Below are 72,089 nucleotides of genomic sequence, written 5' to 3' on the forward strand. Positions count from 1 at the left end.
AAGAAAAGCCTGTCCTTGGAGTGATTTTCACTTTATACTATTCCTAACATACAAAAGCAACGACCAAACATGCAAATCCTCCACAAAATGGATGTTTGAGGCTAATGTGCATTGACACAGGAGAGATGCCCTGTTGTCTGGAGGACATGCACGGCAAATCTGAGTTACCCATACCTGTTCTAATTCATTAGGCATTCACAAGAGGCACACTTTCACTCACAGCCAGGATTAGGAGCACCTCATCCTCATTGATAACCCCAGCATGAGGGCTGAGCTGAATTGCACCTAGGAGCAGTGCAGTTCAGCAGCCTCAATGTGGCCAGCCCTGCTCATTGCTGCCTCCAAAAATCTCCCTGGAAAACGTTGGTGATGCCACATCACAGTTCCTCAATAGAAAAGCAGCAGAACTGAAGCACAAAGAACTCCCTGAAAAAAAAAAACAAAAAACAAAAAACAAAAAACAAACAAAACAAACAAACAACAACAACAACAACAAAAAACAAAAAAGCAACCAGACAATTAGGATTTTATACTAGTGCTTCAAATTGGTAGTGAAACTCGCCCGTTTGACAGGGCAATAATCCCAAGGAAGACGTGGACACATTCAGCTAAGGACTGCTAGGTGAGAAATTCCCTGCTCATCACTGCTGCCATTTAAATAGATAAGGCAAACTGCAAGAGGAGAAGCAGAGTGAGAGAAAAGTGAAAAGACTTGCTCAAGGTCACATGACAGAGCAGTGGCAAATCAACAAAACTGTCTGGTTCTCTGACCTGTCTGTCTGCTGTCCTGCAAAATCCTTGGGGGGGGGAGGGGGAGGAAGGCTCTAATGGCTGCTGTTGTCCTCATGTCCATAGTGATGCTGCATAATATATATATCACAACACCAGTTCTGACATCTCAGAAATCAGAACTCCATATTTTATGCACTCAGATCATGACCCCCCTAAGGTGTCTAACTTGGAAGCATAATGGCTTGTTGGATAGGTCATTTATATTTTAAAATTAACTTTTGGAAAGTTAATTTTGAATCTTTTGAAGTTTATTTTATTCCATGGGGAGAGAAACATGCTGGTGACCATAATCATGGCTAAAATATAGGATAAGATACTCTTCCCCTCCACACCCATGTACTATTTTAAGCTGGCATGTGTTTACAGAGATAACGTTTGATGTCATAGTTGCCACATTCGACAGAGAAAAGACTGAGAAAGAGAACCATTAACTATAGGACGAGTCAGCAATCTAAGGCATCTTTGTCCTTTGCTAAATGATTAGCTCAAAGCAATGCTGCTTCTGATGTTTCCACCCCAAGAAAATCCTGCAAACAAACACTCTAATAGCTATTATAAAGAATCCTTTATACATAACTAAATTTTACAACTATGCAAAATCAACTCATCTTTATTCCCCACAAGTAAAATATTTATTTTTCATTCTTCTCTAAACTCGTTATAGCAATGTTTACTACAGATTTGAAAGCATCAGAGAAGGAAAGAATAGGAACTATAGACAAATAGGAGTCAGGGTGCCAGATTACTTTTTTTCCTCTACCAGTTCGTTGCTCTGAAACGTTGAGTAAGTCACTTAACCTCCCCACCTCAGTGCATTTGTACGCAAAAGGGAATGATGACTTCTACTTTACACAGCAATTCTTCTTCTGCCAGAGACCCCATTCCTTGAACCTCCAGAGAATAGCATTCAGAAAAAAGAGATTTACTTGTGCAAATTTTGGGAAAAGCTTTTCCTCTATGAATCCAGGTAATCCCCAGTGAGCTTAGTGAATTCGAAGGGATCACATCATTCAGTGGATTAGATGTTGCTGACAAAGATTTGAATAGCAACTACATTCACAGGAGGCTGCCAACCACAGCTGCTTCAGGAGGATGCTGGCCCATGATGAAGCCTTTGGTCACAGGTCTTTTTTCAGATACCTCTTAATAAGAGAGGATACAGTGACACTTTTGCCTGAAGTTCACTTGGCTTCTGGACTGTAAAATTCCCTCACCATAGCTAAGGGAAGGCGAGGATGAGAAAGGAACAAGGACAGCTTAATTTGTCTCTGTAAGGGAGGAGAAGACAGGCAGGAGGTCCTTTGAGTAATGGGATATAAGCAGCTGGGGGAAGATCCTACCCCCAAGCATACTAACTGCTAATGGGTTAAGAAGAACGAGATTATTTTTAACTCACTACTTGTGAAACATTTTTCCTCTTCCTTGAAGAAGTACTTTGACAAAAGGTGTGGCACAGATGCTTGTAATAGTAAACGTGGTTACTGGGAAACATAGCACTACATCTCATCCATAAGAATGTGAGTTTCCTTTTGTAAAAGACTATTTTAGGCAGTCAAAATTTTTCCATACTTTCCTTCATGCTAAAAACATCCCTGAAGGATGTCTATCTTTGGTTGACCATTTATTTATCTTTTGGTTAAAGATTCAGCAGAAATGGCTCAGCCATTATTTGCAGGGGTAATGAAATTAATCTGATAGTTGGCTCATTTTCCAAAGGGAGAAAAACACCTCTGTCTGACTGCAAAGCACTGATTTGTGTGTGCTCAAGAGCAGGTATGCGAATTTGCTGACAAGGTTACTCTGATGTCAGGAACTTGCCCTTTGCTTTCCTACATAAAATCTGCCAAAATTGTGATATTCTAGTTTGTACATACTCTGGAGAGACTTGTTAGAGCTGGGCAGCTAAATTCTCTGAAGATTACATGTGCCTCTGCCAACGTTCATCAGTCTCCAGTTTCTCTATGAAACGTGCACTGACGTGTTACAAACCCAGGGCTGAGAATTTTCTCCACAGAGATGGTAGAGAGCTTGGATGGTTATGCCCAGATGGGGGCCAGCACTGACAAAGGCATCATGGCATTGCAAAGAACTGCAATGGATTATATCCTTCCTGGAGTTTGTAAGTGTTAGCAGTGGGCAAGCAGCATGGATAGAGGAGGTGACATCACGCTTGTGGTTAGAAGAGATCTTTATCTGCACAGTGGAAAGCAGCCACTCCCAACTGGTTAACTACACATCTGAGGAGCCTCAAGCCTACATCCTCAGGACTAGGAGTGCTTTAGACATCCACAGTGCAAGTGTGTGTCCCACTGATGTCCTCATACCACGTTGGACAGGGCCCTGATGTTCAAAATGCTCCACCAGTGGTTTGGAGCTGCAGTAGCCCAGGAAAGATGTGACTGTGTTGCAAGTGAGTGATGGCCTTCGGTAGCTTATGTCTGCACGTAAGTGGTTTTATACTCGTGCACGGACATTTTTACTTGTTATGATGGCTAGAGGAGAAAGATGTGAGGAGCTGTTTTAGCAGTTTTTGGCTTGACTCCATTCTCATTCTACCCAGATCTTCAAGTAAGAGAGTGGGAGGCTATCAGAAGTATTGGTTCTAAGGGAACACCAAAAAATACTTATTTTCTGTAAAATTATTTCTTCAAACCCCACTAACTGCTAGACGTGATACTGATAATTAATGTCAACAGAATTTGTACTGTGTAGTGGAGAGTACCCAAAGAATAGTGTCAACTCTGAGGTATCCTAGTTTTGTGCAATCTTCTGGACTCCAGCCTTTCTGCACCCATTTTACCATGCTAAAAACGAAGACAATACTTTTCCTTTCTTTTCTTTCCCCTGGAAAATTTTATTTGCCCTCTACCCTCAGGAAAATAGAGACAGGAATAAAAGAGAAAAGGAAAAACAAAATAAGCAAACAGAATTAGATTTCTGTTTTTTTTTTTTTTTTTTTTTCCTTTTAAAACTCTGAACATTTTAAAAACAAAACATTTTTCATAAAAAAGCTCACATCTGTTATTTATAAAATTCCATTTTTATGTTATTTTTTTTTCTCCTTTTTCTTTACTGGCTCCCATTCAGATACCAACAAAGCTAATCAGACACAAGTGTTACATGTTGTACCAGTAAGTGCTAGAGTCCCTGAAAGAACATAGCAGTGATTACTTTTTTTTTTCCTAAAGACTTGGCAAGGGAGGTGTGTTTGGAGGAGGGATAGAAGGAAGAAAGGTAGCCTGAGAACAAAGAGGAGAGTGATTAATAGAGTACAACCCTCTTTATCTTCTTTGTCTCCAGATACCAAAAATATTCAGGTGAGTAAGGAAAAAGGCAAGTCAGTGTTGCATCCCTGATGAGAGCCTTAATCAAACGAAGCAGGCTTCCAGATATATCCATTTTCTTCTTCTAATATATATATTCAAGAAGGCACAAGCTTGTCAATTTGGGCACTAGACTTATTTTTAAACATTTATCTAGTCAGCATGCCAAGCTCCCAGATATGCTCACCAGCAGAACTCTTAAGCTCAGTGCTTTATAGCTGCAGAAAATCTCCCTTGTCTTTCTTGGGAAATTCACTGTTTCGGCCCTGTCTGCACACAGAAGCTGTGTTGTGCCGACTGCTTGGGCATAAGAGCACAGGCACAAATTTCCCCTCTTCCCCCACATCGTGGCTGCCATTATACTAACATAAAGACCCCATACTGGTATTATTATTCCTCACCAGGAAAAGGAATGAATTGCAAGCACCTTCCTGACACTGTAAGTGAATTGATACCAGAAGCTGTAGACGCAGTTAAAAGACCCCCCTCATGCTTCCCGTAAAATCTCCCACGCAACAAACACAGTTACACTTGTACAAAATCTACCTGTAGAGCAGGCTTTCATGGACTAGGAACCTTTACTCCTTTTTAATCCACTTAGATTACCAGCAGCACACTGCTAATTCACATGGCAAAGGGCAAAGGGCTTTCTGCAAAGCACTACTTCTTATAGCAGAAATAGATGAACCCACTTTCCTCCAATGAACTGATTACTTGATACCTTTGTGGGTTTTGTATAGCACTCTGGCTGTGTGAATTGCACATATCTTGGTGACTGTAAAAGCTTAACCTCCCTTCCTCCAACAATGTGCAGAGAAAGCAGGAATTTAAGTTCAGGATTGGAAATAATACAATAAGCTTCTTTTTTAATAGGTCATATTTTTGTTTTTACATATAATATCCCACATTTTAAATGAACAGATATATAGAGCTTTCTAAAGTTTTCCTGAGATGTCTGTCACGTTAAGAAACTCAATTCCCACCAAAGCGCCAGCACATTTTAACGAGAAACAAATAAAATCATAAATATGTTAAGGGCTAACTTTACCCTGTTGACACAGCTACTGATCCTTGGTCCATAAGGAAGTTCTTCTGAGATAGATAAGTAAATGTAAGGGAATTATTAAATATTAAAGGATCACTTTCACTTTACATACAGAACTTGTGTCTTTAGGCACTCTGGATTTTCACTAACAGAAATTAAGAATTTCAGAATATAGGCTGTTGCTGTTGCTTCAGCTCAGCTATGCTGCAAAAGCCATTTTTAAGCATGATGTGCTAAGTACAACCAACGAACGATTCAGATACATCAGGATTATTTGACCACATGTAATGAAGATAGATAGGCGCTGCAAGAATTCTAAGACAACAGACCTAGAAGTGATGGGAAGCTGGAGAGATAACACATGAAGGCAATTTGTGACCACTTTAATTCTTTCTTTTTTTTTTTTTTTTCTTAAACTCCCCTTAGAATTCAGAATTTTCTTTCTGGGATTTTTCTCAAAGCATTGGAAGATCTCTGAGTAATTAACTGAAGATGCTAATATTTTTAAATTTCTAATACTGGGTATATCAACTCGGTGACATTATTCATGTAGTTAAAATTAAGCTCATGCTTCAGTATCAGTCTGAAAGAACCAAATAGATTTTTCATTGCTCACTCAGCAAAGGAGTTACATCAGTGCTAACAAAAAGGGTTCATGCATGAACTGATTGTTAGTCATGTTCTGTCAGCCTGTCAAATTTCACTTCCTCCTTGCCTGATGCCGCATCTACTAAATCTCCATTCACCTGTAGATTAAAGCAACTAGGAGAAAAGAAAAAAAAAGGACTGGATTTTTTTCTGTGAAGTATCACCAGAAATTCTCAGTCTGGTATCAAAATGAAAAAGTACTATGGATTAGTAGAGATTAAGACTACAGAAAGTTATTTTCTCCCAATATTAATTCATATATTTAAGGGAAGCAGTAAATCTGAATTTGCTTGTGCTTGCCATTCTTTCTCTCTCTTTATATATATATTATATTTTCAGTGAAAACTGAGATTTTATTTTATTGACAGTAAAATGCCCGTGACTGCAAAAGAAAGATTATTTTTCCAGGTTGTGATGGAGATAAACACTGCACCATCCCTTTTTACCGTTTCTCTTCCTCAGATTTTGTTTCAGCTCCTTAGGCTATGATAAATGGTGCTTAGGTCTGGGATCCTTCAGTATCACAAGTGCAGCTTCCTTAAGCATAACACTGTGCTCTCTGTACCAGTATGCTGCCAGTGCCTACAGGGTAGTGCATAGCTCCATCCAGTCTGTGTGCAGCCTTCTGAAATGCAGCAAAGCTGAAGTTGTAAGTCAGTCATCTACATAAATCAAATTTGAGAAGTAAAAATTGATAGCTGCTTGGGTAAAGCACAGAGCCAACATCATCACCAAACATAACTGTGATGCTGATAATTTCTGCTAATAATTATGACTTTGATCTAGTGCTGTATTGTACATTTCATACGGATAATAATGTTAACATGCTGCTTATATGTAGACCTTTTCAGTTCCAGTTCGATAAATTTTATCATATGGCTGCTGCCTCATATAAAAAAAAAATCATCTTTTGTGGACCAGAAGCTAGGTTTAGGGCTTTCTAAAGCTGTATCCAAGACCCACAGAAACAAACATTAAGTAATTTTCATCCAGTAACTGTTTACTTGGGACATGAAAATAAGTATTTTCTGCACTCTCACAGATGCACAAAGCTGATCATTTTGGAGATGCAGAGAGACTGCATCCCCATACTTCATCAAAGCACAGAGGCAAGACATAGCTGAGGCTGTCAGCAAGACCCAGGAGCTAAGAGTACTTCGGGTCAGGCTGCATAAACACAGTCAGTATTAAATCTGTATTGTTTGCTTACACCACAGTGCTTCGGGTCTCTGAGAACCTTACTGTGCTAGGCACTGTACAGGTCCAGAACAAACTTACCCAGATACAGATTTTGAATTTTTGAATAAGGGCAACATAGAACTGTGACAGATTTAGAACATATCTGTAAAATATATGGTTAAAAATACTTTAAACCCCTCCCTTCCCCTCCCCCCCCTTTTTTTTTTTCTTTTTCTTAAAAAAAAAATTGAGCAGTAATACCCCTCACTTACTCCCTTTGGAGGCGAGACCTTGTCAGGAACTAAATAAATGTTTACAGAAAAGTCTTTATGACTTAACATTAAATAATGATTTAAGGTGGAAATGTTGAGAGAGCCTGAGTGCTAGCAATACATTTAAGAATCCTGATGCATCTGGAAATTTATTTCCTTTTACAGACTATGATAAAAAAAAAAAAAGAGAATAACTCTAAGCATGTTTTAAAGTAAAAGTTTAAAGTAAAGAAAAATTTCACATCAAGTGTCAATAAAAATGATCTGCAATCCCTTGAAAATGGAGAACTCTACTAGAAACAGGGAAAGAACTCTACTGTAGTTGTTTCAGCATGAAAAACAACATAAAAGAAATCATCCCCATGTGCTGTACAGATTCCTTTTCTCATTCACAACTTATAGTTTCTGAAGTCAGGATTTTTAATTAGCACTGTCTTTTCTCCATTCCTTTAGTTTGTCTCCTTATCTTAAAATGCCTATTTGCTTCAAAACACCCTTCTTAATTCTGACCCACTGGTGGCCCAGCTAAACGCTGAGCTAATATTGACTAATATTTCAAAATAAATTGCTCCCTCTAGTGAGACTGCTGCAGCACTGATGCTGGCTCTGTGCAGCTCCACCGAGCCCGCGGCCCATGGCTGCATTGGTGCTCACTCCAGACGAGCTCCCAGGGAGCCTTTCCTGGATAAGGAGTGCTTGATAAGCCCTTCTGTGTTTAAGATAATATTATTTAAATATGCCTTGTACATCGTTAAAGCCTTCCCTTAAACAACGATTGGTTAACTAGCAGACCTTTGGAGAGCCACATGAGTTCACTGAATATGGATTTCATAAGCATGTGGGTCCCTTTTTCTTTTTGATTTATTAGAGCTGCTCTGGCAGCTTGATGCTGTTAGTATCTCCTGAGGGGCCCCAGGTCTGGCAGAGGGCTACACTGTTCTGCTGTGGGGACGCAAAGGTCTCTGTGCTGGGGCACGGGCTGGGCAGCCCCTGGCAGAGAGCTCTCCTCAAGATGGTGAGCAGCAGGAGGTTGCTGCCTTGGTACACACAGGTTGTTACAGCACTGCTATGCTGTCATGGGCAGGAGGCCAAACTCTGGTCGTACTCTCAGAAGAGGCATTTTCTTTAAAAGAGAAAAAATGGTCTCTGTATGGCACAGCTGGAATAAGACAAGAATTTGGAAGAAGCTGCAGCCACTCCTGACTAGGAGATGACTGCCTTGCAGAAGTAGGCCCAGGGATTGTGACATGTCCATATGTAGCAGACTTGTCCTTCACATTTGCGTTCCTGTCAGGGCAAACTTACCTCCCTTCTCTGCTGAATCATGCAGCACAAATAATTCCCCAAACCCCTCCTTGCCACCACGAAGAGGGATAGGACTTTCTCCTCAAGGCTCTGCATCGTTGTGACAAGGCCCTGTTGCCCTGTGCTGCTGGGATGGGTGACTGATAGCTGGATGCTCTCCTCCATTGGCCACAGACTGCCAGCATCTCTCGTGCTCCTCAGTCTCCCCTTCTGAACAATGTGAAAGTCTCATGGGGTCACTGGGGACTGCAGAAGTGGTGTTGAGCCTGAGTCTACTTCCTGCAATCAAAGCTCAGCTCATCTGGATGGTGAGGTCAAAGCAGGTGTGTGCTTGTGGGAGGACAACAGACACGGACTGAGATAGCTGATCTGTTCCTCTGTAAATGCTGTAATGACTTAAAGGCAGGTGGCAAGTTTTCTTAAATAAATATTTCTTAACTTCTTTTCACTGAAGAATGAAAGAACATACCAGTTTTAAAAGCAGTGGATTAAACAAGACAAACACAAACCTGTTTTGGAAATACTGATCCCAGACTGAAGAGCTTTGTTGCAGGCTGTTGTCAGCTGAGCAGGATGATTCTGCACAGAGATGTCCTTTGGGGCAGGACGTGGCTCTTCAACCTGTGCTCTGCCATTCCACAGATCATCCTGACTGCAGCATAGCTCTTGCTGCAGCTCCATCATGTTTTGCCGAGTTCAGTGAGGCTATCTGGTAAGCTCAAGGGAAACTGCTTGTTTCCACAGCTCCTTGAAACACATTTGTGTGAATATTTATTAAAAAGTCAAGTTTGCAAAGAGAGGTAATATTTTTTTAAGGAATCAGGTGCATAAATGGAAAGAGCTTACAAATATATGGTGCAGAATGGTGTGAGTTTGTGTGCATTTCTGATTGTTGCAAATAACATATGGCTGTTTTTGGAAAAAACAACAACAACAACAAAAAAAAATGAAAACAAAAACCCAACTTTATTTGGCTGCAAACAACTCCTTGAGGTAAAACAACCATCACTCCTGAACATCAGTGCACCTGCTGAGTACAGGTGTGCATCTTATGGCCGTCTCCAGTCCTGAGCATTTTACTTCCTGATCCTCTATAAGTGCCTAGCATTTTTTAAAACATAAATTGCATTTTTAGCAGTTCCTAAGAACTCATATGGCTAAACAAAATTTTCAAAAGTGACAGAGGACCTGATGTCTTTGTTTTTGTGTATTTTTTTTTACACGCTTACAAATTTTAGCCAAACTGTTAATTTTAGGTTAAGAGTCTTATTCAGGGTTCCTTATAAGTGTCCATGTGTCCAATAACTGGTGTTATTCCTAAGATCCTTAAGACAAATTTCTTTTCTTAGATGTATTTCAAGTTATTAAGTACACTGTGTTAAAGCCCCGATAATTTAATGCAATGACTGCTAACTGTCACTAGAGGACGCTCTTAATACATTGCGGAGAACAAAAGTAGGAAACCTTTTTTCTGCGCGTTCCCTTGTTTCCGATACAGGAGACTGATTTTTCTATCTTTCACGAGGAAACAAAAAGTTCATTTCTATTTTCATGATGCTTCTATATAGTTATCCTATTTATTTCCACCCTTTTAGCCATAAAATCATTCTAAATATTACATTCTGGTGAGATTAGGCAAAACATAGATAGACCATATATCCCAGATCATCAATATTTGTTTTTTTTCCATCGTAATTTTTAAGTTGCATACTGAGAATATTTGAGCAATAGCTCCTAATTACAGTAGTTATTTATGTTTTTATATATTCTGGGCGGAGAAATACCTTGCCTGTAATATAAACTGGATGATATTATTTTTCTAATGTTTTCTGATGCTTGCTGCTTTCCACCCTTAATCTTCCCCATCTGATTTGTCTTTGATAGATTGCATTCATCTCCTGCATAAGGAGTCACAACTAAAATAATATGAAAAATACATCAGTATTTTGCTGAGAGCTCTAAAATAACTCGTATGGATCTATTAACATCTAAAATAGGCAATACCCAGGATAGGATATGTATGTCATCAGGACATGTACTTCAAATTACTTTGGCAACTTATATGTCTTTCTGGTAACCTATCCTGCACATTGCTTCCACGTTCATTTGGTACTCCAGAAGTGGTTTTTTTTTTCTTTTTTTTTTTTCCCCTGAGTGAAACCACTCATCCATTAGATCAGAATGAGCAGATTGTTTTGGGCTAAGGAGGTGTTCTCCAGGCTTTCAAAACACACAGATGGCTGAACATCTGTTCTCTGCTCTGTTCTCTTTTAGCCATGCCTTTAAAGAAGTGTTTGTGGGGAGCGGTCTGTCCTGGATGCTCTGTTTTGGAAGCTGCATTGTTGCATCAGCATAGCAGCATGCTCACATGAACAACATTCTTAATCCTAGCCCTGACTTTTCTGGCCAAGCTGCTCTGGTGCCAACTATGACATGCTATTTGGCCACATACCTGATTTCCCTCTCCTGCAATCTGATCTTTGCCATGGCTGACCTTTCTGTCGGTTTGTTGTTTCAATGCTAATCGTGTGTTGTTGGCTCTGCTGGCTGTTCCGTATTTGTAATAATGGAGTGACTGATTCAGGGTTCATTAGAACCAGTCCCTACTTGCATCAGCCTCTCTCAAATTGTGCAACGGCATGCTTCTGTTTTGTGGCTAGGGCAATACCTGAGGGTGCAGTTTACTCTGGTTCACCTCCTAGTTTGCACTGGTTAACTTTCCTGCCTGGAGCTTGTCTTTCCTCTCTCACAGTCTGGCTGGGGAGCTCAGCAGCCTGTGTGCAAAGCCAGCAGTCCTGTTATTTTGGGGCACTCGCTGGGGGAGCGCATTTTTGTTTTTTTGTTTTTCTCTTGAAATAGGGACGAGGGGAGTGAGTCTGTGCAGCATGAATGAAGCTTTGTTTTGTTGAGGAAATGAAAGGCTGAAATCTTGTCTAGCCTGACACAGAAATGTTTCCTTCCACAGGACCGAGTCTTTTGGCTTGACGTCCGTGATGTGGTGAGGTAAAAGAAGGGCTGCATTTACCAGAGTGCCAGAGCAGAGGAACACCCGCACCATGCAGCGGTTGAAGACCTTGAGTGGGAGGTGGTGAATTATTGTTTCTTCTGGAGAGAGCTTTTAACCACATGCCTTCCCCTTCGACTATTGCTCAAACCACTGTACTATAGAATTTTGCTCCTCAACATTTGTAATTGCTTAGGGCGTACTGATGCAGATCTGAGCTTATTAGTACCTCTGTTAAAGACATCCATCTTTACTTAAAGTAATAATAAAATATAAGAGTCTGGTGCCCCTGTGATTTCAGATGCTCAATGACAGACCAAACTAGAAAGCTATTCATTTGCTTTTAATCCTGACTATTATTTAAGCACCATGTGAGAATTTGAAAGACCAGGATCAGTATACAGTTATGTAGAAGAGTTCATGTGCATTTCTGTGGAGGAGAAAGAAGCCTTGATCTGTTTGCTTTTGTTGTAAATGCTCCAGTCCAGAGGCAGCTGATGACTTTTCATCTGCGATTTTGTACCTTTAAGCACACAGTGTTTTCTCCATCTGAAGTTGCTTAACAAATGTGGGTGGCCTTAATTTCAGTTTGATGAAAGAGACTGTTTACTAAAATAAATGAATCAAATCTGTTCTTGGCTACCCACCAGACACCTGCAAAATTTGCTTCCTAGATAGCCACAGCAACTATTTCAGCTGATGTGAACTTGACCAGTGGATAACAAGTTCCTACCATGCTGCTGTGAAACTTTTGCTCTGGCTAATGGCTACATTGTCTACTTTCTGGAGAGCATCCTGCTCAAGGTGCAGACCTGCTACAGATATGAGATCCATAGCTCTAGGATTTGTAGTTCCTGATTGGTCTCACTTACTCACCAAACTGCAGTTTGTGAGTGTATCTAACAGCAGGCAATACAGAATGGGAAAGTTGCTGTGATAGGACTCAAATGCACTTGGCTTCGCACTCCCTGGAAGAAAATGTATCAGTGATCAGGTATCTTATTCACTGCAAACTGTTTAAAAAATCCAGAAGTGCTGGGAAGTACGTTTAGAGGCCATTTCATCCATCTCCAAAGCAAGGCTAGCATGAATGGTTAAGCTCGAGTGAAAGTTGTACAGTGCATATCATGTATACAACTGCAGCATCTATTTCAAGTTGAGGCTTAATTCTTACTAAGAAGAAAAATTCAGTACTCCTTGCCTTCCTCTTGCAGTGTTAGGCTCCAATCTTCTCTCTTGTCTGAATCTTTTCCTTTGCCTGCCTGCCTGCTTCTTGAGATCATCTGTACACATTGCTTCAGCATAATTAAATCATTTGTAGGTAGGTGTCAGCTGACAGCAATCCCTGGACATCAGTGTATGAAGAAGAGAGAGTTGAAATGGAAAGGTTTTCTGTGTGTGAGGGATTACTAGAACAACTACTTAAGAGTAGGATCTCTCAGATAGTATGTCATGGCTTTGTTTTTCAGGATTTGTTCCTCACCCACAACTTATAATATACTCCAGAAATACAAAACCTCTCAGATTTATCTGAATCAAATGCATTTCAGGTGTTCTTGTAAATAGATTTGTATTTTTTTCCAGAGCACATCTTGGAAATGTTCAGACATTTGGGCACCCACATGAGCCTGTGAGCTCATGGAGATGGAGGACACTTCCTTCGTCTGATCTAGCTCTATCTTCCTGAACCAGTTTTCCATGCACAAGTGTACATTCAGCTGCTGTAAATGTGAGTGTGAAATTGGGATACCTCCATGTCAGCTGGCTTCTGGCTAAGTACTAGGGGAAGCAAGCACAGCCTTGTTTGACAAACTTTCATAGTGGGCACACACAGCACAAGATGAAGTCAGCCTGGAAGTATAGTATTGCCGCTGATAGCAGTGGTGTGAGACCCCATCCTTCTGACCCTGCTGGGCTGGTCTCTCCTGTACACATCACAAACTGATTTTCATCTTAAATCCTTAAAGCTGCTGAAAGATGCCATCACTCAAAATGGGGATAGGTAGGAAATAGCTCTGATCACTGTGGGATGACTGTGGGGATATTTACTAATAATGACCTATTTCAACAGTGAGACATAGGTATATGGTATTTCTTTATGTCTGAATACATGGTAGAGATCTTAACTGCTGTTTTAGAAACTGGCTCAGCTGAGGAGTTGTAGACCTCATGGAATTTTCATCGTTGCTAATCATTTTGTGTTTTCTTCTGTGAGGTAATATAATTCTGTGGGGTTTAAGTTATTTCTTTACCTGAATCATCAAGATAAAGCATTTTCATGTGCCTATCAAGTTTATGGTCTCTTGAGGCCATGGGCTTTATAGGATACGCAGCTGTGGCTGATATGAAAAAGATTTGTAAGGCTGGTGTAAGGCAACACTGGAACAGTCACAACAACAGTGGCCCTTCTTAAACTTCACATTGCACTTAGGTTACTCAAAGCATTTCTCTACTTCTCTGTATGCAATAGTTTTCACTCTGGGACATAAGAGCAGCAGAGCCTCCAAAAGCTTTGTGAGTTGAAGGGGCCAGCCAGTTCTGCACTCCTCACTTGACTTTATCAGTGGAAATTCCTTCCTTGCTGATCGAATGACCATGGGAAAATTATCTCTTTTTAAAACAGTTCACATTTCTTTGGATTCAGTTTCAAATTGGCGTTCTTAAGCTTATCACAGACCATTTGTAAATGCACTAGTTCCTGACCGAAAGATTTAGCATGTACCAGATTTGTTATCCATCTAGGACAAACAGTCTGAAAGAGACACATGCCATACAGAACATTCTCCATGAACTATTTAGAGGTAGCAAGAACACTGCATAATCTAGAGAACATTATTTAAAATTGACAGGATCTTTATCCTGCTATAAAAGCAGCCTTCTTTTGGGGCTTTTGGATTTACTTCCACATTCACCTACCCACTTAAGATCAGTGCAGACATCCAACAAACCTTTCTATAATATCAAAAGCACCCAAGTACTTGCCTAACATCTCTCTGATCCAGTACCAGTCAGACACCAACACTGCACAGGGTCCTCTTGTTTTCTTGAGCAGAGCAGGACTTTAAAGAGGGAGGCCATTGCTTAGTTGGCTACTTCAAATCCCCTTCTTCCTTTCAACACTGCAAGGTCACATGCCCAGTACTTGCTGGGCTTGTCCTCAGCTCCCTCCTCCCACTTTACCTTGGTGATATTTTTCTGTCTCTCTCTCCAATTGACTTTTTTTTTTTTTTTTTTTTCTACAACAGTGATACATAATACTGCCAATATGTGCCCAGTGGTATGTCTGTGGGATTTGCTTGAAGGTTGCTTTTGCTAGAGCTTTCCAACACCGTAGTAAATCTTCCTGATTGCTTTCCCCGATGACAGCTTCCTACTGTAGCTAACAAGGTTGGCAATCTTGATTCCCCTCCGTGGTAGCAGGATCTACATATAACAAAGGATAGAAATCTCTGGAAGTAACTATTTAATCTTACCTAATTCCCACAGTATCTCATACATTTCTTCCTATAGTGAATTGTAGCAGAAGCATAGGAAAGGCTGTAGGATCAGTCATTTCTGCCAAATTTCACTGTCTTTTCTTAAAGGGGAAACCACTGATCTATGTGCTTGAGCATCTTCATCTCAGTTCTGTATTGTTACACGTCATGCTTGGGTGGAGTTAAAAACCTTCAGTCAGAGCATACAGCACTGGTAGTACAAAAGAAATTTGTGTTAGCTGATCATAGAGTCACAACATTACAACATGCTGATAGTATTACAATGTGGGGCAACCAAGCCAGTTTGTGACCTTGAAACCAAGACAGGTGCCCTCTGTTCTTTCAATTCACTCCCTGAAAGAAGGAAACAATGAAGGTGAATTGCCATATCTCTTCCTGAGCAGGCAGCTGAACAGGGCCAGCCCTCTCCCCACATCCTGATCTGCTGGTGGCTTGCATCTGGGTAGCTGCTTCACTCTCACAGTTCTCTGCGTGTCAGAGTGAGTGGTAAGGAAAGCTGGAAGAAATTGCTTGGCTCTTTGCTGACTCTTTGCCTTGAAGAGAGGCTGGCATCTACATTAAGTTGTTACCACTGTTAGTCAACACCCTGTCATGTTTTGTTTACATGACATAAATGGCTGCTGACATTTTCCTTTCACGGAATGACTGGCTTGGTCACCAGGTCTGTCTGGGCTTGTCATAGCTATTTGGATATCTTGAGAGAGGCCCAAATTTTTACCAGCCTGAAATCTCCTGGAGGAGTGGGGTAAAGTCTTTCCATCCGGGCCTATATATGCTTCTCTGTACCCCAGAATTTCTGTACATTAGAGCCATCTCTTCAATGCTATCCCTTGGAATGGATGAAGGAAAGACGAATGTTATTCCATGCTTCTATCATCCCATCCCTCTGTAGTTTCCAGACAGTTGTGCCTCACCTCTCTGAGATGTACCTAAGGGAAGATGCTTACAGTCCTGCTCCCAGGGCAGTCAGACAGGGGCCAGCTCAAGCTGACTCACTCCTGCTGCTCCTTTCCACTCAGAAGAGCAGGGAAGAAGGCTATGAGGATGGTGCTGATGCTGATGTGTGCTATCTGTGACGTGTCAGAACACAACCTAAGGCAGGCAGGCAGAGATGCCCCAGTGCCTTCTTCAGTCTAGCAGTGACAGAGGGACTGGGAATGGAGAATCATTTATTTGCTTTCTCTGCTTCTGCAGTGGACTGCATTGCTCCCTCTACCTCATTTTGCTGCGTTTTTGTAGTTCTTAAGAGACGATAATAAATTTTCCCCCCTTTAAAGTCACTACAGCTGTATGTACCATATAGCTGGGCTATGAAATAGTTGCTTTTCTGCATGCTTTTCCCTTTATTAGAAAAAGGCGAATTTTCAGGTAGATTTTTAAATTTTATTTTTCCTTAAGAAAAGAGACAAAGTACCATCTGTCTTGTTTACAGTAACGGCTGCCATAAGTTCTTCTTTTGACAAGACTTAGAAATAAGACAAAAATAACTGGAGACAACTACTTCCCTAAGCTACAGAATCTCACCTGATAACATTGAAAAAGAAGCCGATAATATTGATCACTTGTGTACCTGCAGTTAAACTTCCAAAATCAGTGCAGAAGGAAGCTTAACTGGCCTTTCTGTAGTATAAGAATGCAGAGCTAAATTTCAAATGTAAAATTTTTATGAATATAAATATAGAGGAGGATTTTCAGACAAAGTTAATATTGCTGCTTAATACCCAAAGGTCCCACAAGGTGCACTTGGAAAGGAATCCCTGAGTGTAGTAAGTATACTTCTGTATGAACCAAGAAGTAGATTTTCAGAGTGGTTCATGGAAGATCTGAGACTAGCTTGATCAGCAAGGACCCCAATTCTGCCATCACTTCTGACTTGAATAACTTGAAATATTTTGTTCAGGGAAATTAATATCTCAAAATATAAAGCTATTCATGTTCACAAGCACTGGCAGGATCCAGGATGAGCAGCTACACAAACATTGCTCTGGCACTAGTCTCCTAGGTGTCTGTAGAAAAAATATTAGACCTTGGTCCTCTAAGTTGCCTAGTTGAGAAATCCACATTGCTAAATATCTGAGGATCTGCATGCCCAGAGTGAGTGCCTGATGTTTTTAACAAAGACTTCAAGGGCCTGTCCATGTCTCTAGCCACACTCGTATCTCCTCCTTGTTTTCTTTCAGCCACTGAATATTGTTCTTCACCTGCTCAATTGACTGACTCCTGGGCGATTCTCCTGCCCCAGCATTAGGATATTTCTCAAAGAAATTTTCCATCTAGAAAAGAGACAGAGAAAGAACTGACATGAAAAAAATAACATTAGTGTTGGGCAAGTAGGTTTTTACAGGGACCAGATAAGTGCAATTTTGACTAAGTGAAATATTAAAGTTCTACCTGTAGTACTGGAATAGTTTTACAGTAATTCATGCTGCTATACACACTTGGTGAATAAAAAAACAAGTTAAGCTTTCCAACCAGTAGATTTCAAAATATGCTGACATAAAACCAAGAGAAATGCTGGCACAGTACCTGCCAAAGCTGGAGGTCAGTGTTGAAGTTTTGGCTGATAGTTACTATGCGACCAAGGGTTCTATCATTGATAGTGAATCTTGGAAAACAAAACAAAACATCAAACAACATTTGATGCAAAACTGTTCAAAATAAAGGGCACAACTAGTTATCTGAAGCTTAAACCTCTAAATGCAGTACAACAGAACATGCACTCAGATTTTGGTGCTTTTGGAAATACTTGAAAGATAGTGCTCCTACAGAATATCTATACTGTTCTAAAATATGCCTACTAATGGAATGATCTTTTCTATTTGTTTTATTTTGTTTTGCTTTTTAATTTTACAGCCAATAGCTTATTGTTTCACATTGGAAATGATGTGTTTAAAGACTTTTTTTCCCTCCCAGGACTTCCTGCTGTTTTGGAACCAAACTGCTGAGCAACAGAAATGCAGTCTCGTCCACAGCTCTAGACTGTCAGGTATGTTCGGCTTTTGTGCCTTCACACATTGCTTAAAAGGGGAAGGAAGGAGAGAGAAGAGCAAAACTAAACGGTGTACTCTTAATTCAGCTGCTCATCTTCACCTATGCTGGTTACTGTCACCAGCAGAAGGAATTATAATATTATCTCTCTGTGCGCCATCTTATTGTTATGAAATCTATAAAAAGAAAACTCTACTATTGCAGAGTATTGCCATCCAATTGCAAGATTTCTACACACTGGTAGAACTTTTTATACTTTTTAAATCACAGTTTCTTGGTAGTGGTCATTTAGGGAAAGAATGTTTTTTAAGTTAGCGGCAAAATATTTTTTCATAGCAGATGGCCATGATTGTGTTGAATATGCTTTTTGTTTCCATAATACAAAGAGGCTGACTATAAGAACTGTTTGAACTGTTTGCTTTTATGGAAATTATAGAATGATCACAAACTTTACCTTTCCAGAAAAAAAAAAAAAAAGTAATGATTATAGCTATGTAGTGAAAATGTAAAGAACATATGAGAATACACAGGTGGATGTAGATCTGAAATTCCAAATGAGATCCTTAGCATACCTGTCAACTAAGTATTCCCAGTTAAGACGAATCCAGTCCCAGGCCATTGTTTTTCCATAGGTGTTATAGGAAATGTATCTCACAACTGTGAACACATCTTGGCTTTTGATGAGGCTGGAGTTGTAGACGTATTTCAGATACCTAAGAGAAATCCCATAAGAATCTATCTGTTGAAAACTGTATCAAGAGATAATAGAAACCTGAATAATTAGACATCTCTTGAGAAAAGAAGCAGAGCTTATGCATGCCAAGTTTCTTCGAAATACCTAAAAGACAGTAGTATTTCAATATTTTAATCATGCAGTGAAAACAAAGTTGGAGCAGTCAGCAACCCATCTAAACATCAGGAAGTAGTGGTCCAGGCTATAAAGATCTTAAAGGGCCATGATGACACATGCTTATGCTGAAATCTGGGCTGTTGCTCTGTTCCTGAAATCCTTATTCACACAAATGAATTAATTTGGGCACAGAATGTCTGCATGTGCTTCAGTTATTCTCCCACTCACAGCAGAAATGATTTTGACTGGCAGAGGGGGGGGACACTTATCATGCACGTGTGCAGGGCAATGAGGAGCATGGTCTTAGCTTCACAGCAGCAGCTGTAGAAGATCACCCTTCGGCTGTCATGTGCAGGGATTAAGGCTCTTTCTTTCCTATATGCTAGTGACAGTAACAATTTTCTCAACTTGTTTGCTCTTTTTCCCTCCTTAATTGTTTTAATAGTAAATTAATAGATACATTCTCCCTAATTTAGAAGTAATTCTTTATTTTCTGCAAATTTAGGTTGATCTAGATTATTAATTTATGTCCTCATCCTGATAGTGATTAGTTATCAAATGGCTTTAGGTTATGGCTGTTATGGCTACAAAAATTATGAATAGAGTTGCCTACTACCACTATTCTAATTATCTTTTATATTTACTCTTCCCGTATCTCCTATATTTCCTTATTCCATCTTGTCTGGACTTGGAACTCCTTCAAGCAGACCGTTCCATTTTGTGATATTTAAACAAGGCTCCAACAAGGAGGTAAATGGCTCCAGTGAGGACATTTGCCAGCAGCTCTGCTCTATGGTACAGCCACATGCCAAAGTGTGAGATACACTTAAAGGAACTGCTGCATCCCGGCAGAGTGGCAGCCTGGGGAGATGCTCACCTGGTCTGACAGCTGCACAGAACAGTACAGTATCCAGATTCCTGACTGCTGAATGCAATTTTTCCCATTGATGGGTTCCTGTTCCTGGTCTGGGATGAACAGTGCTCTGGAAGTCATGTCTTTCTTTTCTGATTATAGAGGAAATGTAGAAGAAGAATTTTCTCCTGATGCCTCACTATTAGGTAGCTAAAATTACACAGGGCATTGTTGGAAAAGCTGAAGGCTGTTGATCTTTTGCAGAAACTACCATGTGTACAATATCTGTTCACTAATGTATCAAGGATTTTTTTACTATAATGCTGTCTCAGAGCTGGGTGTTAAATAATGATTCTTGAGAATGTGTTGCGTTCTGCACGCTGTAATCTGACAAAAATGCACAGCAAAGAGGAGAAATGAAAGAGAAAACAGTGAATAGTTCAGCTCTAGGGAAAGAATGATCCTTGTGCATTGAAATCACCTGTCCAAAGGGTGATGTTCATCACTGATGCCAGGCCATACAGGAGTTTTTCTTTTTCTTGTGCTAACAAAGTTTCCTGGTATGTCTTGAACATGTAATTCCATGATGACTCATTGCCTGAATTCTGCATCCCATAGCGGTATACCAGGAGTCTGAGATTTACAGCAATGCTAGAATAACAAAAAAAGTATTTTAATATTCTTCCCTCTTTTCCTGCTGGAGATTTGTGACCAAGTCACAGGCAGTGTCCTTTGCCAGGACCCATGAGAACTCACGTTTGTCCTTGTAGCCATTGCTCAAATTGTTGAGAAGCACTGTTAAGAGATTCTGCATCATTCATACTGCATGCAAAGTCAAGAACAGATGCACGAAGTAGCCTTTAAAAGAGAGGGGAAGAGATAGAAAGATTTCCCTTCTGCTTAGCACTCCTTGAATCCATCAATAATATGATTAAAAAAAGTAAAAATATTGTTCAACCTGTCCAAATGGCTTCCAGAATCACTCCAGTTCAGTTTATTCACAATGGGTTTTACCAGATAGCGAAAATATTCCTGAGGTAGAAAAAGAGAGATGGTTATTTGCATAGGTTTCATTAAATGGCAGTATATTTATATTTATAATTTATTCCCTTTCATTTTCCAAGAACTACCATATCTTAAATGAAAAGGGATACAAACACACACATGATCTTTTCAGCTCACCATGACATGTCAAATCTGAACACGTTCATGCATTTTTTCTTGCAACACTGATATGCAGGTAGAACAAAAGTCAGCCTGCTTCTCTCCAGCTTTGTCTTTGCCCCAAAATGAAAGCCAGGGTATAGCAATGGCACACTGCCATAACTTTTTCCCAAGGGTAATCTTGTCTTGAGGACGTAGTTATTTTAGTGACCATTACATCATGTTCAGCTTCAGGTCAACTGTCAAATCTTCTGACTGCCATGTTGAGATACAGTCATCCTTCGTGCTGAGGACGGGTGTCAGAGCTCTTGCTGCCCTGTACATACTTATTTGTTGTATGCAGGACAGCCTTGACAAACAAGTTTCTGTACAGTGACTTATGGTGATTGATTATAAGAATAAGCAGGCATAATTTATTTCCTCCAAATGCATAGACCTGAACTGGCAGTTCAGGTAATTCAGAAATCAGTGTTAAGCAGTTTTCAGCATTTATTTAAGAGTACAGTAACAAAAACTAATTACTGATAGCTCAGCAACACTGACAGCAACACTGAAAATCAATCGAACTTCAATATTATTGCCGTTACAGATTCTCAACTGTCAGATGCATTAATCCCAGGATGCAGGAATATATTTTTGCTTCATCACCTGTAACCGGGGGTAGAGATCCGTATCGTCTTCAAGCATGTCTGCGATGTAAGTCACAGCTGATATAGCTCTGTGCCAAGGCAAATAATCTGTTTCATTTATTAGGTATTTTGTGAGCTCCAGGGGAACAGAGTAATTCACAAGTCCAGCTCTGAAAAGGGAGAAAACAGAACTTCTGTTATTTTGATGGATTTGGAGAACTTGCTTCTTTAAAGGTACTGGAACACTACTCACTTTAGAAGGTCTGAAATAATAAATTTTAGGAGGTGAAAAATAGTCTGGAATGGAATCTGGGAGGTGTTTTCCAAAGACACCACTGAAAATCACTTTTGGTCAATGTCTAATTGCAGGAGCTCTTGCTGTAATGAGGAAGTTGCCCATATTATGCAGGGGCCCAGAGCTCCCAGAACTGACTACTCTAACTCCAGTCATACAAAAGAAACCGCTAGTTCTATAGACGTCCTGAAGCATTGAGAAACTTCAGACTTAGGGGTCGTTACCGAGCTCACCTAAGGTTAACTACATCAGTGAGTCTGGGTACAAGAGCTAGGAGTTTCCAAACACATTTCTAAGGAAGATAGCTGAGGTTGTGGTAACTTCCTAATGCCATGCTGTAGGCATTGTAGGCATTACCTCTCATTTTCTTAATGCATAACTTCTTCTGAAGTACTTCTATCATTGGTTCCTACGTGATAAAAGTACCCCTTTCTAAAACCTCTGCAACTAAAGAGGTTTTTTTTTTCCTCCACCAAGCAGAGGGGGAGCATTTCTCTTGACTATGTTGATACTTCAAGTTACCAATACATACTCTTATTTGCTCCTTTGAAAGGGCAACATAAGGTGAAAAACAAGACAAATTCAGAAATTTTCTTTTGGTCACTGGAGTCAATTCTAGTTAATAGAAAATGGAAAGTGAAAAACTTCTGTTGAACTCTGCAGGGAATTAGTTTACCTTGCTAAGGAAAAGGCGTCATCCAAAATCCCAGCACGGTCAGCAACTGAAAAAGTCTGTACAAAAAGAGGATGGGAGTCATCAAGAATACATGGATTATTTGCAGGAAAAAAAAAAAGCAAAAAACAAAAAACAAAAAACAAACAAACAAAAAACCCACCAAACAACCTGCCTTTATAAACATCTGTTAGAGATCAACCAGGTAGATTAATACTGTGACACTCACTTCATGGTTGTTGACCAGAAGATCTGCTAATGTGTCCCAATTTTGGCTATCATAATTGACACGATAGAATCCAATGTGGTCTGGATTAATGTTCAGAAAGGGATTAGCAGGTGATGTTATTGTAATTCCTGAAAAACAAACAGTGATTAGTTGGTGCATCCAGAACTCACTGGAGACACCTTGATTCCCAAAGTAATATTTGATTTTAATGAATATCAAAATAAGATCTAAGCCTCAATTTTTTATTTTTATTTTTATTTTTTTAAATGGCTTTGAGTAAACATTAGTTAGTATGGGCATTATGAACTGGATATCGACACTTGTGTTAAAATGGTGAGTTACATTGGGACAGCTGGTTTGTTAAATTTAAAATGGAGACCTCTGTGATTAGACTGAAGAAGGATACTGAAAATCTTTGTCTATTTATTACTCATGAAAGAGTCGAGGAAGTTTACCTGCAGAATCAGAGGTGTTGTAGACTGTGTAATTTGTTGAATTTCCCAGTCCCCATTTCACTGGTATATTCCATTTGTAACTGAAATTATTTAAAGGGAAAGAGAATCAGATTATATTTGAAATCAAATACTAAAAATAAGACTCCAGTGTATGCTTTTATTGGGCTAAATGTGTACATCATGTTTTATGAAGCAACTGTGTGTTTGTGCATGTATTCATCTACCAAATATCCCTCATAACTCACCCTCTCTGGCATTTTACCAATAGCTGTTGTCTATGTTATAAAGACATTTCTGTACTGTGATACTCTATTCAGAGAACAAAATGTCAGACATTGCTGTGGTATGATTGGGGCAGTTATATTCCCTGAAAAGCAAAATAAAAAGCGTGAAATGTCTGAGTGCGTTCATGTTCTAGAGATGGAGAATGAAAATAGCTTCTCTTATATTTTGTATTTATAGAAAGTTCTCAAAATGCATCTGGTGGGCTGAGAAAGGGAATAGAGTATGGTTTTGCCCAGAATCCAATGTTGATGTGTTAGTCTAAGTTACTACGGTACTTTGTTGATTATGTGCCTACAGAGAATCCTCTTTTTTTTTTATTTTTTAAAGGAAATCAGTATAAGTGTTAAGGCCATATCTTTCTGAATACAGCCTTCCCCTCTTGGTGACTATGCTGGAGAGGGTAATTACCCATAATCAGAGATTGTGCAGATGAATTTCTGGTGTGCTATGCTGTGTAGCTTATTATCATAACACTGGAACGTTCAGCTCTTTTAAGTAGCATCTTCATGTCATGTCACATAATAATCTAACAAGGAGCACAGCAATTAATTTAGTAAAAGATGATTGTACATGGATGACTCATGTCAGTGTTAATATGTCCAGGGCTCCGCGCAGACACCAGTTAATCTTCACAGTGCTCACTTGAAACAAGTGGCTAAGTGTTATTAACAAGTGGTTAAGTGTTATTAAACCTTTTTTTACAGAAGAGAAAACTGAAATACCAAATGTGACCTTACTTCTTACTCTTCACATCCGTGAGTAGCTACAGTGGCTTCTCAGTCTGGGCTGTGCCCCATGTCCAAATGCGTTAAGAATAGTTTGAAGCTTAGACACTAGGGCTGTAAGAGAGCCACAGCACAGCCTGACCAAGACTGTGAAGGGGCAGTCAGGGGAAGAGGATGGCAGAGCATGTTGAGAGCATACTTGTACAACCACCTACATAGTGCTGCTAAAATTATTAAGCCCTTTTGGGTAGTCATCTGCTGTTAGCATCCATGTTAGCATATTACAGTCCAACCCAGGGAGATTTTTCTTTTATATAAACACCTTGGTGACAAGTGCTATAACAGGAAAACTTGTTTACAACTGTGTATTAAATGATCAGTCGTTAATTTTCAGGAAATACCAAAATGAAGGTAATTGTATGCCCTGTTGTCTCCATGAAGAAACATCAGCTATTCTTTTGTATCTTCTAAAAATATATATAATATATATATATTGAAAGGGACTTATACTCGTTGAGTTTTTACGAGTCCTCTTATGTAGCTTATTGCAATAGAATTTAGAGACGTTATTGTTCGACCAGAAGCCTCAGTATTGAGTTTCCTCAAGAGAAAGCATGTAAAAGATTGTTTTTTTAAAATGGCTTGGAAATGCATTTAATAGGGGAGGGATTTTATTTAGTTTTCATTATATAGTCTTGGGATTGCACATGGAAATGCTTTTTCCGAGCATCAGATATAATAGCTGTGTTCTCCCACATGTTGAGGGGTGTGCTATGTGCGTTCCTGATGTGCTATGCTGCAGTTACATATTTGCCCAGTAGCACTATTTTAAGAGCACAGGATTTCAAACTTCTTTTTCTTTTGAGTATCAGCATTCAGGGGAGGACTCTTTCAAGCCAAACAAGCTTGAAACAAGCAGGCAGATCAGGATACCAGACCTGAAATTTTCAGAGGATAAAGCATATACAAGACTTAATAGTTTTCACTGCTTAAATCAAAACCCTGCATCCAGACACTAAGTGGCTTGTCTCTGCTATTAAAAAAAAAAAAAAAGAAAAAAAAAAAAGCACTAAATTTGCCAAGAAGGAGCGTAGTGCTGCCTATTTGTATATAAGAGGGTATTTTGGACAGGTATTTACAGTAGGGTCTTACCCGAGGTCAGAAGGAGGATACGAAGCATCTGCATTGGGATCCAAGAGAAAACGTTTCTGTATGAGTACTGAATTACTTCCCATCTCCAAAACAGGGTAGCCCATCTGCCTTGTCCACGTGTCCATGACTTCGCTCACAGGTTTATTACTTGCCTGTGAATGATAGGAGAAGGTTGCAGGGCAAAAAGCAAACTCAGGCCAAAGAGAAAAAGAAAAACAACAACAAAAAACAATCTCTAATAGAAAGAATTATCTAGAAACTTGAACTCAGACAGAAGAAATGAGAAGTATGTAGGAAGGAGACTGGCTGGTAACATGGGCAAGAAATACTGAGGGCTCTTTGGGGGGGGGCCTTATAAGCTGCTCTCTCTCTTTTTTTTTTTTAAAGTAATAGAACAGGATAGGAAGGACATAAAAAGACTTCTTAAAGCTAGAAGTTGCATTGCAGTGTGCTTTGTTTCAAGTGTGAATGGGCAGCTGCTGTTATCACCAGCAGCTAAACTAATGTAAGATTAGTCTGTTCTGTGGACCAAGAACTTCTATTCAAAAGGCTAGAGCTGGAGAAAGTTGTTTCTGCCTCCTCAGACTGCTGAGTGTGAGGAAAGGATTATGCTCTGCATCCTTTTTTAGATAAACTTGGTGATGTGAAGATGCAGAAAATCAGAGAGAGCGTGTAGTTGAGTAGGAAGAAGCATGAGATCAAGAAGAAAAAGGGAACTAGAAAGGGGACACAAGTGCAACTTGGGTTGGATGTGTATCCACCCTGAAGGAAGGAAAGGAAAGGAGATAGCATTAGGGAAGAACCTGGTTATGTAGGTAGGCTTCTAGGGGATAATGAGATAGAAAGAAACAGGTCAGCAGTAAAGAAAGGGAAAGATCAGAAAGTGGTGTGGCACAGAACAAGCCTGCTGAGAATTGGAAAATAGAGATGGAGACAAGCACCAAAATTAGTTGATGATTTACAGTATTGAGAGCTTTCAAACACATGAATCTGGTTAGAGATGACTGAGGTTGCTGTGTGTGTGTGGTGAATGAGGAGTGTTTTCACCATCAAATGAGTTTGAAATGCAGGAGGGATGTTTCAGAAGCAGGCTGTTTGTTAACAAGACCTCTTTTCTTTTTTTCTTATTCCACTCCCCACACTCTTGTGCCAAAAATAAAGAAATAATATAAAGTTCCTAGAAATAAGTTATGCTGTAATATGCTGGGAGGCTGCCTAGCTTATGATCTCTCATTGACAGAACAATCATAGAATATAAAATGTTTAGGAAATTGAAATCAGTAGAGTGAGACCTGAAACTTGTATAAGTGAGAGTTTGGATACATACCATTTCTAGAGCTTCCCAGAAATGTTGTGTCTTGGCATTCTGGAAATGGTGGTTCTTCAAATATGCCTAAAGGGAGGTAGAAGACTGTAAAAATACTATCAGTTCTTTCTTTGTCTCCTGTGACAACAGTACATGTATTCAAATAGGATCGGTTGCATGGAGTATCTGTGGGTGACATTTTACTGAACCTGGAGAGACCTTGAGCTATTTGTACAGTGGTTTATTTCTCCATCTTTACAGGCATCATTCACTACAACAGAGTTCCTGTACAATATCCGTGGAATGTTTTAGTTTGTTCTAAAAAAGGAGATGTGTTGCCTTAATTTCAGGAGTACAGGAGGCAAACAGTTGCTTCTAGCTTTGCCTAAAGTGAAAGTATGGAAAAGTTCCTCAGAAATACTGAAAAGTCTGTTAAATAAAAAGAAGCATTTTCTAGTGATAATGTTGTAGGTGGGAAAATATTGAAATACTTTAAATCACTCATAATACATTATGATTTATTTATCTATATATACACTCCTGCATATATATCTACACATATTTTCCAAACAAGAACTTCACATCTTATGAAAAATTTTTTTAAGTATATCCATCACAAGGAGAAAACCAGCAAAGTCAAAAATAACATTAGGGAAGATAAAGTTGTTCATTGAAGAGATGTTTCTGTCAGAGCATAAAGCTGCTTGATACATCCATCTTGTATTACCATGATTAAATGGATTCATATTCATCTGATAAACTTCCTTTTTATGTATCCCATAATGATGAAAATCAGCACTTTTCGTGTGTTGTTTGTATTTCATTTGAATAGATAGCAACATGCTCTGCTGCAATTTTCTGTATAACGAAAGAGGTTGTTATAATGGGGAAGCTATTTCAGGAGATTTCACTAGGTGTGGAAGCAGAGAAATCTGGTCACCTCTAAGCTGTGGTGAAAATGGAATAAAAAAAATATAGCATTATAAGAAATAATGTTGTATCTGCCAGCTTTAAACACTGTTCCTATCTTGTGCCCTTTCTGTCAGTTTAATGCGTGCTTTCCTACCCTGTCAACTGGATCTCATGAGGTTTAGTCAGTAGATGGTGCTGTTTGTCTCGTTGTTAGCTGCAGCTACCTATTTTTGTGTTTTGGAATCTGAGTAAAGAAGCTTTTATCTTTTGTGGACAAGGTGGTTTTCCTATATCATAGGACTGTCCTGACTGAATGTATGAAAGGAAAAAACAAGGAAGATACAACTTTCCTGTAGCTGCTCATAAATGTGCTTTCCAGAAGGGGAGGAACTAAAAGCATAATTGGTAAATCTGCACTGTAACTTTCCAGAGACATCAAATGTTGATTCAGTGGAAAGAGCAGATAACCTTATTTCTGGATGGTCTCCTCTATGCTATTTTCAATTTCTGTAGTTTAGTAGCACCACATTTTTTTTCCTGCAAGAGAGAAAACTATGAACTGGACAACGTCTTCCTTTTCTACTCCCAGTTGCTTCTGCTTCCTTGGGCTGGGTGCTACAGCATCAAGTCTTGGAACGTGGAGCAGCTTACATCTGTAAGAGTTTTATTGCAAAGGTGGCTGGGGTTGGCTAGTCACATAAAGCTGCAGACATGCTTTACAGCTGAATGCAGGAATTCTAGCTGACAATAGGATCAACCCAACAGTTTAAGAAGTTCCTCTACTATCAGCTGTCATAAATTTTGGTTCTTATTGGCAGACTATCAAATCTTCCTGCAGTTTGCGTTCCTATTTTGTAGGAGAGTGGAGCTTTACCTTGACATTGTCCACTCAGCACTGAAATAAGCTGAATGTTTCTCCCACTAATAGCAGAATTTTTCATATTCACTTTTTGAATAATGGCTTTGCTACTGCCCCATGAGGAAGGGCTGCTTTCCTGGCATGTTTTGGTGCCATCATACCTGACACCCTTTCTGGAAGAGTTCTGGTGTAATCCAGTCTTGTAGCATCCTGAGAATTGATGCACCCTGAGGGGAAAGGGAAGAAGGTCATTCCACGCTGCTTTAACATTGCATTTACATTCACCTGAAAAGCAACATATGAATGAGTATTTTATAAAGCAAAAGTAGAAACTATCCGTCTGACAAAGGGTGTGTTTTATCTCATTCCTTTGCAGCACTGCCTGCACAAAACTGATTCTGCGTGTCAGAGTTGGATCTTTTAGTGGTCAGATGCCTGCTGCTGGGGGTGACTATCCCACCACACTGCCTGTTAGTACAACTAGGGCTCCCTGTTGCACTTCAAATAGGAGCCAGTCCCATCCAGCCCAACAGCATGAATAAGGAAGTGAGTTCTACTGAATGCCCAGCTGGTAGGGAACTAACACACTGCAAGTCTGGGGATATCACATAGTGTGGATGTCAGCTCCATATTCAGAATGAATTTTGCAGATCACTGATGTAAAAGCTTTAGTTTCTGAAGCAGGGTAGAACTAGGATCAGAGAAGTGACTGACTTTGGTGTCACAGAAATAACTAGGACCTCGAAAGAAGAAAGAAACAGAGGGAATACAGTGAGGGAAAGAAACAGTGAGGGTCAAAGAACAATGTAGGCAAAAAATGAGGAAAGTGAGAAGCAATGCAACACAAATCTAAAATGCAAAATATGATTTGAGGATTAGTGCGTTTTCGTTTTCTCAAATAAATCAAAGGACAGTTGAAAGCCCAATACTATGAATGATTTAAAAATCCAGTTGTCCCATGAAAACATAAATGCTACATATGAGTTCTTGGTAAATCCTGTCTCCTTTCTTTATGTGTCTGAGAATAAAAACTTGGCTGCACTTTTCTAAGGAGAGTAACTGAAGAGGTATGTCTCAGAACCAGCTATTGTTGTGAAGTCAAGGTGATTAGTAGATGATACTTTTTCTGATATAGTAACTTAATTTTATTTGACACACAGTGTGTTCAGTAAATGGTTGAATGAAAGTTAGCCGCTAATGAATATCTGTTCTTTCATAAGGCTATTGGTGATTAACTCTGATCATAAGGCTCTGTGTGTGCAGGAGGGTATCTGCAGCTTTATCTATCAGCCACTTCTTATGTGATATAATCTCTCACAGACCATCCCTTCCCATTTATGACAAAAATCAGAGGAGAATTATGCACTTGTGCAAGCATTTGGGGCCAGTGGAGTCTTATTTTCCTTTAAATTGCAATGTATAGTTAGTTGACGTATCTTAATACAGTTGCTTTTCAGTCTTTTCTCATGTCCATCCTTTGAAGTTAATAACAGAGTGCATATGAGGAAAAACCCTTGCTAATAAAATTACTAGTTATAGGAACCCCAGTGTTTTCTTCTCTATATTACAAATATTTGGGAAGATTCAAGAAAACAACCTTAACTTGAGTAGCTGACATCTGATGATATCTCTACTTCTTTGATTGAGTTAGAGTGATTATCAAGCTGTATAGAGAAAATGTGGAACTTTTAATCCTAAGCTTCTTTGGCTGGGAGGTTCTGAAACTGTGGGGCTCCCAAGAGAGAATTTCCAGCAGAACTCCTAAATATTTGTTTTCTAGAAAGGTAATCAATGCTTGAATTACAAAGGTTAAAAAAAAAAATCATTATTATTTTAACAAGACTTTCTGCATTAAGAGGGATGATTAAACTGGAACACAATTATTTATATTAATTCTGCATTCACCCATCTCTGTTCTAGTATGGTTTTCCTAGTGCATAATGCTGTCCTGATCGTGCAGAAGCTAGAGGTTCATTTACAGAACACACTACAATGGCTCCACAGACCCTGAGGCATTTCATTAGACTTCTAGGATCGTATAAGCCTTGTAATTGCTCTGGTAAAACTAACAGAACATTCCAAATTATGCTTTATTTGCTTATTGATGGATATTATCATGAGGAGATTGTTTTTCTAAGAAAAATGCTAAAGAGAAGCCAAAATAAGACCAAAAAGAAACAAGTTAATTTTGTCATGCATTTGTATATAAATACCAACAGTAATTTGAGCTAAATCTACGTGAAGACTTTCTCATTCAAGCCAAATTATATCCCAAGCCAAATTATATCCCAAGCAGAATGTTCCCAAACAATGCATGAGTCCTCAAGTGTTTTTGCTTTAAAAAAAAAAAAAAAAAAAAAAAAAAGTGGCAATTATCTAGGCACAAGAGATGAGTTAAAGCTATGATTTTTTTTCTCTATTTTTTTTTTCCAGACTGCGCAAAAATGTGCCTCTTGCTTAGGCAATAAAATACATTTTGGTCCTGTGTATTTGATTTAACTCTGGATGTTTTCTTGATTTTCATTAGCTTGATTTAAGAACGTCAGTGTTATACAACATAGGTTTTCGAATGGTTTATGATTTGTGTGTGAGGAATTTATGATGCAATATATACTGATTGTATTGTTGGATAGAGGATTTAACAGTTGAAAACAGAAAAGTGATGGAAATGGATGGATCAAGTCTAGCTAATAAAAGTAATACCTATGGCTATAGATTTTAGCTGAAGCACGAGTAAGCTAAAATCAATGAAATACATACTTTTTCTCTAGTTGGAATGAGAACTTGGAGAGGAGCAAGTGGGACTTAACAATGGTGGATTTTGCATGTTCAGTGAAAACATCAGATAGAAACCACAGATAATCACAAGGAAGCTGTCAATACAATCATGTTTATCAGCATCGTAAGCAATATGGTATGGGATATGACTGGTTGAACTCCACAGCAGTCAATGAACTGTGAATTTAACATCTTCCTGTTCAGGGACAGTGCTTGTAGAGTCTGGAGGTAGCCCATATTTGTTCAGACTTCTAGGGTGCCTGAGATCCTTTGAGCAAGACAAGATGAAAAATTACTTTCCTATTTTAACTGTCTGATTCCCTGCCTTATTTCCTAAAAATAGAGTTGTCCCAGGGAAGATAGAGAGTGGACACATGGACTGCCTTTGTATTAGACTGTGTCTTGACTTAACTGACCTGCATCAACACATAAGGCGATGGGAGAGGGAGCTGCTTAGTGACTGGCTTAACTTAATTTGAACTCTAGTATTACTGGTAGCAGATCCTGCTGGTATCTGTGACTACTCTCACCATCACTTTTGATTGAATCATCAGTGATAACAGGGAACATCCCAGAGAAAAGCTCTGTGCAAACACAGCCCCTGCTGGCTTAGGAACTGTGGCTATGAACTCTGACTTTTATCTCCTCTCCTAAGCCTCCACTTTCTTTGCAGCCGAAGTCACTGCAGGAGGATGTCTTACCTTACTGTAGGATATCCCATCAAACACAGAGGTGATTTCAGCTGGGGTTGATACATCAACCACAATTGGGTGGGAAGAAAGCAAAGAGTCATCCTTCATTACAGGAAGAACATCATCAATTAAAACCTGTTCAAGCTGAGGAAGAAAGTGTTAGAGGATTAACAAAGCAGGACTGTATACTTCACAAAATAAGTAACTTGAGCTGCAGCTTCTCAAGGGAAGGCATTTGGAAATGGAATGAAATGTCACATCCTATAAAGAGGACTTGCAAGTTCATAGTTTACCTCTGAGATGACAGGATACAATTTTTCCTTAACTATGATAAATCACCTTTTGCAAATCCCATTTCCCATGTGTATCATACCATATTAAAGCCCCCAATTGGCATAAAAGAAGTCTTTGTTATGGATTTGAGCAGTGTGACAATATCTCAAAGCATTAGGAGTTCCTCTTGCTAAAATGGAGCTGGGGGAGAGGGAAGGAGGTTTCTCCATTGTAGTGGTAATTATCATTTTTTAAAAGATAAAATAATCTGTAAGCAAAATCCCCTTCTTCTTAACTGACATTGGTACAAGACTAAATTTCAATTTAGTTTTCTCTCCTCATGTTTCATAGGATGAAAATGCTGAAATGGTGCTCAGTCTTAAATGAATATGACATTTACATATGAAAAGGACTTTTAAATTCTAGGCTCAGTAATGAAAATTGTTATTTCTTGTGGAAGCAGAACAACAGATCCACTTCAAAGTCCAAAGAAGTGCAAAAATGATTTTTGTCCTCAGCCTCATATAACGAAATAAGAAGAAATATTTGTGGAGTAGCAGATAGGTGTTGCCTGCTCCAGTCATCGCTAGACTGCATGATGGGCTTAAGCTCTGCAGCACCTATCCAATTTCCTTCCAGGGTATGTGTTGTACATTTTCTAGTATATAGAATGTCATTACTCCTGGTCAACTAGGGTAAATGATTATCATGTGCCATCACATTTGTTTGGCAGAAACTCACTTTCCTTGCATACTGCTATCATTCCTCACAGTGATTATTTAAGGCTACTCTTTTTGTCTGGAAGCCCTGGAAGCAACTGGAGTTGTTTTTGCTGCAGCTAGCACCACAGGCCATTCACTGTCACTGCCTAACTTTACACTGTGCAGATTAGAGGAAGTTCAAGTTGCGAAGAGTTACTACAGCCAAACAACTTAAATAAGTGAGATTCTCTATCTTCCAGTGCTGGATCTTTGAACAACCTTACAACAGCTCTAAGGCTTTGCACAGAATCCACCTAGATATCGTCTGCCAAAATAATAACTAAATACTTCACTTGTTAGAAGGAATAACTGTTCCCACTGGACTAAAATTTTACAAAGTTTATTTTGATTAGTTTCAGACTATAGTGTAGGGAGGTAGAAATGTTTAATCCAACTTTTTCTTTATATTGCGCAGTACCACACTGCTGTTGTGTTTTTTTTTTAATCAATATATTTTAAGTTGCCATCATTGTTGCCTTATTCTTATGCTGTAGCGGAAATGCTAAGTTATGGCTTGAACCAGTGATTGAGCACCTGGTGGGAAGGCAGGGCCAACCCAAGGAAGCTCAGGTGCAAGCAATGCACCTGAGTAACCAGGAGGGATGGAGCCAGAATCCACTCCTTCCCAGATCTCATTTAAGTGCTGGCAGTGGAGGGAAGGGTGTTCTGCTGGAGATCTCTGCCTACTGGAGGCCTTCTGAGAGTAAGCAGATTATTTATTTTATGTCTGCTGCATTTGAGCATATCCTCACTTGTTGTAGCCTAGGACTTTGCTACTCTGCTATCATTGCTGTGCTTTCCATCGCATTATAGCATTACATGCGCTCTTCCAAAATGCTTCCCCCCCCACCCCTGACATCCCTCTACAAGACAGAAATAATTACCATTTGCCATTCTGGTTCTGCAACATTTACTCCCAGGTACTCAAAGTAGCTGGCAAATCCCTCATTTAACCACAAGTCATCCCACCAGTCCATCGTCACAATATTCCCAAACCACTGTAATTATAAACATTGAAAGAAGTAGTTTTAGCTGAGTATAAATGTACATTTCTGTATTTCACATCTTCACATAGCATATTTGTTTACATTTCTTGCTGTTGCCAGATGAAAATTATCCTAATTCTGGGGTTTAAGTTGGAATTCAGTCCTTGCCTGATGTTAAAAACTTTTTATTATAAAATTACATGTTATCGGAGAGATTGCTAATGATTCATATGCCATGAGAATATTTTTAGTTTCTTCCTCTTGATTTGATGATTTGTGCTTGTACAGATATGTTTTCAGACAGCCTCCAGAGTGTATAGTTGTTCCTGTTTGCTTGCCCAAAAGAGACATCTGCACATGCAAATTAGTTCATTTAAGACATTTCAGACAGATTTTCATAAGCTGGCTCACTGTGTGGACCCAAGCATTTAATTTCCTGAGAAAAATTCAAGGGCAGTATAGTAGTCCTGGTAGTGTGAAGTTCTAACAGGGAGTGCTTTTAATATGTTTGCAATCAAAGTGTGAGCACACAAAGAGTATCCCAAGATGTGATTAATTAATGCAACTTTCCCAATTTAAAAATTACTACTACACATTTTAAACACTTTAAAAAATGAACTGTGTCCTAAAACATACCTGATGAACAAGCTCATGGGTTACCACAGCTGCCACTCTCTGTTGATTGGAACTGGCAGACTCATTGGGATCATAAAGTAAGTTTGTTTCTCTGTATGTGATCAGTCCCCAGTTCTCCATAGCACCTGTTCCAAAATCTGGATAGCTATTTTGTCTGTACGGAAAGAAAGAGAACATGATTACTACTGTATCTTTTAAGCCAACTGAACTACTTCTTTCTGCTTTTTCATAGCCTGTTTTGCTATGAAGTGCTATGCATGTTTTGCACGTATGGTTCTGGCTTACTGCTGTGGACTGAGTCCATAATCTTTGCTTAAGAAGCACAGGACTGGCCTATAGAAGCAGAAAGCAAGTGCCTGAGTTCTGTTGGGATTAACAGAGCTACGATCAGTTGCACTAGTTGAGGATCTGTCCTGAGACAGGATGCTATGCCATCTCCTGAGAGCATGCATATCATACCTTACTTAATTTTGGCTCCAGAAATTAATAGTATTATCTGGGGATATGCTGTAGGCAGTAAACCACTTGAAACTAACTGTGGCATAGTGAGGCATGTCATTGTTTGTCACTCTGTTGTATTAAAGATATTTATTGATGTGTTAACTGAAGTAAATCCCCCATGCAGTGAACAACATCTGCTTCTACTCCTGACGATTTGTGAGGGTCACTCCTTCATGGTCAGTAATCAATACAGGTTTAAATGAGAATTGTGAATTAAATTGGACTGGCATTTTCTTCTGCAGATAATGACTACAACCTTTCTATTCAAGTGAGTGAAAAAGTACAGATGGATTTTAAACTGTATAGAACAAACAGCCATCACTCCACCCTAATAGAAGACAGAAATTAGTAATTTTAATTTAGACAAAATGATTATAGAATCAAAGGCAATAGTCTGGTAGGGGCTTCACAGAGTGTCAAAATGAGGATTGCAAGGAGAATGGCAATGCCAGAAGCTGTAACTCAGGAAGAAATATCTCAAACATTTTGCAGAAACAAATGTGATTCATCTGGTTTGATCTGGATGACTTCTAATACTGAGGGAACAATGCAGTAATTGAATCGAATAAAAAATTGTGATACAAGTTGACATACAACAAGTAGACGTGAGAAAAATTACAAGAGCATTTGTCCTCTGATACTGCTGACCTGGTGTTTCTAGCCCTGGAATGCAGACAGATCTCTAATCATGTGCGAAATCATCAGGCATTTCATGGAAATGGAAGCTTGGTTATGCAGCATGAGATGTAGTCCCAACTATTAATAGGGACCAGTGTACAAAATGACAGCGTACTGTTCTAGCTTTCCTAATTCACTTTTTGTTGAAATGCAAATGGATATTTCCAGTAAACTCCTCCAATGTTTTGAAAGGAGGTAAGTATCTATCATTAAAGTAATGTAAGTTAGACTGTTAGATGGGTTTATTTGTAGTTAAGAGGCTAGGGAAAAATGTTGAAGTTTATGAACCTGTTTGAATTACCTCTTTGGAGATTTTAGGAGGGGATGTTTCCAATGCATTTTCACAACTTAGTTTACATTCCTGATTTTATTACTTCAAACTGCATAAATCAAGTCCACAGTCCATATAGCCCAAGTTAAAGGATGCCCAGTGGTACTTTATTTTTTGGCTTATTTTGTAATCATGGGCATCATCTGATACTTTACCTGCTCTTGTTTTGCTCTGTCTTTTGTCAGTCCAGCAGTAGCAACTTTGAATTATACACTGGACTACATTACTCTTTCTAAGATGTGGTTACATACCCACTTTGAGATTAGTAAATAGTATGACATACTCTCTGGCAGTTTATATTTTTACTTATCTCATGGCTGACTTTTTTCCAGAAGTCCTCATGGAAGTGATACATGTTTTTCTCAAAGTTAATCTGGCTTTATTTTAGCTCATGATGTTCCTCTGCTGATGTCACCAATGATTCCTCTGATTTTCCACAAGTCACTCTAAAATAACTGTGCCAGGATCAGTTCATCTGTGAGAACTGCTAACTGAATTGTTACTGACACCAACTCTCTTTCCATGATATTGAAGAACTACATAAGTACAATTTTACATCATGAAAGAATATTAGCAGGTAGTAACCAAACACTTTCATGCTTTGTTTTCCACCAAAGCCCAGGGAACACTAGGAGAAACATAATGACAGAGAATTAGCAAAATGAAAAATGTAAGTACTAATAATCACCTAGTTTTGGAAGAGAGTAGCTCAAATTAAAGTACTTTTCAAAGAAGTCAAACACAATTTTTGTTACATTTGCTGCATATTCTGCCGTGTGTAATTGCTGTGGCTGGGCGTAAACTCTCAGCTGTAAAATAGAGAGAGACAATTAGAATAGTCTTCAGTTAAGAGGAACCAGAAGGTAGAAAGCATTGAAAAATAATTCAACACACACACCTATAACACTGCATTTTTTTCTCTAAGATACTGTCCTGAATGTTGAATTCTATCTCCTGACGTTCAAAAAAAATTAAATACCACTTTGTTTTAAATGGCAAATGATATATATTTTTTTCAAATCTCATACATAAGAGAGACAAAGTCAATGTTATCTGAGCATGCTGCAAAACTGGTAAGACCCCTTTCCAGAAGCTGGCAATGGCCATCTCCCCACTCAAAGCTTGGGTGAGGGCCCGAGTGCCTTACCAGCCTCCCCTTCTTTAAGGCCTTGTTTTCTCAAGAAGGATACCTGCACAAGTATCCTAATGGAAATCCTCTTGATCTGATCTGCTCATTAATTTGGCCAGATCTCATCCCTTTCAGAAGGCACATCTTTTAGCTCTGTGTGCAATGGGGGATCATTTCCATGCTCCTTTTGCATATCTGAACTTTGATGAGGGCAAAAAATGGTGTCTTGAGTGCTGGCTTTTCCACCCTTCGATTTGGTGTCTGAGGCTGCTTTGACTGTCACTGTCAAATAATAGGAAGCCTTGATCCCAGGAATCCTTTCAGTATCCATAACCATGATGAGTAGTCCTACAGTGTGAAAGGGCCTTTTGAGACATTATCTCCATGCTGGAAAGACAAATTTTCCCTTCAGGACTCAAGAAGAGCCTTTTTTTTTTTTTTTTTCCCCCTCTAGATTTCTTTGTCCAAGTACTCCTAGGTATATAATCCTAGAGCTGAACTGCAGCGCTGTGCCTGCAGGAACTGTGGGCTGTCCTCTTCCCTGTCCCTGAATATCTGCGGTGTTGAGTGAATTTTCCGGCTTTGGGATAGCTGGTACATCTTTTTGTAGGCTCTGTGTCTCTTATAAATGGGCCACATTCTTCTGGCTGTGTTTGTGTGGGTTGTTTACTCCTCAGTCCTGTCTTACAGCCAGGCATTTAGGATCCAAACAGAGCAAAGGAGCTGCCCTACACTAGGAGCCTTCTTTGAGCCTGACAACATATTGGTCTCAATACCATGAAATTACACTTCCTCCAGTGAAAGGATAGGAAAGTGATCAGAAATAAGAAAGGAATTAAAAAAAAAAAAAAAAAAAAAAAAAAAAAGGAACCAAAAAAAGCTTATGAAATTCAATCGGGAATCCATCCCAGCCAAGGGATTTCCCTCAGGGTCAGTTTGCAATTACAATCTGTAATTTCTACTTCAGTAAGCTCTTTACCCAATTTAGCAGTCTTCAGCCCACTAGCTGATTCATATTAATGGGTTCTGAAACCTTCAGTGTGCACTAGAACTGACTTTGAGTTTCAAATCTCTTCTTGTAATCTCTTCTGTGATTTTCTGGAGCAGGTATTTGATACCTGACAGATAATTAGATCAGGAGAGTTGTTTCCAGCTGTGGGCATGTTTTCCACCATGGATTCTGTTAAGGTCTTTGCTAGGGAAATGATTTTCAGGGCTGATGGCAGAGTTTTTAAATAATGTATTGTGAGTGAGTTACATGCTGTTGTTTATGACAGAAATATATGGATCATGTGGATATATGGATAATTTCCATTAGATGATTTGTTGCTAACAGTTTATATAGCAAACTATGGAATGTTCTTCCCAACAGTCAACAGATCTGAATATCTCATTGCTCAGCTAAGCAAATCCATAATCTTCCATAATCTGGAGCGTGGCATGGATGAGCACTTAGTAAGTGAATTTGTATATCTAGCAAGCAAAGTTTTCCACCTTCTTCAGCATTTGTCTTCAACAATTCTTTTTTGCATTGTGGGTTTTTTTTTTTTTTTTTTTTCCTACAACACTGTTCTACGAAAGTTCTTTTCAGTTTTCTTTCAGATGATGAAGAATAGGACACAAGGAAATGGTCTCAAGGTGCACCAGGGGCAGTTTATATTGGGCATTATGAAGACTTTCTTCAGGGAGAGTATGGTCAAGTGTTGGATGGGCTGCCCAGGGAAGAAGAGGAGGCCTCATCCTTGGAGGTATTTAGGAACCATGTGAATGTAGCAGTAAGGGGCATGCTTTAGTGATGGGACCTGGTATATTCAGGTTGATCTTGAGGGTCTCTTCCAATCTAAATAATGCTATGGTTCTACAGCTCCAAAATTCTTGTTTTTGAAATATCTAAACTCTAGAGGATATCTATTGGGGCCAAAGAATCAAAGTCCTTTTCCTGACAGTGAATGGAGCTGCCAAGCCAAAGAGCATCTTGTTAACAGAATCATGCTGCTGAACATCCTAAAACTCTCATATTTCGCAAGCAAAACCAAATAGCAGGTATCTAGGAATATTGCATCACTATCTCAAGGCAGACTCCATTTCTTTGACTAAGTATAATTTGGCTTCAGTTCAGTTGTCAAGAATTAGAATAAGTTTACAGCATGATGCTAGCAGAGGTGCTGAGGGTGGAGGCCTCTGCACAATGCTATGCTAGGAAGTCTTTACTGAAAGCTGGGTCAGCACTCTGGTGCTTTACACAACGCAAATTTTCATATTAATTGACAGCCTGAATTTGCCATCCTTTGGACAGAGAAACTCAGAAGCAGCTTGCTTGCTAAGGGAGGAATGACATAGCTGGGGCTATGCTCTAGCTTCCACGTGTTAGAAGAGGGAAGAGCTGCCAGCTGGACCACAGGAGCACATGTCACACTGTTGAGGGGAGAGAAGGGGAAGCATTCAGGTCATACAGCTCTAGCATCACCCTCTGTTTCACGAGGAAAAACAATAAACCTATAAGTAAACAACAGTGGGCTGAGCATCCCAGACTACTTTTAGGCTAAGTAGGAGCTTAGGTTGAGCAGCAAATTCTTTCTATGCTGTTAGTTTGAGATTCAAACTTATCTACTTATGCCTGATCAGTTGCACCTTCAGAAGATTTTTACTGAATCCAAGCCAGAACTGGATTGAAGCAGTTGTTTCTGTTGCATCTAAATCAAGGAGCTTGGCTTTTATGGATTCAGATTCAAACATACATCATTAGGGTACCTGTCAAATACTCAGGCACTGTCACTTCTGTATGTGTTTGTACTTGCTACGTGGCAGCTACCTTTAGCTACTGTTGCAAAACGAAGAATATTGTAGCAATGTGCAATTGCACATAGCATGGTAGTTCTGTGTTACCATTGCTGTGAATAGGACAGACATCGCACTCAGTATGTATTCATACCTCTTAAGCTTCTAAAAACTACAGAGTGTTTGCATCTCTGTGTATCTCTTGCATCCTTGGGTTTCTACATTCCGTTAGCCTCTGGGTTTCAAGTTGAGGATGAGATTGGAACACTCGTGTTCCTTCCTCCCCCGTATGCCTGTATGAGAGGTATCAACTGGGACCTCACTGAGATGGGAGAAAGACTGAAAAATACTGCACGTAAAGAAGACTGGAGGGACCATTGTGAACACTTAGTTTGATCTGCCATCTAAAACACAGTATAGGAAAGGAAAAAATCCTGCTTATGTTATAAAAAGAGCTGATTCATTAAAAATAAAAGTGCAAATTACAGTATATCTGTCATCTGAATTGTGTTTGCTCTGTAATAGAACTTACAGGTATTCCGCTAGCAGATCTTCTCTCCACCCACTCAAACTGGTGCACTGCAAAGCATACCAAGTAAGTGCTCATGGGAACTGACTTCTGAAAAGTTGTCCGATTCCAGCCATTACCCAGTGATACAGTTTCCTGCAGAAATGAAGAAAGAATTGATTATGAAATTGCAAATGTATGCAAAAGAGAGTATAATATTTTTATGAGGGGTAAGACTACATAGATATGATAAATCACATCTCCAGATTTACCTCTTTTGGCATCCCATTTCTGATGGCATGAGAACAGACAAAATACACAAAAAGAGACTTTGTTTTTCTCCGTTACATAAGTTTACCTGATTCTAATTTTGCAACAGTGATTTGAAATCATTCACATGCAAAGGAATTTTGCCAGCAGGAGTTTTACTGTATTTCAATATGTTGTGTTCTTGAAATAGTTGCATAAAATAATATCCCTGCAGGCAGGCCAGAGGAAATGCTGGATTCTGTCCTCTTTTAAATCTGTGCAACATGTAGGCATCAGGGAGTGCAGATATGTTAATTAGGTTAAAGTCTGCACTAATAAATCTATCTTGAACTCGTTAGCACTGATAATTGGTGGGTTGTTTAAGACATGATAGTAGCTTTTACTTTGTATATTAATTAAAAAACACTCTAGGTTTTCTCAGCTGAACTATGTAAACAAATTCATAATTTTTTTTTTATGTGATTCATCCTCTGAATACTAATTTCTGCTATCCATTATCTACTATTAACAGTCTGATAATTTTTTGAGCTTCTGTCTGGATGACTAAAATAGGAGAAAGGCAAAATGTATAGAAGACACTAATCTACTGGAGATTCAGTACTTTATGAGGTTCATTTGTTATAAATGCAATGTAAATAAAGCATACAAACTGGATTTTTTTTTTCACAGATATATTCACAATCTACTTTTCACTATTTGATTCCAATTTACACTGAAAAAATGTTAAACAAAATTCACTCCAGTGAGAAATGAAAATGAACTGTACATGGTCCTGACTTTGTTGAATTGATTTTGCCAGATGGATATAAAGCTCCACACAACCAAAGCTGTTATGGAATACGTAACATACAATGTGTCCTGTGCTACGCTACATCTATTGAATTGATTCCCCAGAGATCCCTCACCCCAGAGCAACTGATCTTCTAATCTCACCAAGTGAAAAATGGTCCCACTGTTGTCTTTTAGTCAAACCCTAGTATGAATGCAGCATCATGTTTCCCTGTCTGTATTTGGATTTTAGCAAATTAATTAACAAGTGGTACCTAGCCCTTTGAAAGCTTAATGTTTGTACTGGGGATAAGATCCACACTTTAAGATTTAAAGTAAATCTCAAAAGCTACTAAATCTTGAAAACACCTGGTTTTACACCCTCACATCCCATGCTGGTGCCCTCACTTATTTGAGGTCTTTAAGGAAAGCAACCACAAATGCTCTCCTTTCACATGTGCTGTTTACGAAAGCACCTGCTTCTCTTTTGGGTATCTTAAAAATATTTATAATAACAATAGGTTGGAGATTTAAATTTGCAAGAGGTCTGTGAGTCTCTGCTGTGTCAGATTGGTAATAGTTAAGATTTGGGCAACTCCTTAAATAAAACAGTACACAGCAAAGCAGACCTTTGTTTGTATTTTGGATGGGAGCAGTTAGAAAGATGCAAATGGCAACAGTTCCAAGACTGGAATATTTTTTTATTATTATTTTTTTTTGTACTTGGCACTTTATCTCCCACTTCAGAACACATTCATTAGAAATTACACACTGGACTACATGTTCAGTTAAGCTATTCATTTGAAGCTGTCTCTGCTGAAAGCCATTCAGCCTTCTTCCAGAGTGCCCAGAGATAGATAACTGATGCCATTGAATTTCATTCCAAACTTGGAATTTGATGCAGCAGTTTCAGAAATAGATTATTTAGAAAATTACTGTTGGGGTGGACTGACAAGTATCCATAGCACTGAGCTGACAGAGGGATTTTTAGATTCTGTGATATTAAGTGTAATAGTACTAGACTTTCCTGCTAGCAGCTTCCTTTACCACTAGGTTGTGATCAGCAAGTCTTTGCTTTGTAACATTATATAGTTAGTGATTATTATGGGACTCCCCACAGCGGAAGCCACTGTATTCTAGAGTATTTCTTCTCAGAGTCCACCTGGTTTGACTGAAGAACCTGCCACTACTTGCATACGCTTAGTAGGGGTTACTCATCTAGACTATCTGAGGAAAGGGCCAGCTAGCTAAAGACAAGATGTATGTCATATCTGCTTTGAGTGTGGCTCTGTACTGTTATGTTGTGTGCTGACTGGCCACTGGGATTTCTAACCAAACAACCAGTTGTATTTTATGGAATATTTATTAACCATTTGTTTTACTGTGTCTATGTGGTAGAGTCCGTAATCATACAAGGGCTTTGTGATCCACTGGCTTTACAGAATGATTCCCCGTAGGCAGTAGATTTGGGAAATACATACCTGTACTGGCATGTTTGAAAGTGCTCCATATGTGTCTTGATGGATGATAGATATATTGTAAGTTGCTTTTTTGTTGGGCTCGTCAAAGCAGGGAAATGATTTCCGTGCATCTGTTGGCTCGTGATCAGTAGCTGCAATGCTCCTTAAACAAACAACAGATTGGCAGATTGTTCTAAGTCTTTGCTGCATACTTTTTGAATCTTATCTGCGATGCATAAGTATTTGGCAACTTCATGAACTAAAACTAAATACAAATATTTTTGTGTACTTGCCCATTCATAAAAATGATATCACAAACGCACAAATTAACATCATATAGGCTAGTGGAACATGTGTACCACAAAATCTGTCATCAACATTCTCTAGGGTTTAAAGCAAAAATTAAAGACAATTACTCTTCAAGAAATATTTTTAGGAGCCAGATAATAAGAGACTAATGACCCCTACTGGGTGGTAAAAAATTTGCTCACCTTCCTGTTGAGCATTCTCACTGATCTCTGTGCCAGTCTTGGGATTGGAGTGTTGAACATAGGAAGACACCTTGGAATTGCCTAAGTGCCCCTGAAATCTCACCCTGCCTATGTGTTTCTTTCTCTATAGTTACCAAATACACTTATCTCCTGCTGCTGTTGCACTTCCAATGAGAAAACTGCTGGGGAAAGCATGGAAAGTCTAGGTAAACATCCTAGCACAGAATTTATGCTGTGTTTGCTGTGTTGGGATGGGTTTAGGAAGATATCTCACTTTTGCAAAAACTGTTGGAGGAACTAGAAAATAAGGAGCCATGGAAAAAAATAAGATGAAGCTTGTGATAGTTCATATTGTATGCTTGCTTCTCACAGTGGCATTAGACTCCCCCATTAATGAACTGTTCAGTGGCAGTGTGTTCTCCAGTGATTAATGGTGAAAGAGAATGCAGATGCTTTTTCAATTAATCTGGAATGTTGGGCATTTTCTGACAGCAATTCTACAGCTGCTCTGAATATGTTAAGGTAGTTTTTCTTTCCAAAAAGTAATTAAAAGTGTATATCGTAAATTACAGATCTGCAGCTAGACTACAAGCTCTTTACAACTAAGTTTTCAATGTTTCTGTTGCCTTTGGCTTTTCTTTGTGTTGCTTAAATACTAAACTGGTCATTAGGAACTTAAAGCAACAAGGTTCATTTACAAGCCTGTTGGAGATGTCTGCATTTTCACCATTTATGCTCACTGGAATAGTAACTAAATTTAATGGTCAGGAAGCATAATGAACATTCACCTTAACTTCAGGCTCGGTAGAATTTCACTTGCTTGGTAAACTGTTTGATCTCACTCTTTACTTTTGGTTGGATTAGAAAGCTATTTCACAATGAAGTTAACTGCCAAGTCCTCAGGGCAACGCTTCACATCTATTGCTTAAAAATTTGGCTATATATCTTGGCACATTTACATCTTGTTCCTAAAGATTGATGACACTATGATAGCTTTTTTTGATCTAGAAGGTGATTATCTATCCCCATATATTTGTGGAGGCAAACAGATATCAGCATTGTAAAATCTCAGCACTGCCATTTCTATATGAGAAATCCAGGATATGGCCTGCACAGAAGTAGCACTAAAAACAGGTGATGATGTAATTTCCTTTCAAGCTGTGTTATGTAGATTTTAGATAGATTTTCTTCACTGATGGTGGCTTCCACCCTTCTGCTTGCTTTTGATATTCAGAACTTTAAATATGAACTGGAGGTAGCAGTTGTAATAAGCATAGTAATAAGAAGTGAAGATCTAGCTGAGATTGCATCCAGCTGTGGTTCCCAAAATAGAACAGTGCTGCACTTAGAACTATGATTAATATTCTTTTATTCTTTTTTTTTTAATTATTATTCCAAAACACAAGGTTCTAGTATAAAAAGCTCCCCCCATGAGCTAAATGATATGTGTTTTTTTTTCTACCAGCCTTTCCTTAAGTTCATATTCATTGCATCTTTCGAGAAAATATTGCTCCTGAGCCAGAGGCAGGAGAGTCACCTCCTTACAACAACAACAAAATATTGCCTTTCTCTAATCAATAAAGTTCTAAATGCAGATCCTCTTATATGTTAGAGATGTGCCCAACTGAGTATTCATTTACAAGCCTCTTGTTCCACTCTTATGGAGGACAGATAGAATTCCTATAAAAGGGAAACCATAAATTGCCACAAATAGCAATGTAAAATCAAAATCAGATGTCTTGACATGTTTCTATTGTCTGTAGTATCTATGCAAAAATAACAGAAGATTTTAGCAGATTCATTGACAGGAGCTGGTGAGTTAAAAGAATCAATAATACAAAAACTCTTGTACCTTCCTCCAGTATCTGAAAACAGCGCAGTTGTGATATATTCATACTCACTACATTAATTATAATAGGGGAAGACATTCCCCTTTCATCAATGGGGAATGAAGTGCCCAGAGACAGAGGAATAGCTTTGGGAAAAAACTTCAGTGCTTACAGCTGGATTCAGGCACCCTCAAGAGAATCTAGGCAGTTCTATGCCTAAAATCTTCATTCTCAAAGTTTCTGCTTTTCTGTTCCCTACCTGCTTTTCCACATCAATTTAAGCAGCTGCATTTCCAAGGTATCTGCAAATTCACTTCAAGGTTCCTGGACTTGCAGGCACGTTCATCACAGATCTACATGTTTTCCACAAAATGTGATGGGAGATTTGAATCTAAGCAACAAAAGAGTCTGGACTTCTGCCCATTTTGTAAACAAAAGGCATTACAGCAGTGCTTTGGCAAACCTTTGCCCTTACAAATAGATAGCTCTATCCTGGAAGCTGACTTCCAGGACCGTTAATTTTCTCAAAAGGTCCCACTGCTTCTAATACTGCCCAGAAGGTCTGGGGACATCAGTTAATTACAAATTGGCTCTAATTTTCACCTCAGCTCCCTTCTCTCTTGCATCCACCATTAGCAGACTTTCTTGAAGTTTGCTATCACCTGATCCAATTTTTACCCATTTGGGTTGAAATTTTGCAAGGGTAATATCTGCCTCAGGCAAATGTCAAGAAAAATATAATGCTAGTCAGCACTGGTTTTGAGTAGAAATCCAAGGCAAAACACATTTTTAATGAATAAGAAAACATTTTCCTCACTGTCTTTTCTTAAACTGTCATAGAATCATTTAGGCAGGAAGAGACTTCTAAGATCTTCAAATCCAACCCTCCTGCTAAAATAGTAGCAGCTTGAAATCTGGCTGGTGGTTGCTCTCATTTCAAAGCTGTACTTACCACTACTGTGTATATGATCTCTTCTGCCTCAGAGACAGTCTACCTAAACTTAACCACATTGAAAGCATCTCAGAAATCACCATTCACTCATTCCTACTGGAGTTCTTCTCAAGCCTAAGAAACAAACTCACACACCTTCCTTTTTGTCTTGAGCATTTTCAGACTCCTTGCTAAGTTCAAGGAATAGAAACTCAGTGAAGTATACTCACATTGTAAGATTTTTTTTAGATTATTAAGTTCTCCTTTCTTTCTACCCTTAGATGCTTGGTCCTTGTCTTTCTACACTGTCTGAGGAATGGACAATCACCTCTCCTGCTCTGTGACTCAGGAGATCTGCGTTCTGGTCCTGCTGTTCTGTTGTTGTGACAAACATGAGATAATTCACCCAATATCAAGGTTTTGTTCAACAAGATGGAAGTAGCATACCCTAATTTATAAAAACTCTAACAGGTTACACTTTAAAACTGCTGTGAAGGTGTTAGTTGCTTACTGTATAAAATCAAGACATCTTTGAATCAGAACAATACTGAGGTAGTAGTTGGAGGAGCAAGAGAAGAATTGGTGGGGTTTCATGCTGTTCTCCACATGATTGCTTCCCAGATCTGATAACCATGTTTACATATGAAAAATGAGTGCTTGCTTTTTCCTCTGCCTCTTGGATTTGCTGCTGCTGGTGCCAATCCAGTGTTGGCTGCCAGTGGCTGTATGGAACTGATGCAACTCTCACACATGACACCATTATCCCAGGAGGGCAAACAAGTGTCTGAAAAACAGACCAAGGTTTGGCTTGCTAGAGGGCCCTAGGAGAGTCTAGCCAAGTTTATCTTCTAAATGTAAAGGCTGGAATAAATCACATCAGAAATGTAAGTATTGTAAAATGGATGGCATTGTGTCCTCTCTGTATACTAACTGAGAAGGACTGCCTCAACAGGAACTTTTTCAGGATCCCCTGAAGCATTATGAATCTGGGAAGTGAAATGAGGTTAACTGTTGCTCCTAACTGTTCAATAACTATTGATATACTAAAACAACAACAACAACAACAAAAAAGAAAAAAAAGAAAAAAAAAGAAGGGGATGTGGAGCACAGAAACTCCAAGTTAAGATAATCTTCATAGTTTGGATCTCTCTAACTCATAATTTAAACCAGCTGCAGGAGTGACAGAATTTAGACATTCCTCAAGTTTGCAACATCAAGGAAGCACAATGTCAGGAAAACTATCACAGGAGTGTTTCACACCAAAAATATTACCTTGGGGAATGACAGGAGAGAGTGGTGAGAGCCATATTCTCTTTATTGGACTACAGAGATAAAAAGCAGGCCTCAGTGCCTGTCTCTCTGAGGGAGCCTTCTGCAAAGCTCAAGCACAACCTGGGACTGGTAGTTTGAAAAAGATTTTCAAAATAATAAATAAAGCCCCCAACTCTCTTGCCCACTCTTGTCAACAGCCAAAAGGTTTAAATACAACATCTTCCTTAGGGGAATGAGAAAGAACAGCTCAGAAATATCAGCAAGTTGGTGAGAGACAAGTTTGCAAAGCTGACACAGGAAAAGAGTAGGTCTTAGAAAGCAGGAATAGAGAATAAAGTTTAATAAATAAAATAAAATCTGCTTTACTTAGTCTCTCCATTCTCAGTGTAGGTGGTCCTATAAAAGCCAACCAGGGAACCATTCAGCCAGCCTTGAAACTTCATGGTGAGTATATAGGGATCACTTTCATCGGTGACAGTAAGTTCCACTCCTGCCTTCATTACTATGTACTCTTGTGCCTCATACTCAAAACAGTCAGTCAGAGAAATTTGCTGTCCTGAGGATTTCCTGAGCGTAGGCATTTCTGTAATCTTGGTCTCCCTCAGGTGGAGCCAGAGGTGGCTGGTAGATTGTTCCAAAGCAATAGAAATATTGACTGTCCCAGTGTAAATGTCTGTCTCCATCTCAGGCTTCACTTCCAGGTCATAGTGAATAGGCTTCACATAGGTCGGTAGCCTGAAATTTCTCCAGTCTCCAGAATCATCGCTTTTAGTAGGACAGGGACCTGCATCCACAGTGGGAGGAGAAGTTGCTGGCTGATCCAGCTGGTCTGTATACTCTTGAGATTGCTGGGATTTGCTCAATCCCACACCAAGACCCACAGCAAGACCTACAACAGCAACAACACCACAGATGATAGCCACGTGCTTTGTCTTAATGCAGTACTTCTTGGTCTTCTTATCCTCAAAATCCATGTCTTCCATCTCAGCTCCCAGGTCTGTTCTCAGAGCAAAACATGAATCATTTAAAGCTTATAAGTCACTTCAGCACTTACTTTCAGTAAACTCAGCAGACTTGGTTTGCACATTAATTGTGTAGCTGTAGCTGTTCTCTGTCTGTCTCCCCCACCTTGCTTTCCACAAGGCACTCAATTAATTAAAGATAACATGCATTTAGAGGAAACATGAATGATCAAAAGGCATGCAGCGGGGCAGAGAGACCAAGGGAACCAACACAGAAGAACATTGTTTCTACTGCGCTCCCTTTTTAAGCAACTCAACCCCACCCCCAGCCCCTCCTGCTGTGGCCTGAGTTAAATATAAAACAGTACTATGTTAATCAGCAGTTAGGAGATGATCAGATGCCAAAGCTCTGTCAGCAGCTTTCTGAAGGAGTTCACAGATAGAGGTGTAACTGCTCCAAAGCTTCAACCTTTGCCACTACCTCTTCCTTTTTTTTTTTTTTTTTTCTTTTTTTTTTTTTTTTCTTTTTTTTCTGTGCTGTGTCTTGTTTGGGTTTTTATGATTAGGTTTCTTTTTTTTTTTTTTCCTTTACTAGCAAAGTAAATTTCCTTGAACTTTCCCTTAATAGTTTGTGAAATGACATCTCCAAAGTCTCAAAAATCCAGCAAAATCACATACATCTTTCAAGGCAGTTTCAACCATTCTCCTTCTTTCTAGGCTCATTTACCTTTGCTGAGTAATTTGAGGCAGTCATGGGCAGAAGAATGCGCAGTGGGATGGTCAATCTTGATCACCAACTTTAAACTTTAAAATATGTCCAATTCTTCTCCTTGTCTCATAGGGCCAATTTTCCAGGAGATCACTCATCACTGTGCGCATTCAGGCAGTCTGGGATATGCGTGGTCAGTGCAATTGCGGTGCTGCCCGTGAATGCTTGCTGAAGGGGACACTTTTAAATATGCAGTTATGTGATTTATTCACTGAAGATCTAATTCAGCATTTACCGCATGCCATCATGGTGTATTGCTTTGTTGAAACAAACTTATTGAATAGAGTTCAGTTCTGCCTGGAAAACCATGTTGTAAGGAATGCCTTGCTAAGCCTGCAAGCAAGGTGTTGCTAATGCAACACCAAACTGCATAGGGAATAGTCTTGACCTTGTTTGACACTGAACAGAAGGAGAACAAAGTAGAATGGAAACTTCAGTTTTCTTAACCCTTTTCCTCTGCTTACAGAACCCATTTCAGAAGATTTTAAACCAAATCTGTTTTGGTTTCATCATCTGTTTGGCTTCATGTCTCTTATTCTAGTTTGTAAGGGGACAGATAACACTGCTCTTCATATCAGTTAAAATTCCCTGACTACTTAGACTTTTCCTTCCTCCCTTCCTCCCTTCCTCCTCCTTCCTTCCTCTCCTTCCTCCCTCCCTTCCTTCCTCTTCCTCTCCTTCCCTTCTTCCTCTTCTTCCTCCTCCTTCCTCCTCCTCTCCCTTCCTCCCTTCCTCCCTTCCTCCCTTCCTCCCTTCCTTCCTTCCTTCCTTCCTTCCTTCCTTCCTTCCTTCCTTCCTTCCTTCCTTCCTTCCTTCCTTCCTTCCTTCCTTCCTTCCTTCCTTCCTTCCTTCCTCCTTCCTTCCTTCTTCCTTCCTTCCTTCCTTCCTTCCTTTCCTTCTTTTCCTTCCTTTCTTCTTTTCCTTCCTTTCCTTCCTTCTTTTTTCTTTCAAGATAGATAAATTTTCATGTGCACAGGGAGATTCAGGACCTGGACTCAGTGAACGTACATTCCCAGTGAGACAAACTAGCTCAGGAAAGGAGCCTATCCAGGCTAGACTTTATCCAATCTGTACAGTCTTTTTAGAAATGAATCTGCTTGCAACTTTGTAAGTCTCCTTTTGAAATATTGCCAGCTGCCACTAGGATCTTATGCCACCCAATCCACATCAGCACTCTTATAGCACACTACTATTTATATAGCTTCTTGTTTTAAAGCCGAAGTTTTCCATCATGAATTGAGAAAAGGTCTTTTTTTTTCTTTTTTTTTCAGACCATCAAGTTAACTCCTACTGAGATATTTTCAGAAGTGAAAAACCAGTAAAATAAAATAAAATAAAAACAACAAGCAGAAAGCTGAAAATCTGTTTCTTATTATGTCTGATTTTATTGTTTCTCATTTCTTTCTCATCATCAAAACTAGATTTGACAAGGGAAACCAATGCCCTTTAATGGATTGGGTAAGAATTTAGCTTCTAACAACAAAGCCAGCACTGAAGATCATGATCTTACCATTTTAAACCATTTCTGCCTTTGTTTTGTTCTGATTGAAGATGACATGGAAACAGAATGAGAATAGATTTTAAATAAGATATCTTAAGCCAAAACCGACCATAAATGATGAGATATTAAATGTGTCTTGATTTCAAGCATACTTTTTACATCAGTCTGATTTTCGTCCTTCATAGTCAAGAGGTTTTTTGTTACATGTTTAATTTGAAGATTAAAAATGCTGCCTATGCCTATGGGTTGCAGAACAAGTTATTTATTTTAATTATGAAGAGTCTTGCATTTTTCTTCACTGTTAAAAATTACCTCCTCCAGGGAAGAGCTAGGAAACATGTCTAGATGAGTTGTTCCTAAGTAGCAAAAATATATGTATTTTCCATCCTAAGACTTAAAAAAGAAGTAGCAGTAAAAGCTATTACAAACTAATGAGGAGTGACAAATGTATTAGCTCAACAAGTAATAGAGATTATTGGTGTCTTCTGCCAACTGAGAGCAGTAGCAGTTATATACACACTCAGTATTGATCTCTTTATAAAAACTGAGATTCAAGCCTAGTTGTAGCCAAAAACAAGTGTAATGCATTTCTGACAGTGATAGTTTAAGTGTAGGCTGATCCTTCCTGCATTGGAAATATGCTTTGTTCTAGCTGGCACTATGGTGCAGTGAAAGAAACAGCAAGCAGCTGTGCTAAGCTGTGTAGATGCCAAGACATCTAGGTAGCAATGACCCAATACACATTTCCAAGGATGGATGAGGCTTGAACTGTCAGTTCCACAGCAGCAATAAAGAAGGACAGAGTGCCCAAAGGAAGTGCCAGTGCTCCAGCCTTGGCTTACCCTATCTGGATAGGGGCAAGGAGCAACATCTGCCTCTCCAGAGAGGATATCATGCAGATGAGCACCATGGCCCCTCATCAAAAAGCTAAAGATATTTTTGCTTGTCTAAGATGATGAATACGGAAAGTGACAAGAAAGCTCACACCAAACCACTTCTGCATAAACTACTAGCATGTCTATTTCAAAACTAGCGAGTGCTGTCTAATGCTGGGGACTACAAATTGGCTTAGTTTAATTTCTAGAGAACTGGAAAGGGTTAAAAACAATGTTATTAGTCACCTAGACAATACTAATGCCTGGTATTGTTTCTTTCATATTGATTTTTTATGATTCTGTGATCCTGTGATTTTTAATTGAAGCAGTTTCACCTTGAGTTAGGATTTAGTTCTCCATCTGAACTGGAATTACTGCACAAGTTTAGCCCAGCCCCTTTGGCTACCTGAAAAAGAGGTGTATAATATCACCCTGCTCTGTGTTGACATTGCTGGTGGGGACATGTACATTGCTGCAGGAGCAACATCCAAACATCTTTACAGACAGCTGCCAGGAATGTAAATGCATCCTAAATTTTATTTCCCAAATGGTAAGCTTCTCTTTTCCAAGAGCATTTCCAATTTTAAGATTAGAAAATGAAATAAGATTTCCACAGGTGACTGCCAAGAGCAGGCTAGCATGGGCCTGCTGAAAGCTTTCAGGGAGAAGTGACACAGACCCAGGAAATCCTTGATTTAAACCAACAATGACAAAAGAGCTGCTCTGGAAAGTGTCAAAGACATGGAAATAACAAAGTATATTAAAAATAATAATAAAAATCAAATTCTGCAACAAATCACAACAAATGAAACTCCCCCAAGCCAAGTCCATCCTTGGAATAACACAAAGTACTTATTGGGCCTATGCCAAGGATATCTTGTCTCCCTGTGTCCAGAGACATTAAGACAATATGAGGGCAGCAGAATCAAAGAACCTCTGATTTCCTGCCTGTCCCTGAGCTGCCTCAGCTATGAAATTATGGTTGCTGTAATGAATGGAGCCCCTCTGCCTCCATCAGGAGCAATTTGGCTCTCTTTACACTAAACCAACACTCTTCATTAAATCCGTGGTTGCAGAAAAAAGAAAGCATGAAGCAATCTCCTTCAGTGATGCTTTCTGGCAGAACTGCACTAGTAGACTTCTCCTCTGTGGCTCTTTACCCCCAAGAACATTTAAAACATGAGAGATGTGAAACTGTGATGTTCCCCCAGGTCACAAGTGAATTGTACCAGAAGTAATTCCCTTATGCTTTATTTTCTTATGCCTGTAATGATTGATCTTGTCTCCATGTTCAGCTCTGAATATCATCTAGCAATTATGAATCCCCCAGAAAGATCTTAGTAACTGCTGGCTTAGAGTGAACCTTGCTTCACTTAGTTTTTCGTTGGCAGTTTTTAACTCTCAGGTTTGTGTCATGTGGAAATACAAATGTTTCAAGCTGGTTTGAGAGATACATTTGTGTTTTCTTCAGTTACAGCTGTTTCCTCCAGTAAAACCTTTGACAGCTGGCCTTGGTTGTGCCATATTGACAGCTGTGGAGCCTCAGAAGGATGGTGTTACCCCCTGCTGCAGTCTGACAAGCTCTGCATATAATGCTTTCAGTCTCACCATCCCTTCTGCTTGTTTCCCCTAGCAGGCTGGTGACGGATGTGTTACTTCTCATTTGTATCAAGGCTGAAAGGGTTTATCTCAACACCCTTGCACAAGGAAGTACTGTGAGTTGCATTTTTTTTTTTTCCCCTCCTTTCTGTTTCGAATTTCTGGATTTGGATTCTGTGTCCTGAAACATGAACATCATCCTATATTCTTTGTGTTCAGAAGGCAGCTGAGACTCTTAATTTGCTTTGCTCTGAAGTATTATTTAATCATCTACTGCCTTGCTAACAAAGTGAGCTTGTTTGGGTTCTTTCAGTCGAATCATTAATCTCTAATACAAAGACATAACATAATGTGGGATTCTGATAAATATGATTACTCCTTACTTGTTCCAGTGTGTTTTATTATAGTTGCTCCTAACAACTGCATTTCTTATCAACACTGGCTATTAAATAAGTTACAGGTTATGGCTCTGCAATTGAAAGGCTAGCTTCCAATGTGAAATTTCCTTTTTTAAAAATGGGCCTGACGTGAGTTCTACTGTATCAACAAATTACAAATAAACTTATATAGACATTTGTGTCAACTGTCTCAACAGGACATCTTCCTGCCATTTAGTACATCTTATTTAGCAAATTCCTAATAAGAAAATAAAAGAGGTAAGAAATGGGAATTTACAGTGTTACTTAACTGGTGGAATATGCTGGGAGATAGGCCCACATGAAAATGTGAAACTTTCAGTAGGAAATTCACAGATGAACTTGTGAAGTCATTTTATCCACCTAGCATTAGGAACTTGCTTCCTTTTGCTTTCTTTTCTTTGTGAGTAAGGGTGATACCTTAGACCTTCTCGACCTGCATGCTTTTCAGGGAAATACTTGTAATCTATTTCATAAGAGTTGCAGTTCCCTGAGATGCCACCTTTGCCCTTGAACATTGCTGTGTCATCTAACACAGCTATATTGATCTGATGCATGTCTAGATAGCAGGACATAAGAAGAAAACTACTTTTAATGGAGCAGAGGGATAAATTTCCTTCCTACCTTGACTGGCCACAGCTTGAAACTGTTAACCTTTAGGACAGGCTCATTTGTATGTCTCCCTCTTCTAGAAGCAGTGGGAGTTTGGAGGCCAAATAAAAATAATAGTATTAAGCAGGACTGTAAGGATGTCTGCTCAGCATGCAATGACGGTTCTAAACCCAAGTAACATACTAGCTTCGCTGAGCAACTGATGGAGTCTACCGTGGCAAATATATTATCAGTTGATGGCGTGTATTAACATACAGCAAATTATGGGTTTCTCGTTTTACTGAAAAAAAACAACAACATGGAAATGAAAGAAGTTGTAAGATGTCTTAGATTTGAGAGGACCTTAAAAAAAGCATTAAGCTAACTGGCGAAGACAGACTAGAAAGATCAACCATCCTTCTAATCACTAGAAGAGATTAAAACATGGAATTGTGCTCTTAACAGCTTTGTGCACTGGGAACAGTTATCTCAAGGTCAGTATGAAAGTGCTTGAAAGTCTGCTAAAAGAACAAAAGGATATGATAATTGTAAAAAATAATAGGTGGCTTAGATTAAGATAATTTGACTATTCCATACTATGTAGGAGACTTATACAACTTTCAAAAGCAGTGGGTTTGACACAGATTAGAAGAAAATCTTTCCTAGTAATTTTGCATCACACCTGTGGCATTCATAGTGAGAGGTCACAGGTGCTGTTCCTGAACCCCTTCATGCAAGCCACTGTACACATAACAGTGAACTGAGAAGGCCCAATCTCTTCTGCTGCATAGATTCATGGGGCTCTTTGCTGCAGAAGAGGCATCAGAAATTGTGCCAAGTCACAGAAAAATTGCCAGCGTGATTTCTGGTACAAAAGGATTGTTGTAAAAGGAAACAAGTTAGCAGTAGAGAAAACAACTGTTAAATTTTTTAATCAGTTGGAGTTATAATGTCAGTGGAATTCTGTCTGTGTGTATTTAGGTTGCTTGCAATCTGTTACATCTGCACTTGTCCTTGGTTTCATTTTCTTGGCCAGGGCAATGAAACTGATAAAAGAAAATGATTGCAATGGCATGAACTTTCATTTGGCTATCATATTAAAAAATAATAATCCTTTTCCCCTTTGTAGGGATTGTACTTATATTAAGGTATTTGAAAATGAATTGAGATTAGAGGATGAAAGAAAGTCAACAATTAAATATATATTTACCTTCCCTTGTTCCCCTTGAAATAAATCTATTTGTCTGCAAAATGGAAATAGAAAAAGCTGTATCTTTGTGGCTTCAATCACATTTACTCAATCTATTTTGCTTTGCATGGAATCTTTCTCTCAAGAACTAGCTTAATTTTTATCAATCCTCATATTCCTACTACTACAGAGTTTGAGCAGAGCATGAGATAGAGATTCACCCCTTATGTCACATGGGTGGAATACTGGGAGCATCCTAAAATGATGGGGGAAGGGTGCAAAAGTAAAAAAGCAAGGTATTAATCACTGAATTTTGTTTGAAATAGATATAAGAACAGATAGAGAATATTTATGTAGGAAACCTTTCTCTCTGAAAGACTTAAATCTCTATAGTTAAATGAGTTTCTCTTTATTAAATGAGACTTCTAACTGATCATCCACCTCATTTAATTCTGGATGATCATGGCATGCAGAATTATCTAGAGTCCATCATCAAGATTGTCACTCGTTGGTGTCACTTGTATGGGTGGGATCCTTACAATCTGTTAATGCAGTGAAGTAACAGAATTACCAACATCAAAAGATATTTGTCCTCTGGGGGTTGTGAAAATGAAGCTCCTTGAGAGCTTGTGAAATGCTTGATTTTCTGGAAGATGCAAACTCACTTTGTAAACTACAGATCAAGGAGTAAAGGTGGGATCTTTAGAGCAAAGGAATGTCACAAAGCAGAGGGGGGAATTCCAAAATAAACATTGGCTCAGAAGAGCCCAAAGACATTGTACCAGAGTATAAAGATTTATTAAAGTAACAGGTTTATGTAGGCACACATGCCTAGTTGTATAATTATTTAGTATTTCGATCTCTAAAACTTAGTAATTCCATCCACCTCTGAAGTTAAAATATTCCAGAGGCTGGGAACCTGAAGCTATGGGCATTAATTCCTCAGCCCTATCCTAAAAGAGCAGATGGCTTCAAAACTAGGATTAGAGTAGATTGACTGATTCCCAAGGAAGTTCCAAAATTACTCAGCTTCACAAACTGGTGAGGGATGATGAAGTATATGCACTAAAGGACTAGTTAGCAAGCTTGCCTGAAAGGGGGTGTCATGTTAGGAGGAGGAATTTGACATGAGTAATACTTATTTTTATCTTGGTATTATTTGAGAGTCATGTCCTTCAGAGCAATGACTAGCCAGATTTTTTCACGCAGAAATGTTCTAGAATATTTCTATTTTAGCAAACCCAGGCTAACCTGGGAGTAAAATTTCATTGTCCAACAGCTAACTCCTCACATCTAAATTGATCCTTTTATTATAAGCAACAGCAACCAAAGTAGTAGTTTCTACACAAGGATAAAGACAGCTTTATTCTTCAGACATATAACATTTGAGCTTGTATGCAGCAGTACAGCTTGCCAAGAGCATAACATAACAGACAGGCAAAATTTAGCACTTGGTAAAGCTTGCACAGAAAAAAAACAAAACAAAACACCAAAAGCAATGAAATCCAGGAATTCTGTATCTCACAGATGATCAAAATATTTTGTTTTCTAAAACCAGTTAAGGAGCTGCATACTTTTGGGCTCCATTTGGTGCTGAATATGAGGCTCAGACTTGGAAATAACCAAATAGTGTCTCTCTATCTGAATCTAATTCAAGATTTTAATCCCTTGTCCAGAGTCTTCTCTACTGATAATCAGAGCTGATCGTCAGAACTTGGGTGAGTTTAGATTTTATGTAGCAGTTCACTTTAAAATCTATAAGATTTCTGTCTCCACTTATCCTGGAGGAGCTGAAGTATCAGTGTTTTATAGAATGGAATATTGTTGTACAGCCAAGTATTTCCTGCAAAGCCTTTTTTTCTTTTCTCATTTTAATTTGCTCTTCTCCTCTGACTTTGCAGTGTGGGTTTTGCGGTTTTTTTTCAGTTGGTTTGTTTTACCTCTAGAAGGAGTTTTCCTATCCTAGAAGTTCTGACAAGATAAGCCACAAAAATACCAACAAGCATGATAGAAGAAAATGGATATTAAAGGCAACTTCTCAGCCTATGTCCTTTAGGAACTATGTCTTTTAGGAACACATAGTAATATTCATATATGCTGTTTTCAGCCTGCTTCTGAAGTCAATAATGTTTCCATTCTCTTCAGAGAGACCAAAAAGTAAAGCAAGAAATTTCAGGCTAATGTTTATTGCCAAGTCTGAAGGGAAGATTTGGACACAGGGTGATTGACACTTCTTCCTACAGAATGCTTTTCTATTTATAGGCTTGCATTCAAAAGCAGCCTAATGGTTTTAGGATAGAAATTTGGTCCTTACCCAGAGAGTAAATTTGTTGGTATTAGACATGACAAAGAAGTAGGGCACTAGCAAATGAAAAGGGAGAATGCTTTGATATGATGGAACAGTTATATCGGCATAAATGTATAAGCAGGTAGATATGCACTATTTTTCTTGTTTGTAATCTAACACGTAGTTCATATAATATGCAATTCTTATTGCATAGCAGGTTCTTATTCTGCTGGTGAGAAACCTTCAAATGATGCTTTAAAAAAAGTTAAAATAATTCTATTGAAATATCTGCTTATCTGAGAAGAGCACTTACTGAACTCTCAGAGCAATATCCAGTTGAATAATCAGAACTCACATCTATGGTGCAATCAACAGCATTCTTTATATCTGCAGAGCCAGTCTCAAGGTCAAAAACAACAAAGGGCAAGTTGCTTGGCATAGTTTTACAGTGATCATACCTAATTTTTTTTTCAAAAAAACAGTTGTTATTAAGTATACAAATAAAGCAATAACATAAGGTTCAATCTGTTTAATTCTCTTCTACAACTTTAAGCCCCATATCACTTTTTTGAATGGGAACAACATTTTTTTTGAGGAAGATACAGTCCTATAGTGATGCACAGCAATAAAAAACTCTGATATATTACTTAGTTAAGTTTATATAAAAATTATACATCAAATTAACTATCATAGAAGGGCATCTCTGCACAAGTTCTGAAGTCTGAGTCACTACAGTTGGAGGTTCAGTCTGTTTTCCAGAAGCTATGCAGCCTCCTTCCATCTAGTTTGGTCTGTAATATATCTGCTATTGACACAGATGTTCAAATATTCAGATATGGCCTGCAGGAAAGGAAAAAATGGAGAAGGTGTGAAAGATGATCTCAAATCAGAGAGGCTGAAATCAATATTGTCACTGTAGCTGCTTGTCAACACAAAGATGCCAAAACCTATTTTCATCCACCAGTTATTTCTGCTTATTCTAGTTGGCCATAATCCTGGACCAGGACCAACAACCCAAATTGCTGATATTCTGGGCTTTTTTTTGTCTAGAGTTCTGTGTAGAACATTTCAACAGTGTTGTCTTAACAGTACCAAGTGAAAATCAAAATATTCTCGATGCAGCAATAGAAGTAGCTTTTTCTGCTTTACTGAGGTGGAGTATTGTGTTCCTAAGTCGTATCTTCCTACAAGGAATAACTGTATGTTTAGTGCTGGAGAGAATGTTCATAGTTTTGCTTTCCAGCAGACTTGCTACAGTTTAACATGCTGCACAGGCTGTTCCCTATTGTTCTGTGGCAATGTTTTGGCATATGCTCAACTGAGATTCTCAGATTCACGTGAAGAATTTCAGCAAGTGGCCCAGTTTTTCAAGAGCTTGCTTGTGAACTTAAGCACATAATCTAGCTCTGAGTCTTTGGGAAAAAAAAAAAAAGAAATTTAAACTTAATAGTTTTGTGAAGAAAAACAGGGTTTTTTAAAGTTAAGTAGTATCTGCTTTCCAAAGTTTTACTAAAGGCTTATATATGGTACATGGTACACCTCTGGGCTCCTGGGGTCCTACTAAAGAATTATAATTTATCTATACTATACCTGTACTTGCAGACAGAAATACACCCTCATCTTAATAAAGAGATGAGTTCTGGTTATGCTTGTCTGATCACTTGGATTATTGCCATTTCCACATTGAGCTGGGTGTCTGTGCTCATATCATGTCAGCCGTCCCCTGAAGTGCAGCAGCAATCAAGACTTCGTCTTCTGCAATACATTGAAGTAGTGCTGCACAGAGGAATGCTTTTATGTTGCTTCAGGTGATGTATGTGACAAACACTTGTGTCCCAGCAAATTCTTTCTATGGCCTGCTGGTGCTTCATATCTGATTGTAAGTGCAGTGCTCAGCCTGCAGCCTAGCCCAGGGCGGGCCTCCTGGCAATGGGGATCAGAGCGATTCTCCTGTGCAGTGAATGTCCTGAGTCCAGCCCTGAATCATAGTTTCTTTGAGCAGTCAAGTGGGACAGTGTCCCAACAGCCTGTAAGCCGTGACTTAGCTCCATTCAGGCAGACCATCGCTTCTACTGTATCTGATTCATTTCTGGAGTGCAAAATACATCTCCTCAAACCTTTTGAGTTCTTCTGTGCTTGGTAAAGATCCCTACCTGTCAATGCCTTTTCCAGGGGAAAATTCTAAAAATCAGTTACTTGGATGAATTCCAAAACATGTTTGCAGCTTTAGGAGTATCAGAAATTACTGTTACAGGGGAAAGAAAGTGCTTTTATGCAGCAAATCACTAAAGCTGCCTTCCCTCCGGGGACGTGATGAACTGTTCTCTTAAATACAACTCCAAATCCCCTGATCTGCTGGGATTTACTTGCCTCACCCAGAAAGTGAGGGGTGAAGCCAGGCAATGACCAGGAAGCAGAGGAAACTGCCTTAAGTGCTCTGCATTAAATCAGGTTGCAAGAGAGTGGCCAAAGGAAGTGGTGGTGAAAGGAGGTTGCTTTCCGAGATGCAGCCTCATGATCCAGTGAGATTTCTGTATAGTTGCTGTCAGGGATTGATAATGTATGGAGAAGTCTACTCTGAACAGACAGTCAGTGAGGCCAGTTTATTATCTTATAACTCAATGACAGATGTGTAACACTTCAGGTTTTCTTCCCTGATGCTTGCATTACACACACAGTACCTCCTGTCCATCTCCCATCAGTCTAAGAGCAGCCAGGACCAGGCCTGTGTTTATGCTGTCTCCCAAAGCTCTGGGGTTATTTTCTATACTTTTGGTAATTGAATTTCAACAGACTTAATCTAAGGGACCTACAAGCTATGGAAATGTGGGTTTGAGGGATTTTTTTTATTATCAGATTTTTATTTATTTCCCAGTTCCATCAAGTGGAAACCCATGCAGCTTCCCTGTGCTACCTATCTCAGAAAAGTTTGCTATTCTCAAGACTACAGGCATCCATTGTCTCATTCTGCGGCAATTTCATTGCTCATTCATGAACAGGAATAGATGTTTCACTCACGAAAATGAAAAACAGGTGTGGAGAGTGAAATTATTTCCTCCTGATTTAATGTTGTTTCACTTCCCTTTCACTAGCTTCTATGTGAGAATAATCCACTTCCCTGCTGCCCAGCCACTCAAGTTGGAGTGGAAGACCTGGAGTGGGCATGCTCCTCCCATGCTGCCCTGAGAACATCTGGATTCAATACTCCTATTCTCCCAATGGTCAGAAGCACAAAACAGATTTTTTTTTTTTTTTTTTTTTTTTTTGTTAGTTGCATCTGTGTGAAGGTGGCAGTGAGGGAACCTGAATGAATATCCCTGATCACACAGATACCGTCAAGGCATTGTCCAGCTTCTTTACTGTTAATAGATCTGCAACATCTTGAGCCACAGCTGCTGCTTAAATGGAAACTTGTTCTTCCTGTGCTATGGTAGCAAGAGGTTAACTGTTTGCTCAGAATTCATCAATACATTTTGAAATGTACTGGCTTCAGTACAAATAGAAGAAATCAGCTTACTGTGGAGAATATTGATTGTTATTAAGAGGATACTGACAATTCAGGAGACCTGAATACAGGTATTCTTAAAAATCAAATCCAGTGAATCCGAAATATTCTTCTGTCATTACGAGACATGATACGAGACTTCAATTTCCATGACCAGAAAGTTTCTGGAATGGTGTTTAACTTCTGTCCAACCCCTTCACTGCCAAATTTCTTCTTGCAAAGAAGCAAACGAGAGCTCACTCCCATTAAGATCATAAAGTGGAGGAGTCAGTATCCTCTGAGCCACTTGTAAAATTGGTACAAAGACATGACTTTCAAATTAATACTTCTTTCCACATTTGCAGCAGCTTCATGAGATGTAGCACCTATTGCTGGTGGCCTGCAGTTCACCAGGATTCTGCTGAGATGAGACATTTTTATGCAAGGTATTTAAAAACAAACCAGCATCTCTAGGTTTAGTGTTAACTGAATTAAAATAATAAAATGTTTTATTGTACAATAAAATGAATTATAAGAGATAATTGCCTTGGAGTTTGATTTCAGGTAGTCATTGCTGAAAACATTTTTTCAACTTGGAGACATCATAGATTTAAGACTGAAGTTCTCCTTGTCGATTTCAAATCCAATGGAAGGATTACAAAATTGTGCACGGCCACAAAATAGTTAGTTTCAGAAATAGCACTTTCTGCAAACCCTAATTATTTTATTTGTTTTCATTTTGGACTCAGGAGTAGCTTGCTTTTGATGTGAAGGAAGAAGCTGTCTTTCCTGAAAAAGAAATGAGGCCACAGTCCTCTTGAATAGTACCAAAATCTCAGCATCCCTTGGAGGAAAGTCTTTCCCCTTAAAAGAGATATTTCTGATAGAGCACTGAGGCCACCTGCTTTTTTTTTTTTTTTTTTTTTTTTTTTTAATGTGGATTTTAAGAGGTTAATTAGGTTCTTGCTTCATGTCCATCTTATCTGTAGTGCTGTCTCTTCTCAGAGATCAGTGCTGGGACTACTTAAATAGAATAGAAGTAGCATGGAATGGAAGACTTGTCTTTCACATCCTCACTTGCTCATTCACATGGCAGGTGAGAGTAGCTTGGCCTTTATTACCAACCTACCTCTTGATAGACATAAAGTATTGTAACTAGAGATTATAGTGAGCGTGAATACAAGTTAGGCCAGCTTTAGCCTTAACAAGAAATTTGGGTATATTTTCCATTGTTGCCTAGCTTTTCCAAAAGAGCCTAACTGCTCACTTTTTTCTTTCCCACCATTAGAAATGAACTAAATGCAATAATTTCCAAAGACAGCAGACTTCCTTGACTTTTACTATTCTTCAGGCTCTAGCATCCTGTCTTATTATTCCTGTCACTAAAATTTCCCTTGTTTCAGTTCTGGACTCCAAAACTCTGAAGTGTGTTTTGGGTTATACTCAATCTGTGCAGACAAATTCCCTTCTACTAAAGTCACTGGTTTTCATTCTCACCTATTTCCTACTTTTTTCTTTCCTAGTCAGAATTATTTTATGAGCTGGAATAGTCAAGCCTAGTTTTGCTCAGTTTGCAAATGTTTCAGTACCTGTACTTTCACTACTGAATGGGCAGAGATGCATTGGAAGTCAAATGCTGATGCTATGGTTTGGTTCCAGAGTTTCTGAGCAAAAAAATCTAAACAGTGGGGTCCTTATCAACAAGAGCAGGATTTGGTATTCTGAAAGTGCTGATATCAGGAGAAGTCTGCCATCTATTTCTGGTGACAAGCTGCTTTTCTTACAGCATAAACAGAAGCTGTCATCTTCTACCTGCTATGTTTTGTTCTGACCTTGCATATGTTTGCTTCTATTTAATTAGTTTATTTCAAGATTTTAACAATCATCTCTAAGAGTAATTCCCTTTCTTCTAAGCACTAAAAAAATTCATCATATACCATAAAAAATAACAATGCAGATTACTTCCAATCAAAAGGCACCTGGATGAAGTGCAGATGATGTCTCAAAGAGCATTTTTTGTCTCGTGATTGCAATAAAAGCAGGTCAGGTAATGTCACAAGTTGCATCACTTGAGACGCCAAGAACACTGAACAATAAACATGAAGTTCCTGTTGAAGTGCAGTTCTGTCAAGGAGAAAAAAGCTAGAATCAATCAATATTCTATTCAAAAAAAAGAGATGTAGGTTCTTCACAAAAACTGGTATGATTTAATGTTGTGAATCAATGGGACCTTCACTAGTTACAAGTTGTTAAAAGCAATAGAAATGTTTATTTGTTGTTTGCTGTCTGGAGGCAACAGTTCTTGTATGCTAATATCACTGAAGTTTGTTCCAAGGTGCTTGGGAGCACTTTTATCAGTTAGGGTGTTCTGAAAAGGAGTTACATAATCATACAAATCTCATGACTGTAATCTTGCTTTGATACTGCAGTGAAGAATTTGTTACAGTACCGCTCTATTAGGCACACCTATATTCAAACAACATTATTCTATCTCTATCCAATGAATGACAATACCTTCATGACCTCAAGGTTTGGACTATTGACCCTACACACCTTAATGTTTAATTGCTTTCCTTTACTGTTGAACTTATGAAAAGTCCAAGTGACTGGGAAAATCAGATGGGAAAGCATTGTCCAGTCTCAATGCTAGAGGGATAGGTGTATTCAGAAAAATGTCTCAGTTATGAGCTGCTCAGTTGCAGATCTCATTAGAGCTTAAAAAAATTGCACAAAACATCAATTTTCAGGATTTCAGCAGCATGTAATGTTTACATAAAAGTCTGTCAGACTAACACACATTGAGAAACTGGGCAAGTATCTCCCTTTATTAATATAAGTAATGTGATCCTTTATCATAGATGTGCTTCTTAAATAGCAGTAATCAGGCTAATATGGCAGGCTATCACTTGATATTGCATCTTTGGCCTCTTCTTTCATATAACTAGTTATAGGACTAAGGCAATGGACTCAAGTTTTGCCCAAGTAGATGGATGTTAGGAAATACTACTTTCCTGAAAGAGTGGTCAGATTGTGGAATGGGCTGCCCAGGGAGGTGGTGGAGTCACCAACCCTGGAGGTGTTCAGGGAATGCTTAGATGTTGTGTTGAGGGACATGATTTAGTGACAACTATTTTTGCTAGGAGGGTGGTTGGACTGGATGACATGCAGATCTTTTCCAAGCCTGGGTGATTCTATGATTCTGTACTCCTTTTGATAGTAAATAAGTAAGACTACTGCATTGTATTGGATTTTGAGATGGGAAGTACCCAAGTAGATATTTGGGTATTTACAATACATATTTTCATATGTTGTTCTTTATATTATATATTTTTAGTTGATCACGTAACTGCAGTATCTTCCTTCTCTCACTTCTGAAGTGCCATATTGTGTCCTGGCTTGCAAAGAGAACTGGCAAATATCATCCCTCTCCATTCAGCTTTCTTCTGGCTGGAGTAGGACATAACAATGATGGGATGACAATTTCCAGCTGCAGCACAGAAAACTTGTGCTTTGGACAGGTGATGAGCACTAGATATCATTTGCTTGTGGTGTTACAGCAGACTTTGCTGTAGGGGATTGCTGTTCAAAGGGGAGAAAGACAGCTGAGCAGAGGTGAATGCCAGAGTCATGCACAGGCTGTATACTCCCTGCTGAAAATTGCTGAGGACTAGCACACTCCATTGTAAAAGGTAAAAGAAAACTTTCACCTTGAACATGCCAGAAGATATTTCCTACATGATGCAAAGAAGGATGATCTTACTTGTCAAATCAATTTTTCTGTACTGTTTAATCCAGGTAATATTCATATTGTACGAACTATTACCAGAAAGTTCTATTAAATTGTCTCATACTTCAAAGAACTGTAGTGTAGATTTAAAGGAAGCTATAAAGTTTAATTTAAAGTATGTCCTGCTCCCGCATAGATACTTTTGTATTAAGGATCATTTTTATTGCCAGTGCAGGTTAGCCTTACAAAACTTAAAGATAACCATAAAATCTTGCTTGTAAGATGGTTCAGGAAGAGTGATCAAGAAATAGAATAGTAGGATTTAGATGAGAAATCTGCTCATGTTCTGTAACTTGCCGCTGACATCAACTGGCAGGGAGATAATTATTAACAGAATTAATGCAGTAAAGATTATAACATCTACATGATTTATTTATTTATTTTATTGTTCCTCTGTCACGACAACCTTTAGCCAGTTTTCCTTGGTGAAGGCCAATTTAGATAACAGGAAGATTACATGAAGTATTGAAGTGTGGGTCAATTTCTTTGTCATTTGGCTCTCATCCTTGTCTCTGATTTTTACAGCCTAAGGCAGAGCTCACGTATACGCCTTTCACACCACTTATGGTGTAGTGTATCATGCCTTCCACGCTGCAATGGCCTGGCACTGTGATGACTCTTACTGTCAGTAGTGATCTAAAATACTGGAAACCTAATCATAGTGGCATGATAGGGTCAGAGAACAAATCATGAGCAAACATTCTTGTTTGTGTTTCTAGGGTCCTCAATAAAAAATGTTCACTTTATCTTCAAATGGATTATTAATGGATGCTCAGTTTCCATGTATTCAGTAGGTATCCTGGATGTAATGAACTCCCAGTGGGTGCTGTTGAAACAAGCACTGCTGTGACTTGCCAGGTCTTCTAAACACTGAGGAGCAGACAAAAACTGAGTTTCTAATGGAACTGAGGAAGAAGTAGTTAATGCTGTGCTCAGCACCAAGCTGCAGCTGACAGCCACGCAAGAAATTAGTTTCTAAATGATCTATTATTGCAATAATAGAACTGTTATATTTTTAACACTGTGTGGAGTTCATTGTACTCTATGGTGAACTGACTGTTAGATAGGAAATTCACTTGAAGCCTTTTTAATCTGCAGCCACACAAATGCGATAAAAATTTTTCCTGAGCACTTTAAATGGCACAGAAAAACCACAGTGCTCTTGTTATAGATAACGTGTTTTCCTTCAGACTGACAGTGAGAATGGCCTCAAGTAACCCTGAGGTGTGCAGTGATAGTGGCAGACTGATGTATCCTGGCAGTCTGCAGTCTGCAGGGCATTACAGAACCATGGGAGCTCTCATGGATGGACTGTGCAGCCATATACCTGGAGGCAGATTAATAAAAACGATTTGTAACAAATATTGTGGCCATAATTACAAACGAAGGTACTGAGTTTTTCCTTACCACTCATGCAGAATAGATTGGTCAGAGACATTTTATGGTCAGTACACTTCTAATCTTATGCATCTTGCTATAATAATTGTAACATAAAAATTCCCACATTAATATTTAAGAAACTACTTTCCTTTAGTATTGTATGGCATTTGCATAATTATCACTGCAATTCCTGTCAGATTCAAACTGTCAAGTCTGTGTACACTGCAGTGGAAAAATATTTACTGATCCATGCAAATGTTACATTTGCATTTGTAACAGAAAAAACATACCTTCTCAGTTTGCTAATGAGAAAAATTATACATCTGGCCAAAAGAACTTTGTCAGAGGCAGAGGTGGCATTTCCTATATGTCATTAAAGTATGGTACACTTCTTTTCCCCTTGGAATTTCAGTTTCTCACAGTCATCTGTGAGAACATGTTATCGGGAAATGTTTCCTGGAAGACCAACAATATCCTGGGATGCATCAAAAGAGGGGTGGCAGCAGGGAGAAGAAGGTGATTGTCCCCCTCTAGTCTACTCTTCTGAGACCCCATCTAGAGTACTGTGTCCAAGTCTGGGGCCCCCATACAGGAAGGATATGGAGCTGTTGGAGTGGGTCCAGAAGAGGCCACAAAGGTAATCAAAGGGCTGGATCACCTCTCCTATGAAGAAAAGTTGAAAGAACTGGGCTTGTTCAACTTAGAGAAGACTCCAGGGAGACTTCATTGCTGCATTCTAGTACTTGAAAGGAGCTTACAAGCAGTAGGGTGGGGACTTTTTACATGATCTGATAGTGATAGGACAAGGAGTAATGGGTTTAAACTAAAAGAGTTTAGGTTAGATGTTAGGAAGAAATTTTTTTACACAGAGGGTAGCAAGGTGCTGGAAAAGGCTGCCTAGAGAGGTTGTGGCTGTTCCTGGTGGTGTTCAAGGCCAGGTTGGATGGGATCCTAGGCAGCCTCATCTAGTGGCTGACAATCCTGCCCATGGCAGGGGGTTGGAACTAGTTGATCCTTATCAGCTACTGAATGAAGATACAGTGATCCAAAGCAGACTTAGAGACCGTAATCTCAAACCCAGAGTGATGTGATAGAGTTGTACCTAATGGACTCTTCAGAAGCCAACACAGATCCAGCTGGGTTCAGTGTGGTTCAGTGTGCAGAGTGATTAGGTATCTTTGCTCTGTGCTTATGTTCACTGAAAAGAGGAGAATCCAGAGTAGGCTCTCCCCTACTCCAAGTAGATGTTGCCTGAACTCAGCTTCCTTGTTCTGCTGGGTGTAGAAAGCCCACTGAACATTGCAGAAGAATCTTACAAGGAAGATGAATTACATGAATTATCCAGAAGAATAAAACATTCAAATATCAGGGGTCAGGTTCCAAACTGCACAAAAAAATTGAGTATTATAAGATATGTTCTCTTCTTCTTTAGACGCTTCTGTATCCACATGAAGTTCCAGACATGTCCCTTGAATAAGAAAAACTACAACTAAACTTGACATTCCTGTTAGCAGGAGCTGGTACACTAGCACATTCGTGAGCCTTGAAATAAGACCAGCACTGCATCCATAACAACTGATGACCCTGCTCAGTCCTGGAATACTTTTTCTACTCTTTGTCTTGACACAATAATGAGATTTTTAACTGGAAAGTGAAAGATGCTTATCAAAAAGCCTTGCCCTACTAACGCAGGAGGTATGATAGGTATCATCTGTGAATGCTTCTTTGCCATTGAGCTGCTTATGAAAAACATAATTCTTTAGATTGTTCCAAACACTGGTCTTCAAAGTTACAACTGATGTAAAACAACTAACTTAAAATGTCCAAGAAATGAATAAACAAACTGTGAGAATATCTTTGTATTGAGCAGAGAAGGATGAAGCTTTTTCTTGACCCAAATATGTTCCTACCTTTTGTGGCTCTTCCCTTCAACAAATGTAACTACCTTATTACAGCCACTGAAAAGTAGAGGGAATCATTAGGTCTTTTCTGTACAGGAATGAATTATATTTCTCTTAATCTATCTATGAAGAGTTCCAAAATTAGTTTTTTTCTGTCTTGGGTAACCAGGGTTTTAAGTTCTCATGTCACTTGCATGCTACACAATTTTTTAAAATTATTTTTAAACAGTGCCCATGAAATTATGTATCATCCATAAAAATTGCCTCTGAAACATTTCCCTGAGGTTAAAACGTTTCTTCTTAAGTAGCATACTTTATTGAAATTTTAAAACCTTTCTTCAGAAACAAATTCTTCTTAATGCATGTCCTATTTGCATCTTTATTTGGCACTAGCTTTCATTTATGTAATTTAAGCATGTGTTCAAGTTAGATTGACGTAATGTTTGTAATCTTTGTCTGAATTTAAGAAAATTTTAAAGGTGAATCCAGTGTTTTGGTTTGTGGCCTCTGTAGATCAAATGAAAACTCTGATGTTAAATCTCTGCATTTCTTCCACTTCATAACAAAGTGTTGTATTTTACTTATCTATCTAACAAATGGGAGCATATATCTAGGTGTTCCTTTGTTTGTTTGTTTGTGTTTGTTTGTTTGTTTTTGTCTGTTTTGAGGGAAAGCCTCTGTCAAAAATCTGTTCAACAAGTTATTTTGTTCTGAGTGCATGTACTTCAGATTCTCTAGTCAGTGGCAGCCCCTCCCTCCATGGCACAAAAATCCTGTGAAATTTAACTTCATAGAAATAAACTCCAAGTTTATATGGCTCCGAGGTTATGGGGCTATTGGGGTAGAGTATTTTCTGTGCAGTGTCTGAAGCTAGAGATGAGAGAATGAATGGCACAAAAAGAGAAGCTTGTAATTATGAGTTCTTCACTGCAAACCTTGATGTGTCCTTGAAGGTTAACAGTTGACTCTGTGCTTAGAGTGGGGAGCTGAACAGGACCTGAGGACAGATAAAATGTGGCAGGTGACAGACTGAGGTGCACACAGTATGTCTTTCAAAAACATGTGTCTGTTCTACTGGAGCCTTAGAAATAGACCTCTTCTCATTTGGTTGTGCCTGATTTATATGAGAAACCAAAGGACATTAAAGAAGATTTCCAAGTGTTCAGGGCTCCTCATATGATCCTAAAACTTCCTCAATAGCATATCACTGTAGGATTCAAAATCCTTCGGTTTCTGCCTTAGAAATTTTTTCTTTTCCTTCATTTGCAGGGTCAATATTAATGCCACGCAGTATTAGATTCTGAAATAATAGGCTAAGAAAAAAGTAAGTTTTAAGAGGAGAAAAGTAAAAAACAGTTTCAGAAAATTCAGGTTCTAGAGAAATAAATTCCTCAGTCATGCACCAGGAAGCAAAATTATCCTCAGAGCAAGATTTGGTTTAATTAATCCTGCTGTAATTTTCCTTTGGTCACGGAAACCAGACTTTTTTCCACTACCTGCGATATCAAACCAGACATGATCTAAGATATCTAAAAGCAACCAGAGCTCACTAATGGAAACTTGTGGTGGCAGAGCAACTATGGTTACATAGTTTGTGTCTCTCTTAATCAGAGATACTACATACAACACTTTTTGTGAGTTACAATGAAGATGCTCCAGTCTTTCCCTTAGTTGATTAAGGTACAGATGTTTCAACCTTCGAGGTGCTGACAGACATGAAGGAATAAATAGAGTGTAAGGTCTAGATTAAAAATACGTAAGCTTTTAAATTTAAATATCCTTTTCCTGTGCTCTTAAAATGTCATGGGTTTTTTGTTTGTCCATTTTTTTAAACAACTTAATACATTTGTCCCACTAGATTCCAAGGATATAGTATTTTTTTTTCTAGAAGAACTAAATATAGAAAATGAAGAACCCAAGCTTAGGTTACTAATGCTACTATTTAGATTTAATGCTATAATGCTAATTCTGCTAATTTTTCTGCTAATGTAAGTTTGCCAAAACACTTAGAAATACGAATACGATACTATAATCACATTAAATGAATAAAATGTACAAGAGCTAGCTGGAAAACTAATGCTCCTTATTTTATTATGTTGGCCCAAGACATCAGAGGTGGACCTTGTTGGTCTGGCAGCAGAAATTGAACCTTCCTGATAATGTTCTGTTACATTTTGTTACTTGCTGAATGCTCACACCAAACAGTGGGTGTGAGCAAAGTGAGGTGATGGGGGTGTGTGTTTCAGCAGTGATGACAGCAACAATGGTTCACCTCTGCTGGTGCAGATTTTTACATGTGTGACATAGAGACTCTTCACTGCTGGCAAAAATGCATAGCTAAGAGCAGAGACTTAAAAAACAGTGTTTTGTAGCCGAGAATTTGCTCTATCAAATAGTGTTATTGTGCTCTTGTATCTGTTGTATTTTACATGGAAATAAATAAGAGGCATAACTTTCAGAGCGACCTACGTATTTGTATGCATATAACACACTTCTATACATATACTTTCACAGATCATTTTTTTTCTGTGTTCTTTTGTTTTTGTTTTTGTTTCTTTTTTTTCCTAGAAAAAAAGTTGCTTTTTTTTTTCCTAACCTGTGGTACAAATTAGCAAAACCTTTTACTAAAACTTGTCAGAGAGCAGCCTTACGAACGTAAACAAGTTTTAACTACTTTAAGATGCTTCAGACAAAATCCCTTATTACAAAAATGCAAGAATGAAATGATCTGAAAGTAGTGAGTAATGACTTTGAGCTTAAGCCCAGCAAAATGCATATAATCTATTAAAAGTGGAGCAATTAAGTTTTACATCAAGAAGCATGTTCAGTTACCACTACCAATTAATTCCAGAGCAGCTTTCTCACTGCCGCTTAATTTGCTGAGTGCAGCTATTTAAGCTTCTTTGTGTTTCAGCTGTTCAAACTGCTTAATGGAAACAGCAGACATATCTGTTTCTTCCCTATATATGCTGTCTGTGTACTCCAAACCCAAAGATGAGGAGGCTCAGTCACCCTTTCACAGGTTAACAGAATTCTTTCCCAACTGTTGGAGCATGTAAGAGTACAGCAGTGCACTAACAAGAGAACAGATCCCATATTGTCAGAAGTGCAGAGCTTGGTCACTCTGCTGCCTGAAAAGCAATTAATGTTTTCATAATCTCACACTTCTTACTTTTACTTTTTACAGCAGCCCAAATTATGACTGGGATGTTATTGTGATGAAGTCATGCAGGCATAATACGGCTGTGCAGTAATATGATCTTTACAGGGTAATTTAGGCTCTGTTGATGAATTACAAATTTAAAATACCAACAGGAATGCACCCCTACTGCGAGATGGGGGCCACCTCTTACATACATTGCATTGAACCCAATTTTCTCTGTGACTCCCTTTAAAACCTTAGAGTCATCGGATGACTTTGTTTGGAAGGTACCTCAAAGATCACTTAGGTCCAACTCCTCCTGGGCAATATGTCTTTGAATTCCCTTCAAATATACAATTCCCATGAAGACTTTTAGGAAAGCATTGCTGTGTTTTGTTTCTTAGGCCTTGGAGAGCACCAACCTTCCATCCTTCAAATTCAGCCAGTGGTTTTAAAGTGCTGCTCAAAGTGACACTTCTGAACCTCAGCCTGGGGACCGTGCCATCTGGAACATACTGAACTAGTGTCAGTCTGGCTCTGTCCTGGGTCATTCTGCCAGCTTCGAAATCTCTTAGCAGCATGATAATCTGGGAGAGACAGGTCCGCTGCCCTCCTTCCCCTCTGATTGCTCACTATCCAGTGCTACATGAACAGTGCCTGGATGATGCCCACAGCCTGAACTGCTGCTTCTCCT

General features: G+C 38.9%; 1 protein-coding gene across 1 annotated transcript; it reads right to left on the bottom strand.

Moving 5' to 3' along the window:
* Window positions 1–16,434: 16,434 nt before the first annotated feature.
* Window positions 16,435–48,754, bottom strand: ENPEP (glutamyl aminopeptidase). The gene is made up of 20 exons (XM_085222898.1): window positions 47,879–48,754; window positions 43,011–43,152; window positions 40,516–40,647; window positions 36,755–36,885; window positions 34,567–34,711; window positions 33,829–33,942; window positions 31,920–32,054; window positions 28,602–28,667; window positions 26,691–26,756; window positions 25,364–25,515; window positions 23,202–23,281; window positions 22,747–22,874; window positions 22,521–22,576; window positions 21,569–21,719; window positions 20,715–20,788; window positions 20,513–20,614; window positions 20,238–20,407; window positions 18,626–18,788; window positions 17,592–17,670; window positions 16,435–17,338 (listed from the first exon to the last, which is right to left on the bottom strand). Exons 1-20 carry the CDS (start codon window positions 48,493–48,495, stop codon window positions 17,189–17,191), a joined length of 2,853 nt encoding a protein of 950 aa, XP_085079024.1. The 5' UTR covers window positions 48,496–48,754; the 3' UTR covers window positions 16,435–17,188.
* Between the last annotated feature and the right edge of the window lie 23,335 nt (window positions 48,755–72,089).

This window comes from Meleagris gallopavo, chromosome 4, assembly GCF_905368555.1.
Source record: "Meleagris gallopavo chromosome 4, MGAL_WU_HG_1.1, whole genome shotgun sequence".
Lineage (NCBI taxonomy): Eukaryota > Metazoa > Chordata > Aves > Galliformes > Phasianidae > Meleagris > Meleagris gallopavo.

Coding starts and splice junctions, on each gene's coding strand:
- ENPEP (XM_085222898.1), bottom strand. CDS start 48,495: ATGGAAGACATGGATTTTGAGGATAAGAAGACCAAGAAGTACTGCATT. Junction 43,153..47,878: donor ACTGAGAATGGAGAGACTAA/GTAAAGCAGATT, acceptor TGTTTGTTTAAG/GAGCATTGCAGCTACTGATC. Junction 33,943..34,566: donor CCCATGAGCTTGTTCATCAG/GTATGTTTTAGG, acceptor TTATAATTACAG/TGGTTTGGGAATATTGTGAC.